The sequence below is a fragment of the Wolffia australiana genome, chromosome 18 (assembly GCF_029677425.1).
Source record: "Wolffia australiana isolate 7733 chromosome 18, ASM2967742v1".
In the NCBI taxonomy this organism is placed as follows: Eukaryota; Viridiplantae; Streptophyta; class Magnoliopsida; order Alismatales; family Araceae; genus Wolffia; species Wolffia australiana.
Window position 1 is genome coordinate 4,840,673 of NC_135852.1, and position 61,975 is coordinate 4,902,647.

Sequence of the window (61,975 nt, forward strand, 5' to 3'; positions counted from 1 at the left end):
TTTCAGCCCATTTGGGCATCCTCCCTCCTCTACATAAAGGGATGGCATGCCCAAGGAAGCCTTGGAGTTCATTTTGGAAATTTGAAAATTCTTCTTCATTTGGGCTCCCGCTTCCTCCCATTTGGGAGTTACCTTTACCGTTTCCTAGGGTAGATTTCAAGGAAGCCGCACGTCACTGCAACGCCAGATTCACCATGTCGAAGCATGTCTCTGTGGAAGAATGACATTGCCGCTATCAACACTTCTTGATTGTCATAACTCTTCTTGGAGCTTCTTAGAGCCGATTCAAGAACGCTCCTCCGGGTCTTCTTGATCTCCCTCGCCGCCAAGAATGCCCTTCCCCCCCTTGGATCTTCTCGGCAGAGTTCTCTTCCACCATGCTCGTTGTCAACTCTGTGACCAACCCAAGTCGTACGTGCACGCCAGCGCCGTCACTGCAAGCCCCAACGCCATGCATCCACATACCATACAGTGTGCCTGTGCCTGCCTGCCCTTGCGCCATTGCACCCGTGCACCGCCGCGCCTGCACGCCCGCACGTCCCTACGCACGCGCGTGCTATTGTGGCTCCTCACACCCACATGCGGCGAGCCTGCGCGCCCCCGCAGCACTGCGTTCATGTGGTGCTTCCCCTGCACGACGTTGTGCTCGCACACCTTGTGCACCCTCGCGCCCGTGCTGTCACGTGCCTTCCTGCGCCCTCACACCAGCGTGCCTGCATGCCCTCGCGCCCTCACGACCGGCGACCTGCCGCGCGTGTGCCCGCACCAGGCAGTCCGCTCGCCCTGCCCGTGTGTGTCCGTGCTCGACTGTGTCACTTGCCCGGGTGTTGTCCTCCAAGCATTCAGTGGTGTGTCTCCCAATTGCCCAGCCTGCATCCATCCAGAACATCACTCCGCAATTCTGACTTTGTGATGTATCGTGTTGCTCGTCATCGCCCTACGCACTAGCCATCCATCCACAACATACATTATAGCTGATTGAACACGCCTTGCCACGGACTTCTGGATCACAAACCACTCAGTTCTAGACTCCTGCCACAGACTCTGGGTTTCAACCCTATCAGGTTCCTCCGTCCTCCCCATTGAATTGCAGTATTACTACCTTTTTCAGTGCCATATTGAATTGCTCCTCTGCCTAGAGTCTAACTCATTGTTAGGATTAGCCACCTGTGTTGAGTGAATTAGAATTTCATTGCGATAATGCTAAGATCATTATCAGTGGAGGTTGGTGACGCCTCTGGACACATCGTGCCTCCCACCACCTAGATCATCTAGTTAGTCAAAAGGGTCATTGGGAATTTGGTCGTGTTGGTCCACTCCCTAAACTTTAGTCGATTGCCAAACAAATCACCAGATTGTCACGATATTTCTCATTGGTTTGACTCGACAAACTGCACACTTCATAATCTACTTACTCATTGATCGTTATCCTGTGTTGTAACACGAGCTGTCTGATCCTAGCGCTCATCGTGTTACATCAAAAAATGCACAAGAAAATATTAATGGGACTATAAATAACTGGAAATACCCAAGTTATTTTTAAAATGTATCTAGCATATTCTCACCCAAAAAATCCTTTATTTATATAGACTTCTCATTATAGATACAGTGATATCATGCATTTCCATTCACTCTCTATCATGTTTTCCCTTATGGACTATTTTACCTACATCTTAATCTGCTTACTTACACCTTAATTTTGGAAGGAGATCCCACTGTTGAGTACTTATGTTTTTTGTCCTGGAATTGATTCATAGACGACACCTCCTCTATTCATACCATTGAATATTTTTTATATTTCATTTTATTTAATATCTGACTCTAAATGTTCGAAAGATGAAAATAGTCCTCACTTAAATTCATTGGAAGATATTAAAAATGAACTATTTTCATGTTGCAACATTGTCCCTACTAGAGCTAGAAGTGTGTGTTGAACTTGTAGTTAGATACAATCCACCTGTTATTTGGTCATCCTGAAAAGAAGCTTTCTGGTGATTATGCAAGAATCCCTCTCCCATTGGCATGTTCTTGAGGATCAAACACATTCGCACAACCATTTTGTGCAATTTAACTGAAACCACCAGCCTTGGCATTCCTAAATCTCAATTTAGATGGGACTGCATAATGTAACACCAGACTACCAGCCAGTGGGAGTATCCTATGTACTACAGATAGTACTATACTACTCTGCATGGTCTAAAAAACATGGAATCATAACTAACAGCAATTAAATATGGGTTAACAAGATTCATTGGAGATAAATTATCTATTATTACCCCTAAATACAAGCCTATGTACAATTCAAGAACCCAAACTAGTGTCACTCTTGGTAGCTACATATCATATAAGAGGACATACAACAAACACAAGTGCTAGTTCATATCTGCCAACATCAATGGAGATGGGAAATTGAACTGCTGATTCAGTATCTAACCATGGTATAAAAGAAATATGATCACTATTTTGGTTCATCATGAGACCTTTGTGAGAAGCTATAATATGATAAAATATTATAGGATCTTCCTTATGTGATGGGGTATGAGTTAACTTGGATGACATCCACTCATAGCATTTAACATGGTCACATGATATCTATACCTCATGAGTATAATAGGAATGTGATAAGACAGGGATGATGCTCCCTTTTGATCTACATCAAGAACAAGGAGGCATATATTCCTTCTAAAGTATTGAAGATAATAAGTAAGAAAATGATGTCGTGTGGAGTCCCCATGTCCTTAACTCAACTTGTGACTTCAATATGTCATGGGAAATTCATGAAGAGAAAAATATATGCTATTATTCCTCATTCATATTAAATAAATCTGGGACAGATTTGATGGGCAGTCACCTATTCATCACCATGATCATCTGCATTAAAAAAATAATTTTCATGGCTCACCAGCTAATTATCCTAAGGATTTCTTCTATTTCCGTGAAATTGGTTCGCTCTATTTCTATTATTTATGTATATAATATTTAGGGCCTTTTAGTACCAATATTTAGGGCTTTACTTAGTTTAGTACCAAAATTTTGGTACTAAACTATGTTAGAAATGAGGAATGATCTTCCTAATTTCCAACATAGTTGAGTACCAAAATTTATAATGAAAATATTTAACATATAGTTTTCACGAGTCTCTACTAGTATCCCCACTATATTTTACTTCAAAAGTGATTCAAGAAAAATATGAATGTAATATATATAAGTAATAGGAATGCTCTTCCAAATTTCCAACATAGTTTAGTACCAAAACTTATAATGAAAATATTTAACATATAATTTTCTTATATTGAAAAATAGGTATTATATTAATTTTATAACGAAGATATCTGTAACACTAAATTCAATAATATCCGTAAATATATTTTTATGATAAAAATGTATTGGAGATTAATCAACAAAGCCATGGGATGGAATGATAGAAGGAGAAAAGAGTTGCAGAGGGATGCAAGCACAAAAACTGTTGGAGAAAAAAGAAGCCAATCATAAATGCATGTGGGATAGAGAAAAAGACAAATTAGGCATGGGACGCAGAATCAAATGGGTTGGAATCAAAAAAGGAAAGAATAGAGGAGAATGTACCAAGATATCGATAATCAAAAGAGAAAAAAATTCATCAAATGAATTTATTAACAGCTGTGCCCATAAAGAGAAAAAATAAAATAGGGAGAAAATGGGAAGAATAAATGTCAACATACAGAAATGCATGGAGATAGAAAAAATGAGATATTCTGTGCATAATCTCAAAGGCTTTTTTATATTATGTCTTCAATAAAGTCATGATGCAGGTCTGATATACTGGATATGAAAATAGGGAGATAGAGAGAAAGAGATTTTGGAAGAATGTGAGAGAGATTGAAAAACAAAAATTATTAAGGAAGATATTTTGAAAATATGAAATATAATTTCAATACAAAAATATTTATCAGTGATATATATATGAATAAGTTAGCATACAAATAAGTATAACTTATATGGATAATTATATTAAAAACAATTAAGGCATTATCATAACATATTTCTGAATTTGTTATGAAGACGTTAAAATCTTGAGCATCAAAGGTCTTAAAAATCCATTAAGATAACATAGAGTGATACTAACTAACTTCATTAAGTACATTTATTCCATAATATATCATACAGTAAAATTTATAGTTTAACATGCTTAGATATCCCAGGGATCGGTTGTGCTATTTTTTGGTTTATTGCAATAGTGATCCGGTTTATGCTAAACTATGGATTTATATGGCTCTCCAAAAATAAATTCATGTTACTTGTATTAAATAGATTTTCACATGGTGTACCATAGAATTGCCACACCATCTGAAATATCAAATTCTATGACCAAAGATAGATATGTTTCATTTTACAAGACAAGGGCTTGTAGTCTGCTTTCAATCAGAGAGCCAGCCACATATCAACAATCACTTAAAATCCAAATTGACTTAGCTGGCCTGTCCATCTGTCAATATTTTGTCCCAACAGCACAGTCCCGCGAGCTACAAAAGCCAATATACTGATACAAGAAGCCCAAACTTTCCTAAAATAAATATAACAGAACATTTAAAATGTACATATCGACTTAAAATAATTCTTTACTTGCAACATAACATTAAATGAAACCAAAATATGTAAAAAAAATGAATTGAGAAAAAAATCCATAAATAACATTCAGACTGATCTAATAAAACTGTTATATTTAATTTGATGGAATACATAAAAAGGAAATACCAATTGTTTATGTTTGAAATTAATTCATTTAATGAAAACATATATAACTGCTTTTTTCAATATTTTCATTCAAAATTTTGAATACAAAAATTAAGAGAGTGCATCTTTGAAAAAAATATATTTCTATTTTATAAGATGTGTTTCTTGAATTGAACTTATTTTCTTAAATGTGATCTTGAAATATTTAGACGTTTATTCATAGATTATATTAATATATGACAGATGCATTTGTAATTCACGAATTTCGGAGAATGAAAGTTTCCAAAAAAAACTGTAGGAGATAATTTTAGAGAAAATAAGTTATTGTATAGACAAAGTATATGAAGATGTTTGGTGATTTGTTGTTAAATTAAAGCCGAATTACGATTCCAGGCTCAACATTACAGTGGTAGCATCAACCATGGCTTTTAAAATTATCCTCTTGTTAATTTAAATAACAATCTTATAAAACACATAATGTTTCAAAATTGGGTGAGTGAAACAAGCAAAGTCCCTCTCCTGCCAGTCCTCATGAAAGTTCTTGTACGGTTTGTAACTTAGATTCTCAATTTGACTTTAGATAATTCAAAGTAAATAGGATATCCAACCACAATGAGTCATGCAATAAAGTATACATGACTTAGAAGACGCTTATATTTTTTGTATAAATTCAACTTCAGTTTTTTTTGGCAAAAACATGGTGCTAGGAAAGACCGACACAAGGGTCATGCTCGTAGACCAATCTAGCCGTACCCTGGTCGCTGCCCAGGGGAGGGGGGTTTTATTTGTAGTAGTTTAGTGTTTGCAAGATTTTTTAGGTGTGGAGCAAGCATAAATATTCTTTTTACACAAGGACCCCACTCGCCCTTGCCCACGACACAAACTAAAGAGATACAATCATGATAACGTGGCAGGTCATTGAGTCCTTGGCTGCCAGCAGCAGGTGCTTGTCCTGTTGAGTATCATCCTAGGGGCGCTGCAACGTAGGCAGCGCCTATATGGGACGTTGTACATGCTCGCCTCCCCCACTCCATGCTTTGCCAGGGATAATGGTCTGAGGAGTGCAAATAGCTGAAACTCGCTACAGGATGGTTGCCTCCTACTTCCCCCTTTCAGTTATTTTTTAAATATATTAAAAATCAGAGTACACAATTCAATCACTACCTATTCTTCCCAAAGTACTACCATGAAGTGAATCAAGAGCAAAAAAAAGGGAAATAGAAACAGAAAGGCGAATGCTTTGAAAAATTATGGAAGACAATGCCAATTAATATTTTTTCATGAACATGCAAATCATGATTTTTGGAAGAAAATCATGCAAATCATCATTTTCTTCAGTTCCCATTCAGATACTTTTGGAATTATTGAAAACATTAATAGTCTACTAAATAATAACAAGAATATTATGAAAATTTCCACTTCATCAGGGAGAAAAGTTGTTTTCTCAAGTTTTTATGTGAAATAAATATAAGATCGAATGGATCAGGATAGTCTGAGAAAGAAGGCAGAATTTATTAAATTCAGTTGATAAATGAATGAAAAATAGTAAATTTAGCAAGCTGTGATGAACTTAATAACAAATAAAGAATGCAGGCCAGATCTTTGTTTCATAATTTCAATGGCGAAAAAAATACTTATTAAATTTCAAGATAAAAGACTCATAATGATTCTCTGATCTTATTATCCTGATTCAATACATAAATCTTGATAAATAAATATCTTAAATATTTTCATAATTATATATATAAACAAAATATTGACATATTATACTCAGAATGTAAATGAAAGGAATCATTTAGAATTAACAATCCAAGACAGTCCGAAATAATTTATTTTGAATTTAAAATTTAGTAGAGACCCATAAAATTTCTTTTAGACAAGTTATACCAGTGGTCGTAATAGAATTATTTTTTGGCAAACAGTTTCTCCATCACTGTCCATACAATTATAAGCTACCAAAATAATCCGGGAAATCTTTTTTCGAAAAGTTACTACAACACCGATGCTGCACATTACTATAGGAACCGGTTTCTAAATAATACAAGCCACGAGAGCCAAATTCCTTCCTCGCAACAAGCACAGGAGAGAGTCACATACCTAGGCTCAAACCATAACCCTCAGCTCATCACTGGAGATTTTGCTAATTTAGGAAAGCATATACAGTAGCAATAATCTCAGCCTCGAGAAGGGATCATCCTTCACCGGCTTTTAGATTAGAGAAGGCAGGAAAGTTACACGGTTTCGGCCTCACTTGATTTCTTGTACTCTGGCTTTAGTTCATGGGTTCCCTGGTTGGGACCCTTTTTGTTGTAGACGCAGAGATCATTCAATATTTCCTTCAAGAATTGCTGTGCAAAGAGAAGGAACAAATGTTAATATCATTTAAAGAGCAAGAAGTATTAATCAATAGAAAGAATCTGATAATAAAATTTTGGGCTAAAGATGTGCCAGTTGCAGCTCATATTAAGAATGCTTCTTCAATAAAAGTTTTTGGTTAGCCTGTGATTTCACCGCATCATTGCGAAACAGTAGAATTGGACATTAACAAAGGATGATTAAGAACTAGGAGCCAGTGAACCCATTGACAGAATTCAAGAGATTTCCAGGCCAGCAAGAGCGAAAAAGCGATCATGACAGAGAAAAAAGTACAGATATAATCAATGTACAGACATTATGATCATGGTTAACCATACATTTCACATAGAATAGAGGAAGATAAAAAGTCACAGGGTTGATGTGAGGTTGAAAGCTTGATATTATATAAGACTGAAATAACTAGTAAATAAGTATCCGATAAAAATGCATGTCCGAGAGGAAGACTGAGCTTGAGGGGTGGAGATATGATTGCGAACGATAGAAAGTATCCGATTATGTAATTATTACTCGGGTTAATGATTTATAAAAATAGAGGGTAATAATGTAAGCTTTCAGCTGACAGAGAGAGTGCATACAAAATTACGAAATTAACACAGCTAGATGGTTACAAACATCTATCGCTGATATATTTGAAGTATAGATTAGCATGATGATCCTAGAGAAAGAGGATGATCCTGCATGTCTACAAGTAGGGAAGAAATAGATGTGTATATATATTAGAGAGAGGAGTAAAGGTCTGAGATAGAGAAAACAAAAGAATGCAGTCGCAAGTATCAGTAATATTGTCAACGAGGTACTGCTTTAAACGATCAGTGGAGAAAAGAAAGAGAGAGTATATCGAAGCAAAATTACGCATATAAAAAAATCTGGCACATTGATCTACCAACACAATGATACAGGAGAACAGAACATTCCTGCTCATGAAGAATAGAGGAAAATGAAGTGGAGAAAGTTGAGAGCCATGCAATGTTAAATTGGACATGGTGTGCATAAATTGAACCAAAGACAATAGAGAATTGACATTGCGACCATACTTCGGGCTGATCTGTCTCTATAACCAGTTGTTTTAAAGCCCAATTGGGCTGCTTTTCGAAGAGCTTGAAAATGATGTTCTCCAGCTCACGGCGGTCCCTCCTAGTCCTCTTAACCTCAGATCCTTTGGCAGGGGCTATCTTCTTCTTGTCCTGATGTAAACATGGCACAGTATTCTCTCAGATAATTGGGCACCATTTTTCAACAAGAGATAGTTTATTTTAAATGTGAAAAATGTTAATATAAAATGGAATGAAGAAAAATCAAAGAGCCATTTAGAAGTACCTTTGAGCCAGATGGAATCAAGCCGATCATACCAGGCATTGGCCTCATGAGCACTCCCCGGTCATTATCAATCACCTGCAATACGCCGGGATCAGGGTAGTTTAGAATATAAAGGATGCCCCGCAAAAATCAAAATGATTTCCTCTTTTTTCAGTTTGGAAATATCATTCCTACAATATCCAAGATGATGGATGGATGACATTATGGGATCCGATAAGGATTATTTGAAAATAAGAATGCAAAGAGAACACAAAATTGATAAGATTCGACAAGTAGCATTAGAGAACTGGGCAAAGGCAGAACCAAGCCAATGGTATTAAATAAACCTGGATTTGTCTGGTCTTAATCATAGCCTTGTTTGTCCTTTCACGGCAAAGCTTTCTATAATCCCCAATAGTATCACCATGGGGCTCCATATCAAACTTGTGCTCCACTTTCCCTTCCACCATAAACTTACCTGAAATGTGGAAAGCAAATTCATTTGCCTCATAGAATTCTTCGCTAAGTGCAAGGACATGAGAGAATAGTAATATTGTTGCATGAACACAAAAAATTTGTTCAAACTTGAACTAATTCAAAACCTGAAACACAGTATGGTGGATTCACAACACTGTAACTTAGGATTTGGGAATACATAGAAGAGAGAGAGAGAAGTGAGTTTGAACTTTCTTATGATAGACACTTCTCATTAAGTGTAAATATGTGTTTCCTTTGTGTAACACATAATTATAGGCAAGTATAGCTGTTGTATCCATCCATTATCATCTGTCTTATTGGCTTATCATGAACCAGTGCAATAAGCCCTGTATGCATCGTTCCAGTGTTTAATGAAACATAGGGGTTGTTTTTCCACTTTGGTGTGTTTCTTCTTCTTCCCTCAACTCTGTGGCTTCTATTCTCTAAGGGACTGGAGATAGATTGTCATGGTATCATAGCTGTGGAAGATCCTTGCCTGGCGAATAGTTTTCGCAGTCCATAGCCTGACATATGATGATGATCTACTCTCTCTAGAGGAAGTGTTAAGATCTACTCCCTCTAGCAAGCCCACTAGGGGCATTATTGTCTTTCCTTTCCATGTTGCATTTCCCTTCAAATATGTAGCCCTCCTCGTTTGAGGGCAGGACATGAATTTACAAGTAGTGTTTCCTCTTGGCAGCTCCTCTCTCTCTCGATGACGTCCACTCCTTCGAGGCCCATTCCCTCCGGCGACGCCCACTCTGCCGCTCCTCCGCCACCCTCGTCCCCCTCGGCATCATCCATTCCGCCAGGGCTAGCTCATTCACGATACAATTCCCAGCTGGATCGTATCATCATGGTATCACAGATGTGGAAGATCCTTGCCTGGTGAATAGTGTTCGCGGTCTGGAGCCTGACATCAGATATTGATATCGGGACAGATGGGCAATCTGATATCCCTCTTTAACGATATCTGGTTATCAGATGACAACATTGGATATCAGTTATTACATTACCAATATCCAATGCTTTTATTCATTCAGATATCGGCATCTCTCTTCATCTCAAGGAATGGATGATGATATCAGGTGTCTGTGTCGGATATAGTTTTTTTCAATATCTGAAATATAAACAGAAATATATTTAAAATAATTTATCATTTTACAGGGAGACATAAATGTGTAATTAAGCTGTAGGGAGTGATATGTGTACAATGTTTGATCATTGATTATATTTATTAAAGGATTTCATTAACATTCAATTGATAGCTCTTAGTCCGGCCTGCCCCAGAATGAGCCCAATATGTGTCTATCATATGTATTTATTATAGGAGGGTAGAATGCAGTGTTTTTTCTCAATTTTTATTTATTCAAAATTGTTAATATTGTTTTTAACTTTTCATTTTCTCCATATGGGACAATGGGTGCGTATGTTTTAAATTGTATCCAGATATCTGATATTGATAGTGGATATGGGATTCGATATCTGGTACTGGCACATGCTACATCCGAACCCCTTTGATATCCTCCCTGATATCACATATTGGATGGATATTCAATATCTGGTATCTGAAACCCCCCTTGATTTCATCCAGATTTCAGATATCAGTTGTCCAAAAGTAGATTATGGGCAGGTCTCTGATATCGGATGGCTGAACACTACAGCTGAATCTGATGTGACGACAATGATCATATGAGAAACCTCCCACTGAAGATTGGGCTCCACCGGATTCATCCTGTATGCCATTAACATCGACTCCTAAGTCCTGATGAAAACATTTTGTCCCTGATGTTCTAGCCTCCCCAAATGAAGACCACTCCTGGGTAGTTTCAGCTGCCTATGTGACCAAGGTGTGATCGTTCTACTGTCTTTTTTATCTGATTATAAACATGATCAGAAAACTGGTGCAACGCTCGCCCACATAAAGGAGAAATGATATTACTCATATTCCCAAGTGGCCCCTCACAACAAATTATTGGGCATAATCTCTATCATTGGAACAAGTATGTCCAAATCACTATCCATCCTAGAGGTCAAGTGTATCACTTGACTGATGATCCAACATTACCCACTGCAAAAAATTATACTAAGTGGCATCATAAACAGGGCATACTCTTCACCTGGTTATTAGATTCAATGATTGCTGAAATGAGACATAGATGGACTATGATCATGTTATGGAAATCTGGGATGTAATCCAGAAATGATAATCTAAACAGGATGATGAATCCACGATAGGCGAATGGGTGGATCAGTCAATGCATCTTCATCAAGAATACAATACTACCTTGGTGTATGTCAACGAGCTTCAAACCTTATGGAAGTAGATTGACTTCTGTCATCCTCCAATGACTAATTCTATTAATCAGGAGTACGTACTGCGTGATTGGGGCTTACTTCCAGAGTTTGAAAGTGTACGGACGTTTTAGACGGGTGAATAAACTCGGTTTTGAGAATACAGTATTCCAGGTCAGAAAAGAATGCCATCTTTCACACACTCCCTGAGGCCAAAGACAACCCATTCTGTAGACTTCTGCTTGTTTGGTCAAGCCAATCCAAAGGGCCACTGTAGCACTCAACCACAGCCAACTCCATATTCAGGAATCAAGGTCAGAGGAAAAATGATCAGCCTAAAGGCCCCAGAGGCAATGACAAGGACCAATTAAGGTGTAGCCACTGTCCTCATCACAGACACACTAAGGAGGTTAGCCGGAAGATCTGAGGGTGACCAACATGGGCCACCAATCCAGTCACTAAAAGCAAAAGCGTCACTCAGATCTATGAGGGGAAGGACGAAGAATGCCAGCCTGAACAGAAACAGAAACCAAGTTAAATGAACAAATTCAAGGTGAAGAATCCTCAGGGGAGAGGAAACTCTGTGGATAGAGAAAGCTCCGAGGAGAGAGAAAGTGTAGAAGAAAACAAAACACCTTATGTTAGGGTTCTCTTCAAGAAAGTACAAATAGAGAGAACAACAGAAGAGAAAGAAAAAGAGAAAAGTATCATATTGAGAGAGAAAAAGAAAATAAGAAACATATAGAGTATTCGACACAAGAAAGAATTAAATCAACTGTGTAGTGTAGTCAAGATGATCGAACTTGTTGGGTTTACATGTCTGGTCCAATCCGGTACCTCTACTTGTTTCTCCATTGCTACTGAACCATATCATCAATCTGCTATTTGGTTATTAAATTCTGGTGCAACTGATCATATGACAATGTAAAATCCCAGTGTATGTACTATGAACCGTGCCATAGCAACAAGCAAGTATAAACAACAGATGGCACTCTCTTAACTGCAGCTGGGAAAGGTAGTATAGACGTTGAACCCATTGGCTAGCTTACCAACAGTTTAGATGTTCCAAAACTCTGTGGTAGCTTGATCTGATTTCAAAGACTAGCTCAATTTTTTTCCTACAAGCTAATCTTTGCAAGGGTTGATGCTTTCCTCCATGAGAAAGTCGCCGGGCTGAAACATGGCCTTGCTAGGATCAGAGGAACTCTCCTTACCTTTTGAAAGGACTGCACGACAGGGCAAAAACAGCTTTTTTGGCACGGGAGGAACAAGCCTGGTTACTCCATAATAAGCTGGGACACCCTTCTCTATTGTTTTAAAGACTCTGTTTCTGGATGTATGTTGGGGATTAAATATGGAATTTTTTGCCAAGTATATCCCTTAGCTAATCATAAAGGGAATAATCATCCATCTGTTCGGTTTAATAAGATTAATGTTTTCCAACTCGTCCATTGCGATGTATGGATGCCTGCCACATTCGAATATTTACATGGTATCTTATTGATAATGTAAGTCAGCTAACTTGCATCCATCTCATGAAGGAGACAGGAGTCAGAGGTTCCATTCATCCAAAAAATTACTGAACTTATTCATCGACAATTTGACTCCCAGATCAAAGGAATAAGAACAGATAATGACAAAGAATTTATTAACTCAGAAAATGAATACTGTTTAAGGACTTAGGGATCATTCATGAATCCTCACCAGAATGGAGCGGTAGAAAGGAAGAACGGGCAGAAAGGAAGCTGGCCAGATTCGTCATCTCAAAAAGGCACTATGTGACCCAAATCAGTCACCCAGACCCTGGTTTGAGAGGTTCACTCAAGCTATGAAAAAACTAGGGTATGATCAATGCAACGGTGACCATACCCCAGCTGGGAATATAGTTATTCTTATTGTAGATGTAGATGATATTATTATCACAGGGAGAGATCCCCATGGTACAACTAATTTAGGCCAGCAGCTTAATGCCCTATTCGACATTCAGAGCTTAGACTTATAGACATAAAGGAGGCCTAATCCTAGAGTGGAATTACCTTGTATCAACAAAAATATAATTAGAATTTACTGGACAAAATGGGTCACCTCCAATACCAGCCGTTAGGTACTCCGATCAAAGTCAATGTTAAACTTAAACTTGATGAAAATGAACCCCATATCAACTAGGTGGTCTATCAACCACTAATTACTAAACTAATCTGTCTTGCCCACATCAGGGTAGATATTTCCTACTCATAAACATTCGGCCAATTTATGCACCATCCTAAAATTTCGCACTTGCAGGCTGCACATCGAGTGTTATAATACTTGAAGGGGACAATTGGGCTTAATCTCTCCTTCGATTCAGGCAAGTCATTAACTCTTGATTTTTTCCAAAAAAAGTCACTGACTCACACTCTTTTTGGTCACAGGTTGACCACCGATCTACTGTTGTTTACTGCTTAAGTTTGAGCGGCAACCTGGTTGCTTGGTTGTCAAAAGAAACAAGTCGTTTCCCTCTCAAGTACGGAAGCTGAGTTCCCAGATCTGCAACATGGGATCAGTGAACCTCTCTGGATTCAAGGAATCCTCCGTGAACTGGTTATATCACCAGTCGGTCCATCCAACTCAGCTGAGACAATAAATCTGACATCAGCATCACATGACAGGACCGAGCATGACAGGATCAATAAGAACTTCATCACAGGAAAAACTGTAGTAGAAGCTGATCAAGATTGCTCATGTCAACGCTGAACAGCAGTTGATCATGTCAACACTAAACAACACTGAATGGGAGGTATCTCAGCTTGCAGAGAGGTGTTATGAGAGATACTTCCCATTGAGTGTAACACACATGTCTCACGTGTTACACATAAATTAAGACAAATAAAACCACTGCAACTAGCAATAATCATCTGGCTCAGTGGCTCACTGTGAACTGGTCCAGTAAGCCCTGTATATCTCGTTCTAGTGTTCAGCGAAAAGTTGGGTTGTTTTTCTCCTTCTACGTGTTCCATCTTCTTCCCTCAAATCTGTAACTTCGATTCTCCAAAAGAGAGATGAAAGTTGGTCAAATATGGGTTTAAACAACCCCAGCTCAGTTCACTCATGAAACATGAGTATAATTGCAATGTGAAGAGCCACCAGGAAGGAAAGGTAGTAAAAGGTGGAAGATCCTGTGTGATCTACATTAATATCACTTTGGATGAAATCTTGAAGAATTTGTCAAATGAGATCTAACCGAACTCCAAATCCAATCCAATCACGTCTCCACTATATCGAAGGAGAAAGAGAAGGAGAGAGAAAAAAATTGTAGATTTTTTAATAAAAAAAGCGAGACTGTATATGATCAGAGCTCGATGGACCCCTCCAGCCACAGTGGTTTCATTCTGTTCCAGCCTCCATTCGCTCTGACCCTTCTGCTTCAAGATATTGAGAAATATCCAAGTGTCCCTCCCTCCTGCACTGGTAGTTGATTTAAAGGGGTGTCGCACATGAGACTGTCCCTGGAGGTGACTCCAGCGTTGGGCTTTTTGCTTAGCCTTCGTTGATAAGTTTTTGTAAATAACATATCAGTATGACTTGAAGAAACCTGTAGACTGAGAAGCAGGCCTTTGATCTCAGTCAGACCATTCATCGATCAAATATATGCCTCTGCCAAACTAACAAGGACCATCTTCATACATCATAATGCAAAAAAACAGATGAAGAAAGATCATAATCAAAGAGCATGACTAATTAGAGGGAAAGTGATACGATTCCAATAAAAGTATATGAGAGAAGGAAGCGTAAAGGAGAAAAAGGGGGACTAGAAGTGGTCACTGGTCCAGGTCGAGCTGACCTGGCATAATAACCGCCAGTCTTTACTGGTAGTTAGTTAGGAAATAAAGAAGACTATAAATAAAGGAGGAGGAGGAGAGCAAGGCATCCGACTTTAGACTTTCTTGGAGCACACGGGAGCTGGGATTCAGGCTGCATTCGGCTGGAGGAATCCGAGCAAGGCGGAGCTATCGAGAAGGTGGGAGACGGAGACGGCGACTACGGGTATCCGCTTGAAAGGCTGAGTAGAGCGAACACCCCATTGTAAGTGACTCTATCTTCTGGAATTTCTACCAAATTCGATACACGAATGTATCAGAAAGGAAGACAAGACATAAGGCTACCGAATAATTTATTTGGAAGAATAACATCGAGCACGTGGAACAAAAACATAATAATGTCTCCCTTCCTCACCTTGATTTGACTCTGAAAACACGCACATAGGAACAAAGTCTTTGAACATATTGAGGGAATAACTCTTTGGGGTGTTTCCTGTTTCACTCTGAGCCAATTCCATCTTGAACTGCATCATTGAAAGGATGATCAATTTATTAACATAATAAATAAAATTAATGTAATGAAGAAAATTAGTTTAGCAGGAGCTGTTGTTCATACTGGAAATCCGAGTTCATAATTTTTTAGATGACTGACTCAGCTTCATGGAGAATAATTTTGATGATACATTATGTTCTCATCCAATTTTTTTCGAAACTTAATCCACGTTTTCCTCAGCATAGAATTTAGATGCGGCTCAAGGAAAGCATCCAGTGACTGCATCATTCATTTTAAAAGAGCGAATGCACGTACAAAGTTGAAAAACTCAGTGACACCAAAGAATCATTGTTAGCCAGTATCACTCAGTCGTATTTCCTTTTTTTGAAGAAAGATAGGGGAGATAAATGTACATGACCGTTAAGTACATATAAAGCCTAAAAGGCGGCACCATGTGCAGGGCAAGCCCTGAAATTGGTGACACTCCAGTCATGTTTATCATGCCCTCTTTTTTCCTAAGTCATTTTGTCTTAACACAACAATCAAAGATGGCCATAAAATGCGAGTGGACCACACAGATGTCCTTTATTTTATTTGGTTTGAGTGAGCCACATCTGGTAAGTGGTCAGTATGACTTAAACGAATAAGTCACTCATTCTCAAACTTGAGAATCTAAGTGACTTCAGACGGATGGGCCAGGACACTTAGTTGTAATGGCTGGTATTTAGACCAGACATTACTAGAGAAGGAATGATCAATTGAATAGATGGGACATAAAATACATAAGAGATTAAACCCTAGTCGCAGCTCAGGGATCTGGTGGCGCTGGAGAGAGACACTTTGTGACTTAGAAGGGGTTGAGCAAGACAACCACAAAGATTTAATAGATGGAACATAAAATCATCCCAATGTAAAAGGAAATAGAAAAGGAAAGACAAAATTTACCATTCAGTCTTTGATGGGGCAAGGGGTTAGGCAAATCATTTAAGGAGAGAGAAAGGAGAACGGAGATAGGAAGAGATAGGAAGAGAGAAAGGAGAGCATAAATTCTGAAAGAGAGGAAAAATAGATGAATGATCGATTAATGCCTGATTACCAGCATTTTGGGTAGTTATACATCTATCGACCCAAGAAATAGCTGCAACCATTTCTCGCCCAGAGAGACCTTATAACACACCCCGCGTCAATGCTAGGTTCTCCTCAAGCTGGTTAGATGGCCCTTGCGGGCCTGGCGAGGGAGATGCAATCTGGAGGAGCCTTGTGGGTCCAGCGTTGAGTTCAGGGCTGGACCATGGCTGAGAAGTGGATTCATGGACCAGCAACAGTAGGGCCCCGGGGGGCATGTCCTGTTCAGGGCAGTTCTTACAGGCCTTGCTAGCGGCGACAGAGGTATTTCAAGACTAGTCCAGTAGGGAACCTTGATACTGACAGATGGTTCTTCTCTTGTTGACAGTAGCCTCCCTCCAGATTGGCCCTCCTTCAAGCTCTCTGCCACAAATAGCTCTCGGACCTTGGACATGCCTGCCCCGCAGGAACATAATCTGTCAGCTGCTGCACCAGAAGCTGTTCTCCAGTTGATGGGCAGACGCTTTATAACATGTTTAAGACTGGTCTACATACCAGTTTAATGCAGGCAGGGCTCATTATGAGCAAGTTATGTGTGGGCCCAGACTAAGAAAAATGGCAGTGGAAATAAACGTTTGGATATTGGCCTGATTTGTTTTTGAAAAAAAGGGGGACAGGTCACCCGAGATCGGTGATCCTTCGTATATGATCAATTAATAAAACACCCTTCACCCAAGGGATCCCCACACCCACCACTTGCCTCCCTCTTTACCAGGCATTAAAAATAGTCACATCCTGTACTATGTCGACCAACTACGCCTCTCATCCTTTGAAAATGACCTTGTTGCAGTGCAGTCATATTGCCCATAGCCCAGTAAACAGCCGTCCCTATTCGTCCCACACCCCCCCCCCACCCCATCCCATAGAGTCCCAAAAGGCCTTCTCTGAGGAGACACCCATTCCTGTCATGGGCTGGCTGGCCCACACTGCCTCAGCAAAGGGGTGTTCGAAGAAAAGATGGGAGCATTCTTCTTCAACCCTCGTGGATAGAAATAAGGAACATTACCGACTACAGAAGATAGAAGTAGGGAAAGAGGACTATACCCTACAAGATTCTCCCTTTGAGTTCTCTGATCTAGCGATCGAATCCAATTTTTCCAGTATAACTCTGCAAACAATGTAGATAGCTGTCCCTTTGATCCACAACCAACTTCCGCACCTCTTCCAGAATGCATTTCTGTATCTTACTGCTTTTAATGAAATAAGCAACCCTATCCTCCATTTTTTATTCCAGTTTGTCAATTATCATGCTTGCCAAGATGACAGCTCTGAAACCAATCACATGATCCCCAATAGGTTTCTATCAGAACGACAGGAGATGCCAGAGTAGGAACAGTTCAAGAGAGGAACGATCGCTTGATGGCTGATTCCCAACATTTTGGGGTATTTCTACCCTTATTAACCCCAATTGAATCAAGGAGCTGATTTTACATCCTTATAGGAGATATCGAATTTTTTAAACTGAAGCAGGAATAACAGCTTACCATTATCCTTGGAGTTAAAATAAATACGAGGGAAAAAAATAAGGTCCGTAACAAGCACATCAATTATCCACGAGGATAAACACGCTAAGTGGAATCACTCACACACCATAAACAAACAAGGCTGAATGGGTACAATCCACAGGGAACTCTACATTTTATGTCTGATCAGTGCAAACTGACTCATTGTCATACATCTCTCGGCTTACCAGGCAACAAAACCGGCTCATCCGTGAGAACTACTCGATTCAAGAAGTTTAATTCACAAACCAATGGAAGATCCGCACGCTTAAGCTTGCTAAGTCAGCTCCAATCACAATAATCAAAAAACAAGTTCAGTTGCATGTCTGAAGACTAAACTCTAAGAACCACTACAAATGGCAAAAAATACATATTTCTCAGAAAGGACCGAACAGAGAGGCCGTGATGAAATAAGAGGGACAGAAGCGCCGAAATTTCCACTACTTTTAAAGACAACCCACAGAGTACCCAGCGAAACCCCAAGCACAAATATCCAAAACAAGCCAAAGAAGAACCTAAAAAACAATACCATAAGACTAAAAACTCAAGATAACGACCAAAGTTAACTAATTTGAGGAATCTCAGCGCGCACAAACAAGTGACAGAACGAATCAAAAGCAGGGCAATGCAGAAAGAAATTTAGAGAGCTTACCTGAAGCTGAGAATTTCCGTCCGGTTTCAAAGGATCGACGGAAAGAACGACCTTCGCGACAATTGGATTGGGAACGCTAGAATCTGGGCCGCCCGCTCCAGCCGAGGCAGCCGCGGAGGCCGCTTTTTGCCAGGACGTGGCAACAAGAGCGGGGCACTTCATCAGCCAGACGGATCGATCTGCCCTGGCCATGTCCAGCACGCCTCCGATCCCTCCCTGCCCATTGCTCCCCCCCCCCCCGCTGCTCTCCTCGTTCCAAGACATCTCCTCTTCTTCTCTCCCCCCCTCTCCCTTCTCATTTAAATATATTTTTTACTGTTATAGTGCACGGACGCGGACGGGACGGTAATTCCGTCCGTGGACGAAAAAGTCGTCCCGTCCCGCAGTTTTTACAATTCTTCGGGACGAAGAATTGTCCATTATGAAATAACCGTCCCGTCTCGAAGTTCGCACAATTGATGGGACGAAGAATCGTCCGTCGACGAAATAACTGTCCCGTCTGGGGCCTCATGGCGGATAGGTCAGTTTTAGGGTTGGGAAGTTTGTGTTTAGTCGTCGAACAAAGACTGTTCGACGATGAACGAACATAACAAAAAATGTGTTCGTGTTCGTGTTCTGTTTGTTCGTGTTCGTTTGTTAACGAAAACGAACGAGACGTGCATCTGGAACCTTTAATTTTAATAAATGAAACTAACGAGCTATTTAAGTTAAATTTTCATTTAGGGTCTGGAACGAGAACAAAAATTCAAATATCCATCGATCCAACAGAGGAAGAGAGATCGCGATCTCTCGACAGATTAATCACAAAATTAGGGTTAGGAGCATGAACATTAATTCAAAGCTCCATCAATCAAACATAGGATCATTGATCGCGATACATCGAGAAATCAATTTTTCAAGATGGATTAAATCGCAAAATTGGGTGCAGCAGGAAGATCCGTTGATCCAATAGATGAAGAGCGATCGTGATCAATCGGCAAATCGATATTTCAGGAGGGCAGAGGGTGTGGGGGAGGAAAACCTGGCGGGATGCATTGGGAAGCTAACATGTTCGCGAATGGTTCATATGTTCGCGAACATGTTCATGACCAATTTTTTACATTCGTGTTCGTGTTCGTGTTCATTCATTCGCATGTTCGCGAACAAACGAAATTTTTTCCCCAACCCTAGTCAGTTTCTGCGTCCTGCGGGAGTCATGTATCTGCCAGAGCGCTCTAGCTGGAATTCAGCACATGTTTGCCACGTATCAAATTGCCAGTGGCCTAATGCACTGATTCGTCCCGGACGTGGAATGGGACGAGAATGTCTTGGACGGGAGGGGAAGCGGAAGAAAATATTAGGGATGGGACGTACTCTGGATGGGACTATTCCGACAAACTTCTGAAAATTGGGACATAGGACGGGATTATCTTCATCCCATCCGGTCCTTCATCCCCATCCTGGGCGATCATGCAAGTTCGCACAATTGACGAGACGAAGAGTCGTCCGTCAATGAAATAACCATCCCGTTCGGGGCCTCGGATGGCGGATGGGACGGTTTCTGCGTCCTGAGAGAGTCATGTATCTGCCTGAGAGCTCCACCTGGAATTCAGCACGTGTTGTGCATCGTGTCAAATTCCCAGTGGGATAATGCACTTGTTCATCCCTGTCATGGAACAGGATGAGAATGTCTTGGACGGGACGGTAACTGGAAGAAAATATTAGGGATGGGACGAACTCTGGACAGGACAACTTGGATGAACTTCTAATTATTGGGATGTAGTAAGTGACAATCTGCGTACTGTCCTGTCATTACAGTGCAGGGATGCGGCCGGGATGGTTTTTTCGTCGCAGGACAAAAAAATCATTCCGTCTGCAAGATTGGACAAAAACCGGGATGGAAATTTGTCCCGTGACGAACGGACGGGATGGTTTTCGTCCACTCAGATGAAAAAACCATCCCGTCCAGGGATCTTGGACGAAAAAAATCATCCCGTCCGCGTCCCTGCACTGATTCCGGATGTCGGACAGGACGAAGATCCTCCTGTCCCATCCATCATCTACGACCCGGACGATCTGAACAATACCCATCGTTTGTCCCTGTCCTGGACGATCATGCAATATATATACACTATGTAGTTTACTAGTATTTCTAATGGGGCCCACTTAACTTTGACAAAAGCAACTTCACTCATGAGTGATTTAATCCATAAGAGAGTCAAGAGAACTAAAAGTGTCACTCCGAAAACATATTATTCAAAGCTTTGTTGGGCTTATATGAAAACTAATGCATGGATAGAGTTTAGTACTAGTGTTGCTGTGAGAGTTCAAAAGAGTAGTGTGAACTCATGCAAATGTGTAGGTGGGACTGACTGGAATTATTAATCTCGGTTTAGTGAAAATTTTTGGATTTACTAGAGTGTAGTTTGTTAGATTGGTTGTCACTGGATATGAAGAAATGGACTTTTTTTTATCAACTATTTAGAAAAAAACTGGAGATAAACATTCGCACGAAGGATTATAGGTCAAATCATGTGAGTCAAAAAATTAAGTCAATGCTTAGTAACCTTTCTAAGTGAATATTGGAAGACCAAATGCCACTAGGAGATGATTAATCACTTTCTAGGTTAATAAGGTTCATAAAGTATGATGTTGACGCATCATTTACAAATTATTTAATGACTATGCATAGGAGCTTTAATACATACCATCATTTATTTTCTGTATTCGTAAGTAAAATATATCTCTGCATGTAATATGTGCATTTTCATTGTAAGCTTGCTTGACTTCATCGAAGTCAAGAACTTTATTTCTAATGAACATCTTACAACTTAAATTTGAGCACGATTAATATGAATTAAAATGGACATAACATTTATTAGGCCACTGATCTGCTGGTTTATATGTGAGATGGGAAACCTTATGGGGTGTGGATGATGTGGTTAAAATATAGGATCAAATTTGGGTAAACTTTGAAAATTTTATTCGAGAGTTTATGAGGACTTTGAAAATTTTAAATGGATGGAAAGTTTATGAGGCCATTGACCAGTTGTAAATGCAATGGTAAATCTAGGAGGGACTGGATTAGGTATGGAAACAAGATAGATAAAAAATAGATATTATCTAGTAATTCTATGAATAATGTCATGTAGAGAAGGATATAGGATGTAAATGAAATAATATAATTCTAATTGTGGGTAATCTCTTTTCCCTAGAGCCCTGTGAATGGTCTTACGCACTAAGACCTTATTCATTTGAATAAGTGAAATAATATAATTCATAAAAACCAAAATGATATTGATTTACGGTACGGAGATGTGGCTCCTTTGCCTCTGCCACCTATGATTCCACAACTTCAAGCTCTCACACAACCATGGCCTCAGCTAGATTCTCCTCTTGTAATGATTTCTATTTTGTCACCTCCCCTTTTGAATATTCATGAGGAATGAATTGACAATGCTTCAAAATTTTTATAAGAAATATGAGAGAAAATACAAGATATAGTTATATCATCCAGATATCATGCCTCGCCACATTCTTGGCTTCATATTCCATCCCTAGAGAATTTTCCCTTACATTTTCCCCCTATCACAAGTTACACTGATTGGGACAAATATCTCATATACAAATAAGATAGTGATGTACTGTAATTCTATATCTTGTTTGCTTTATTTCTCGTTGCAAAATAAGAGTTTTCCAGAACAAATGAATCTTGCTGTAGAAATTTTGTTTAAGTAAGGATCTTTGTATTAAAAAATCAAATATAATTATCTCAAATATCTAGATAATGATCTTAACACTAGTTGTCCACAGCACAATTCCCAAAATGTATTTTTTTTGTTGTAATTTGTCTTAAACTACAACAACTAAAACAAAGTTCCATATCATACGGATTCATTATTACAAAAGAAATATTTTTTTCTGTTGAACGAAAACTCAAAACTCATCTGCATATTTCTTCTGAGGTCAAGGTTTCTCTCTCACTCGTTATCGTATGATTTCCACAAAGAGAGAGACAAAGACTAAGAAACAATGCCTCAGAAACGTTTGTTTAGACTTTGACAGTAAAATTTAATATTCCTAGATGAGAGAGAATTGGGGAGAAAGTATTTTAGTGGTAACCTTTTATTTTTAAATTGTCTGAGTTATGATTTTCCCATTATTTTGAAATTCTTATAAAAGAGAGCTGATTCGCTCCGTGAAAAATTGACTTAAAAATACTTAGAAATTCTTATGCAATTAATTCATTAAAAGTATAATAGAGAATGAATTTATGTTTTGTATTTAATTAATATAAATTTTAATTTCAGTTTCGGTATGTAAATACAAGAAGAATAAGTGCACATGGACTATCACATTTTTTATTCCAATGTGCTCAATTGAGCTAGACATTCACAACCAATTTTAGAGTACATGTTTGATAAAATTTGATAAAATTATACAGTTCTGAGTTAATGATTTGATCCAAATTTATTGTCAAACATAAATATCTCTATATCCACGAGGGTAGATATTCTAAACTTCATCCAATGCATGTATAAGTTCCATACTCGAAACCACATTAATGTATGCACACTATCAATGTTTAACAGCATGGTTTGATGTCAAAAATGTTGGCAGATGGCTGACTTTGTATAATCCACTCTGAACGTTGTTCAAAACAAGTGCTTAGGAAGTTCATTGTGTATCTAATCATTCATGATGGAATCTCATGGCCAGGAAATCAATCATGTATTCCACATCTCCATACGGGGGAAATTATCGGGTTCTTAGGCAACAACTATCAAAGGCGCGAGTGAGCGGGCGCGACGGAGCGTTTAGGAGCGTCAAAGAACGTTACGAAGTCAAAGAAACGTTCTGCAAGAACAAGGCACAAATTTATGAGCAGCGCGACAGAGCAGAGTAAAGATACATATGAAGAAGGAACGACTCGACTCTTTTTGCATTTGTTCTTCATGGAATGAAGACTTAGACAGTATCAGAGCATATGCATCACATGTAAGATCTGCCTTCTCCCCCTCACTTGCCCCTCGACGAATTTCGGCTATGACCAATGCCCCACATAGCTGAATAGGCCAAAGCTACCTGAAAAAGGTTCCGAAGGTTAGAATTCATTAACAACAAGGATCATATTCATTATTATTCGAGGGCAATGTTTAAAATCAAGTCCAATAATATGCACAATAATGACTCAATTATGTTTCAATCTTACTACGATGATTACTCCTCTTTAAATATGTACAATTATCATTCATATCCTAGTATATGTTTTAATTCGATCAAAATATATGGAAATAATAGCACTATTTAATCTTTTATCATATGATGAAGATGGTAGACCTCAAAACCATTTTTGGGGAGACAGTGAGGGAAAGTGGGTGATCTTTAAAAAAATATTTTACGGAATTGAAGTGTAAATATCTGGAGGGTTTTATAACTGTCAACATGGTTAGTCATATTTCAGTCATGCAAGTATTCCTTACAATTGGGACACTAGAGACATCTTGTTGATGGATGGCTGTGTTTTGTATACAATGTATCACTCTTTGATCATGGGATTCCAAACAGTTTTAGCTTAAATGAAACAATATGAACAGTAATATAATTGTGTATACATTCAATATGTGAGGGGATATTATTTTACAATAAATCATTCCTTTAATTGGAAATTATACCTAATTTGTTTGATTATCGAACTGGTTCCACGAGCTTATTCTAGGTTTATCTTTTAATATTTATTTTTTCTCTTTATCTATTTAAAAACGTATACACAATTATATTCAATTTTGTAGTGTGACCATAAAATTGACTAAGTCAACCTGACTGGAACAAGACTGGACCAAAACATGACCCAACTGGTCCATGATCACACAAAGTACCAGACCAATCTTCGAGTCTACACTTAGGTTTTTTGCTAAATCAAGACTGAAGTGGCTATTCCCAAACTCCACCCCCTCCCCCTTCCCCCTTATTCCCTCCCACCTACCTCCCCCTCGGCCCTTTGGCAAATATTTCTTCATCCTGCCTCATGAAGACTCAAGACTGGCCTTACTAGTGCAGTGATGTTCCCAGAGCTGTTAATATCTACCACCAGAACTAGACTTTGTCTCAGCACTGCCACTTTCACCATAAGTATGCATGTATCTTAGCCACTCAGACCATGCATTTAATTAGCATTGCCATATCATTCCATCAGAGTGATGGTCAAATAAAATATTTGTCCCACCCTTGCCTCAAACACCCTGCCCTCCACAGAGGCTTTTTGGTTGTTTGAAAATTTTGTCCATAAGGATCAATAATTGAAACCCAAATGTGTGTTACTAGCTTGCCATTTATGGGAATTATATGAGGATATATAGCCTTTATCTCTATCCAAATACAGCTTGATTCACTATTTGTCCTAAAGTCAAGGGATTCTATATTAACCAAATATGTAATGATTGAACTGATTGAAATTTGGATTAATTGCATTTTAATATTTTATGAACAAGCAATATTTGTGCGATCTACACTAATATGGACAGTACGATCTATTAGATATGTATCATTGTACATGTTAGGCTCAGAAAAAATTTTTTGACTCGCGCCGTGAGTTTGACGCAAAGCTATTCATTTTTCTGTGTTTCATTTTCTAGGTTGGAGGATAAAATGGCCTAGTTTCATCCATGAACATAAGAAATATGTTTAAATGCAAAACGTGTCCCTCTTTAAGATATAAAAAATTAAGCATCAAAATTGACCGCTCACAACATGTTAAATATAAATGCAATAACATTCATTTTTATGTGCTTATGAGCATCGTGTCATCATTTATGCATCAATATTAGCCGATATCTTTCTATAAATGAGTGTTAACTCAAAATAACATTTATTAAAACTGAACTGTGCAAAATTATGATATTTGTGATATTTTTTCCTAATCATTAGCACGCTTTCATTTATGATATTTGTTTTTTGAATCATTATGCGCATATATTTTATTATTAACCCTTTGGAGTAGACTGCCCAAAATTTATGCATAAATGAATGTCATGTGTTCATGATATCAAGATTAACTCTCCTTGACTTCAGGGATACAATCATTTGTATTTCTAATGAAATGCTCTAATGAATTTTTAAGTGGAATCAATTTAAGACATTTGCAGATTCAAAGAGTACTGAATTGTGAATAACTACATTTTTTGAAGCATTTTGGGCAATGATTATGTTATTTATCAAAAGGCTAAAAAGAAGGGCACGATAATTGGGGCTAGTTATTTATCCTTGATCCATATGAATTCAACTCTCCTAAAATTAGAGTTAATGAAAAGTATATCTCCTATAATTATCACTGAATTAATTGATTAAAGTCTCAAAGAGTCTGGACGAGGTCACCTCTGACAGTTGGCATTGATGATGAAGAGGAATCACATACAATTCACACTATCCATCAACCTCAACTATCAACTTAAATATATTCTAGCTAAAAATCATCCCCATTAGCTTCAAAGTCAACCTACCCAGTCGACGATGATGTTAATGGTGACGACAACGACGTCACTGGCTAACTGTCAGTCAACATCAACATCAATTTTTCAGGAAGTGACCAAGAACCTTAGTGGCATAGAATTTCTCTAATTTTTAAATGCGGATCCCATAAGTCATGACATCTAAGTTCAGCACTGATGAAAGACAGAGAAAGAGAGCTCAATATACCCTAGTTTTGATCATATATGACATGATCATTGAATTTCCATACATTATAATTATTAGATTTCTGATGTGGCAACGAAAGCAGACTAGGGCAGATTTTGCTTATTAACAAAAATGGGGAGGAAAGTCGTAGTATTAAAGAAATTTGTGCTTTTTTTCTCGGTGCTAACCTGTACAGGCAGTGTTGACCTTGGGGCCAGTCAATGCGGTCAATTATCGGCGTTGATTCCAAAGATGCGGACCTTGTGCATCGTGGGGAATTTGGCAATGACGAGCACGGCGACGGCGAGAGTGTTGAGGAAGAGCATTGGCTGTTTGTAGTCCGTGGTGTGGGAGGCAATCAGGTACCTGCCGATGGAACGGCGGGAAACGACTGAGTGATCCAGCAGCTGGGAGAGAAAATGGCTCCTTGGATTTGATTAAAAGAGACTAAGGAGAGATGATGATGTTGATGATGACTATGTTGGTTTTTTTTTGGAAAGAAAGGGAGGGAAGATGGATGGAGAAAGACTTGTATATATATGCGGATATGTGAGGAGAAAGACAAGTAAAAATCTGAATTGGTTGGTGTAGGGGGAGATAAATAAGAGGTTACATAAATGCAACCCAGATGGGATAGCCCGGCTCAGACGACTCGGTACTTTGGTCTGGGATAATGCGACTTCCGGAGATGCATGTCTTAGAGAGAGAGATAGAGAGCTAGAGATAGGGATATTGGTAGAATTAAACATGAGAGGCTACAAGAGAGAGAGAGAGAGAGAAAGAAGGTAGGGAGAGATAGCTCAAGGCAGAGAGAGAGTGAAAGAGGGAGAGAGATAGACTGTCCCGAATGATGCCGCTCTCTTAGACGAGGAGGGTCCAAGGACACCGTCTCATGGTAACATTGGGATCGCGTCTCGCAGGCCCAAAAGGCCGGGAAGAGATGATGAGAGAAGAATAGTAGAGTAACAGGTAGAAAGAAAGGAAAAATGCAGTAATCATACACCTAAAGCGATGTAGAGTATGAGATGGAGAGAGACAAAAATAGGTATATGGGTCAATCGAAAAAAGAAAGTACAAGGGAGGAAGATGACATAATCTTAGTCGAAGTATAGAGAGAGAGATGAAGGGAGAGATTAAATGTATGCACAAATTGATGGATGTAAAGAGAAGAGAGAACATTTTGACATAAAAGCGCAGAGAAGCAGCTTTGGGTTGTTAGAATGGAGGTAAAAGAGGGAATATTCTGCATTATGAAAAGACAAAAAAACTAGGGGAGGAAGGTAGAAGACTGAAATGGTTGACCATTTATGAGAAGAAGTCATTAATCATCAACAAAAAACATACCAGAAAAAATGAAAATTTATAGAACTGAAATCACGAAAGAAATCAACATAATGCTACCGCAGAAATAGTATTTTAAAAAACACAGATAATGTCATAATCACACAGTAAGTTTAAGAATCAAAATGCACTAATAATGGGAACCAGATCTAGCAGATGATAATGCATCATTGAATAAAAACTAAACTCTATAATTGTTAATTAAAGTAACCAAAGTAATACTCCAGTTTGCATTGAAGAAATGAAAGACAAAAGGGTAGTATACTCACAGTACAACAGGGACAACAGTCAGAAACTTTCTATTACGAGTCAACTGTTTGCCGTTGTCCACCTGTTCCCACCAAGTCAACGCATTGTAAATTCCCTGGTCCTCAGCAAAGGGTGTACCTTTCATCCAGTGGAAAAAGTAATACGTTACCTGAAAAAAATGCTAAAGGTCAAGATGCTGCCATAAATAACAGACCACAAAACTTCTTAAAATACTGCACAACCTTGAAATTAAAATTTAGACTGTGTAAGACTATCACGCACGAGAGTTAAAAGGGGAACTGGTACAATCATATAATCCCAAGGGTATCTTTGTCACTTTAGCTCATTAGGGGGATTTGGTCATTTCGTGTCTAAGATGATTTTTATTTAACCGGGCTTCCACCAACTGTTTCTACTTTCCTATAGGGACAGCTGCTCTATTAACATGAAAATCACACTAAAAGCGGCTTCCTTTCCTCTGGTTATGACAGGCCATTGGTTTAGACCTGGTCAGATCTACAGGCCAACCTCAAAGAAGTTTGAGACACTACGGTTCATGATTTCTGCTCACAGAGACACCGCCAGCAGATGTCAATGGAGCCATTGCGACTGCCCCCTGGTACGATCCTCTACCCCCAAAGGGTATCTTAGGAATTTTAGCCCACTAGGGGCATTTTAGTCATTTCATGTTTAGGGTAGACTGCATCCTTCTGTTATAAATGTTTAGCCCTCCCTTGAAGAGGGCAGACAAGAATTAAGGTAAGATCAGCCCCTTGGCTCACTATCTCGATCCTCCCTGTCTCAGTCCCGTCCCCTTGACCGTCCAACTATCCTTTATCCCCGTGATCGTCTCACTGGATCTTCAGCCGGCTCTCCTCCAATCCGATCCCTACCTCTGCCGTTCGGTTCCCTTCTAGACTCCGACAATCCCCATCACCGTGTCACCAGGCGGCTCGTCTCTGGTTGATCCCAGTTCAACCTCTTCTATCATTCCCATTTCGACTCTCCTACCCCGGGAACATCTACCTCGCCTCGCCCTCTAACCTCTTTCTGATACAAGCCAATATCAAGGTTTGTATCACCCCCCCCCCCCAAAGGCAGATGTCAATGGAAGCAGATGTCAACAGCAGATAGTCAGGAATTACTCGTCCTAATAGGCCAGATTTCTTGCGACAACACCACAGGCGGCCACACACAATGGTGGAGTTCTGCACTGCAAGCACCACAGCAGCAACTAAGCTACAAGTCACAACAGCAGTCATGGGAATGGCTTCCCCTTTGGGCAGGCTGTTTCATAGAACCGTCTTGAGGCAATGGCCAAATGGAGATGATACGATCCCGCTAAGATCGTATAGTCTCCGATGTAATTTGAGGATAAAGAGAGTTCCCGGGTTGAAGAGGAGAACGGGAATAGTAGGGGGAAGGCCGAGCAGAGGGGTAGGGATCGGCCCAGGACGAGCCGCCTGAAGACGCGGTGAGGGAGAGACGATCACGAGGACGGGGATCATAGTAGCAGATGGAGCTTGGACAAGATGAGAGGAGGGGAGGGAGAAGAACCACTCAATATCAACTTCCAGGCTGGGCTATTTAAAGGAACATAAAACCAAACATGACGAGAATGCCCTCACGAGTTCTGGGGATCCTATCAGGAGACAGCAGCAATGGAAGGTGAGAGTGGCTCTGTGTCTATCCAGAGCAGTAGTGACATGGCAGGAAAGTCTAAGGATCCAGAAAATGCAGCTCCAGCAGCTACCCGGCAGCATAGGCAGAAGACGTGAATATGTCAGTAGAGTTGGAGATTGTTTGCAATAGCTGGGGCCAGCCCAAATGAGCTTTCACTTCCCTCAGAGGTGCAAGTAGCTATAAGTGTCGGTAAGCCCAATGACAGAAACAATAGTATCTGTTCCATCATCAAGTGAAGTTCAACCACACAGCCATCGAGGGATTGTATGGAGGCTTTCCCCGCTTTGTACCCCATACCAGAGCTGATTGACGTCCCAGGAGATATTTGCCTCTGATCGCAGGGGCGTCAACTGTAGCCTTAGCCTTGGAGTCAGGCATGTAGGTGGGACACATCTATGGCATTTTGAGCAACAATGGCTTAGATACCAATTAATTGAAGTCTGCCTATTTCCAGCGGTAGACAAGGATGGTCCAAGATGAAGAGGGAGAGGAGTACGAAGTTTAAAATAAAAGACTCATGATTCCACTTTGTTAGCCGCCCTCCTAAAGTGAGACTGCTCTTTTAAGAGAAAAATTGCCCTAGACGTGAAATGGCCAAATCGCCCATAAGGGGATCAAGTGACGAGGACACCCTCGAAGGGTGTAGAGTAGTATCAGGAATTCAAACACGTCTCCATGATAAGAAAAAAAAGGATACAGATGCACAGTTTTCTTGTGTCATTTCATGAGGTTATTGTAGACCATAACCCTTAATGGCTACGGAAGAAATAGAAGAAAGGGCTCTGGTGTACTTTCCATTGAAGGAGACCTAGCCAGAGTCTCAAGATTCAAATGAACACGTCGATGCAATAAATCTGTTCATGGAATACAAAAGTACAATATAATGGATATTGATTGTTTTACCGGACCTCTCCTGCGATTCCAGTAGTTCAAATTCAACCACTGAAAATTCTCAGACAAATCGCTTGACTATGCCTATATCTTTGATTTTTCGAGTCTTAATTTAACGACTTCAAGGGGGAAAACATATATTGTATAGATGAACTTGAAAAAAATATTCTGAACTCAATAATCTCGTCCTCAATGTGCATTGGTTTTCTTAATAAATGATGAATCAACAAGTTTTTTTTCTTGATATGCATCCCGTTACAAAAAACCCTACACCAGCTTGACAACGTATAATAAAACATCAACAAAACCTTTGTCTCATGAAAAAAGCGAATACAATTTTTTTAAAGAATAAAACGGGAATACGATACCTCAACTAGATAGGTTTTAAAAAAGACAATTGAATATTTGCTGAAAATTTGAGTCTGAAAAGTTGACAACCTATTGTCAAATCCGGAACCCATCAGCCACCAATAATTTGTAGAATAAACACGGACAGAGCAATTTCAGGTAAGGGCATAGAACTGTTAATCAAAGTAGTAGCAACTGGGGTTCTTAAAATCGAAATATAGATCAAGTTATATTTAAGAAAAGATTAAACGAGTTCTTAACAAGACAAGAGAAGTTGTAAATAGTAGCGCTCGCCCAGTGGCATACAGTAACTATTCCAGTATAATTTTGGATTGATACAACCAAAAGGTATTCTACTTTGGCACCAAAACACCAAATGATACGAACGGTGCCAAAACAAACAATAAATGGACCTTGTCATATGAAATAACCAAAACCTGCTGAGAGAGTGATGCACAATAAGAGCCCCCAATCGATAAATAAAATTGGTAAATTTGATCTTCAAACAATCCTCCGTAGAAGGTAACGCAGTAAAACTTACAGGGCACAGGAACATCATAAACTTAGTTTTTAGTGACGAGCTTTAATACAGAAATGTCTTCAAGAGAAAAATTCGGCCTTTGTGCGATTGCAAGGCAACAAAAATGAACTGAAGGTTAGATAAAGAACCAGAAGAAAATCAAAAGAAAAGTTGAAAATTCATACTTTGCAATACGGCACGCCCATGACGACATGACTAATATATTTCGTAAAGTGCAAGGAGTTCCAGCAACATGATGTGAGTGAAAATATGAAAAACGAAATAAAGGGTGACCAAATCAAGAACCATACTTTGAAAAATTAAAAAGTTATCGTTCTGTAATAGCAAATAAGTCTGAGAGACGTGTAATCCGCACTATGTCGTGATCATGCAGATCAAAGTCGGAAATTTCACAACACATCACGTTCACAAACATTTTGACTACTACAGTTAAACAGTTGATTTTTTAAGCGGTTGAAGAGTTGAAAAAAAGTTTATTTTGACAAATGAATAAGGCTTATATCCTTCATACAGACGAACTCGCAAAATTTAAAGTCCGTTAAATGACCAAGCAACGTCTTCAGATCAAATTTCTCAAGGTTACAAAAGCCATTAAACCATAATATATGGATTACGACCGACTGAGGACATAACACTAAACCGGAAACTCCTTTATTTCATGCATCTGATTGACCGATCCTCGTATCACATGTCTTCTAATAATTCTAAACCAAGTCATCCTTAATCTTAAAACATCATAAGCAACATCAATAATCGACAAACCAAATAGAGAAACACGGATCCGGACAACAGTGCGAAAGCAACACAGGAAAGCCGAATCCGCTCTTACAGCAAAATGTGCGAGATTGACGATCGTCCAAGCCATCCCTGGGGAGCAACCGGACACGCACAGTACCGTGATCCAGCAAAAAAACAAGATCAGGATGTAGGTAGTCCAGACGCCTGGATACATGAACCACTCCGTATTCTTGTTCAGATCCGGCGGCGGCGACGCCTGAACGTACAACTTCGCCATGGCAAGAGAAAATCAAGAGCAAACAAGCTGGCTTCCGATCCGCGAACAATCAATCTACCGTCCAATCTAAATCGCTGATTACCGCCTCGGATTGAAAATGATGAAGAAATCTTCTCTAGAGATCGGAAGAACCTAGAAGACAGTCTGCAGGGAGGGAAGAAGATAGATATTTATGGCCGCGCCAGAGCGTATCACCTCAGTTAATCCTGGCCTTTCATTTGCGGATCGACGGCCATCGCTTGGGGTCTTCGGTTGCGATCTCAACCGGGGTATTTACGGATCTAGCCATCCATATCCAGACAGAGAATTTACACCGTTGGATCTGAAAAGGACGGCTGGATGGATGGCATCTTTGCGGATTTGCCTCTTCATTTAACGGCTATTTAGTTTCAATTTATTATCCCCTATTATGTTAACATTAACCTTTCTCGTCTGATTGATACATTTATAATTCTGTAATTATAAGGCAGTACATACGTTAATATGGCATTACATATTTATCTAATGAGACTGTTTGATTACTGTCCAATCCTAATTTGTTTCTCTCAGCTGCAATGATTATTTGATTTTACACATATTTTGCGTGGGAAATTTCTCTGAAATTCCCATCTCTCAAATTCTAATTAATATTTGTTCCGTGATTATATTGCCTAATATGCGAGTTCATATTGACAACTTCCATAATGACACTACTCCTCTCTATACCCACTTTGATATTTTCAATTTACAAACTTCTCTTAGCCTCAAATAGCTTCCATAATGGTTAATTTTTTTGTCTCATTAAGCTCAATTGGAACAAATGTGCATATATCACGAACATGTAGATCCAGAAAGTATTCATCAACAATAAGATTACTTGACAGGTAGACAGATTTAGTTTGTAAAATCATCATATTATTATGATGCATGAGAGAATCATGAATCACACTAGTTAAATTGGGACGAACCCATGAAAAGAATAAAAATTATTTTGAAATAAACCTGAAAAATAATGGGTATTTATCCAAAATCAGAAAAAGAATGATATTGAACCTGCACCATCATGTCATATCTATTAGAAAAAGAATGGAATGCTACTTTTATACATAAAATTATGCATTGTTTTTTTTCCTTGAAATTTTACTTCACTACATCTAAACCAAAAAACTAAACTGTTTTCTAATTATTAAAAATTGTAATTACAATTTGAATTTCCTGAAAATAAGAAAAAATAGTATTTTATGTTTTTGATTGATCATAATCTGATTAAATCGTCATATACAGTTCTAGGGAGAGAAATTTCTTCCCGTCGGCCATGGAATTCTGTCCAACCTGTGCAATGCTTCTTCAGTACGAGCCGGCCAGGTCTGGCAAGAAGTCGAGGCTCTTCTGCCCGACGTGCCCCTACGTTTACCCCATCAACAACAAGGTTATATATCAATCTACGTTCAACAAAGATTCTCGTTTTCCTTCTTTTCTCATGTTTTTTTTTCGTTTTTTTCTGTTTTTTTTCTTTTAGAAGTGGGTTTTTTTAATTCCATGGTGGGTTTCAGATTGTGAAGAAGCAGAGTTTGCCTAAGAAGAAGGAGGTCGAGCCGATATTCAGTTGGGAGGAGGCCATGAGATCTGCTCCCAAAACCCAAGGTGAGACCCGGATCTCTATTTTATTGTCTAATCACTCATGAAATTTGAATTCTTTGGGGCTTATAAAAGAGTGATTGTGAATGAATGAGATCACGACGTTGCACTCTTTGTGAAGTTTTGATTCAATGTGGAAGGTTTCTTTGTTATGGTGTGGGCTTAGAGCTATTGTGAGCGACTGCAAATTTTTCGAGTTCAGTTCTGGATAGATTTTTAATCATTTAATTTCCACATTTTCCATGAAATTGAACCAGATTTCATTTTCATTTCTTTATGCTTCATAAGGTGTCTTTTGTTTCAATTTTACTCACCTGCGATTTTAAGTCTTCTGCAGAATTTTTTTCTTACAAAACATGTTAAGATCTTGTGGGAAAAACCTTGTCGTGTGTTTAAGCACATTTTCAGCGTTAGAAGTCTTCTGGAAAAGTCAGTTTGTTCCGTTGTATGTGCAGATTCAATCAAAAGCCAATTTATCTTGCTCATTGTGAATAATTTCTTTGAGAAATTATACCTTCTTGATCTAATTATGTCGATAAATATCATTGTAACTTCTCCGATGAATTCAAGGAATTATCTTAATTTGATTGATGTGTTGATTTTTTCACCATCTCCAATGATCTGGAAAGATAAGTTGTTTCATTGATCATCTTTTAATGCAGTGACTTGTCCAAGATGCCAGGGTGGGGAAGCATATTTCAGGCAGATGCAAATTCGATCAGCAGATGAACCCATGACTATTTTCTATATGTGCTGCAATGCCGTATGCCGATATGAGTGGAGAGAGGACTGATTATTTTTTTTTTTTTGTCATCCGAATAGGGCAATGCTTCCAGTAGTCACATATCTCTTGTCTCGCTCTTCATTCATGAGTTATTTTCCGATTGTTACATATTTAATAATCAAATATTTAGTCTTAAGGAAAGTGAGTTGGTTTCTAGATATGTTGTGTATCTGTCATTTTTCTTTTTTCCACGATTTTTGCCCCACATTATCTGCCAACACATTTATCGATGCTATCTAAATTGTTAAAAAAACCAAAAATTTCAATTCTCTGGACTTCTAATCGATATTTGTGTCATATTGAAGAATGAATACCGGAAAAAATATTTTGGGGTGAACTACAAGGACTGAAAAGTTTTTTTTGAGATGGGGTGGATTTCTATGAATTTTATTAGGAACGGCTACGGCATTATAACACAATTGGATAGATTGTCTGGTGACGTCAGATGATATCAGCACAAAATAGTCCCAAAGTAGGAAACCTGGGTATCTGTTGCTTGGATCACAAAGGAAAATTAGGGATTAATACAATACCTAATTAGTTTGACTTAAAATTAACTTAGCCATAAAACTAATCAACAAAGTAAAGTGTCAGTAAAAATCTAGAACTGCGTGTCACAAGGTAGATAATACTTTATTAACCAGGCAGGCCTCCAAATCACCCAGTGGGATTTGGGTAACCCAGTAGAATTGCTGTTTCAATATAAATCTTTGAATAACCCTGTGGGACTCTCTTTCAGCAGTCAATCCTGTTGGCTACTACATACTTTGCGCTCCATTCATTTTTAGTTTATTCTTTGTCATAGTTAATTTTATTATATGAAATTTAAAGTTTGAACGCACAAAAAATATCAGATTTGGACAGTAAAACTTTAAATTTGTAAAAACCTGAAAATTCAACTATGTGATCTTAAATTGAATATATTTGGAGCAATATATTCGTTTTATTCTGAAGAATGAATTCCAGAATTAATGGGAAATACAGACAATGAAAATGGTATATCAGAATTTCAGTTTTTTCTGAGATTGGGTGATTTTCAATCAATTTTACAAGTTCAATTGGTCATAATATCAAATATATATATATATATATATATGAACTATAACAAGGGATGAACACCCGAGGAATTGGTGAACTTCCCATTTGAACCATAGAGGCCCAATACCATCCTTTCAGTCATCTTCAATATCTCCCTGCACCTCCCGTCGCTTGGGGGGACCATGCTGCCATAATTCCTTCTGCTTCATGTATTGCTCCATCTGTAGAAGCCCTTCTTCCTCGAAACAACACTTTGTTTCTATGCAGCCAGATGGCCCACAACACCGCTAGAGCTCTGCCACCGTCCTTGTTTCCTCTACCTGCGCAATTCTATGCCTAGTCCCAAAAAGCCAATTCAGATGTCACCTTCAACCTTAAAAGTGGCTGGCTGGCCCAAACCGTGCGAGCAAAGGAGCATTCAAAGAAAACATGGTTGCAATCTTCCTCCCCATTCATACATAGTACGCATTGTGATGAAGTATCTGGGTATAGCCTTTTGCGAAAGACTCTTGTCATTATTTTTTTCCTTACTAGCAGCCATCCAAAAAATCTCACCTTCAATGGGACTCTTTGGCGCCATATGAACCTACATGCGCTGACTAATGCCCTGTCTTCCTCTTGCCCCTATCGGATCATTGTATAAGCCTTTTGAACCGAGAAGGGGCCATTTGTCCACACCCACCTGTCCTTTTCTCCATCCTTTGGTTGTAACTGTAGTAGGGATTGCTGCATATCTATGAGCTCGGACACATGCTGGTCAGATAAGGCCCCATGTATGATTGGGTTCTACAGGCCCTCCCAGCAGTTACACACATGGGCATCTTGCTCCTGGGCAAAAGCATACAATCGGGGGAATATCTCACAAAAAAATACCCCGTGGTGACCATGCATCTCTCCAATATCAGAATGCCGTCCCATCGACCAACTTGGCCGAGAAAAAACCTTGTACTCTTGGAAAAACCTGCCTCAGCCCTTGCCAGAACGGGGATGCTCCATGATATGGGTTTGCCATTCTGTCCCAATTCAGTCCCCTACCATAGATGCCACACAATAAATTGATGACCAGATCCTCTCGTGGATTCATTATTCTCTCCACCCATTTGGTTAGAAGGGCCATGTTCATACTCTGCATGTGTAGGACCCCCAGACCGCCTCTCTTTACAGGACGATATACCTTATCCCGTGCTACCATCACAAGGCTCCCCTTTGTTCTGGCCCGGATCCTCTCCATAGGAAGCGCCTTATCAAATAATAAATAGATAAATTTTCTGATGGCACCGGACGATATCAATATGAATAGTCCCAAAACATCTGATCATTTTGTCTCTTATACTCTTCAGCCTGAATCTATTAATTTACACGCACTTGCAACTTTAGTGTCAATCCTTTACTAAAGGATTTCAAAAGGTAAGTAATGTCACTCAATCATTTATCCACATCTAGAAAGGCTACAAATAAGGCATGTGAGATGAAGGCCTGCCATTGCATAGCTATCGGTGGATGCATGTCCCAATGCTGATTTTGGATGTAGATATCTAAACGGATGCTGAACCAGATATCTAAAGAGAGAAATCCAATATCCACCTGTAATGATATTTATATATTGGAAGTCAATATGGGATATCAGTTGCTATGATACCAGTATCTGACATTGTTATGTATCCCGATATTGGTGTTTGCCTTTGTTTTAGGGGTTGGATGTCCATATTGGATGTTGGTAAGGATATTGATTTTTCCAATAGTTGAGTCAATTTATTTTAAATATTTTTTTATGAGAAATAAAAAATTGGGATTAAATTCAATATATATATATATATAAAACCATCATCTAAGAACCCCATTCCACTTTTATTTAGTTATTTAGGATAGGAAAAAAGAGAAATAACATAATGTTCCAAGGGTCTAAGATTGTGATTTATTTTTTAGAATATGAATATAAATGAAATAAATAATAAATAATAAATTACACACAAAGTACTATAGTTAGATTAAAAATAAAAAGTTAGAAAAAGTTACATTAGTTAATTATTTATTATTCAATATTTATTCGTGGTTATTCTTTCACTCCATCCCGTAAACTTGCACCTTTCAATTTTTTTTCAATTTCTCGCAAAACCTCATTGGATTGGGTCTAAAATGATGTCCACCGGTAAAGGTGGTGGAATCAAAATAGGAAATGTACCAGTTGTATTTGAAATAGTGACAGAGTTTCAGGGTATTCCAGCCCAAAAGAATCGACAAAACCAGTCTAAAATAAGTTAACAGATTTTTTCTATTATAACATTCGCACAATCAAAATTTCTAATTTATAAGAAGGAAATGGATCAAACTCAGTGTGTGGAAAATTATTTCGATCCAAGGTAACATGAACTATTGGAAGTTATAATATTATATATAGTGTATATTACATAAATAATAAAGACAACTAGCCTTACAAATGAAATATGTTACAAAGTAAAGACACAAATTCAGGTGCGGAGTGAGAAATCCAAGAATTCCTTTCATAAACCCAAGCAATCCTTTCATAGCTGTATGTCATGGTGATCTCATTTGTTATATAACCATAATTTTTTGAATTTTAAATTAAAAGATATATCTTACTAAATGAGTGAATAAGTAATGAAAAAAGGTAATTACTGATTACTAATGCTCTCAATACAATTTTTTGTGATTTTTTCTTGATAATGAAAAATAAAATAACTGAATCTATCCATAGAGCTACATACTAGTCCTAGAACTAGAAAAATATAAATATTATACTCTTAAATTGGCTCAAAACAAAAAACTCAACTATAAAAACAAATACTGGAATCTATATTTCATTGTTGTGGTGTAATAAGACGTGACTTTTGGAGAAATTTATGAGGAGAAAAAATATGCATCAACATCATGGAATTAAATAATTCATTTTATCATATTAAGATGTATCCACATTATTTTATAGATTTTTATTTTAAAAAAAAACATTATACTTACTCAAAGGAAGCCCATATCTACTAGGGTTCGGCAAGCGTCATCCGTCATGTGACATGTCATCGTGACGGTGACGATGACGGTTTTAGGGTTATATGATGGTGACGGAGGATGAATGGGGCATGACGGTGACGTGACAGTGACGTGGTGCCCAGGACGCGTGAAACGACAGAAAAACCGTCAGGAATGACGACCGTGACATTATTTCTAAATACTTATTTTTAAACGTTTTGATTTTCTGTCATTTTCAGAAGTCAATGTTTTTTTTGCGCTTGCAAACCGATGCTGCCTATAAATAATTGGAGTTATATGCCTCAATTTTTCTGACCTCCTCTAAATTTTCCCCAGTAAATACCACAGGAAATTTAAAAAATTATGCCACTAACTGTAGATATTACTGTAATATCCTATTTTCTTGATAAGTTGGTCTATTTTCCAATTAAAAATTATTTAAAATTCAATTAATTTCCAGACAAATTATGAAAAATTCAGGGACCCATCCCGACATTAATTAACATTAAAATAATTTTGAAACTTGGTGAACCTAAAGCAAAGGATTGGGACATGTATTACTATGAGTTTAAATTTGATTTTTACCTGGTTATTTTGAAACAATTTTGTAAAGTATACATTTAAAAGTATGACGTAGTATGTTCACATCAAAACATATGCCGGATTGGTAGAGATTTTTCAAAAAATTCAACTTAAACCTATGCCGAAATCAAGCACACCATATAATCAAAATTTCACAAATTTTTGTAATTGTTTTAGTAGTTTTAGCCATTTTGCCAAAGACTTTCCTGAAGGAACTTCAGCCTGGAGCACCAGTATTTTTCAAAACTGCTTCAAATGCTATTTTCACTCATCAAGAAATGCACCGGGAGAAAAACTGTGAAAATGCTGTCCACCTATCTTCAAGGACGACAACTCTAGAAAACTGAAAAAAAGTAAGTTACTGATTGGGTTACTGAAAAGTAATGTAAACCATAAAATGACAAAAATAGTTGCTGTAACAACCATGAAAACCATACACGAGTAATACGTTCCTGAGGAAAATTATAAATGATTGTCGCCAAAAAAATATTGAAACATATGTGGAATGTGAGTGTGTCTTGGAGCCCACATATACTTCCATAAAAAATCACAATGACGAACTTGAGATCTGGGTGATCATGATGGAATTCTCCAAGATATAAGGGGGTGAAATGATCCATAATAAAAATCAAAAGAATATCTTGGATAAATTTCCAACTAGTTGGCTTTGCGAATTGACTTGAAATATAATCTAAATATTCCAGTTCATGATCAGATCCCACTCATGCGAGTTAATTTATAATGATTTAAATGACCTACATAATTTTCTGCTCTGAAGGATTGGATGACGACTTTCGACCAAGTTAATTAAAGATCACCAACCATTAGGAAATTGACAAGGAGGAAATTTTAGAGGGAGGGTAGAGAGTACGAGAGGAAGAGGAATCCGTAGTCCATTAGGGAATAAAACCTTTAGCAGCAAAGTTGATGGCATTAGGGAATAAAACCTTTAGCAGCAAAGTTGATGGCATTAGGGTGTCACCGTGAAGATACCGATTGCAAAAATGATCATTGGACATCAATAATGTTAAGGACTTTGTGCATTATCTTGATGACATTGGAAAACCCATAAAGCCTATCCAATATAGATTATTGGATAATGCATACATATAACATGACATATGGCCACTATGTTTGTTACCATTAACATAATCAATGTGCGTGTCAGATTTTGGATGATTTACAGGCTTCGATAGCCAATATGGATACTGCTAGCGTACATCATTTTAGCAGTATCCGATTGATGCCTACCGGAAAGGGTACCATTTGTTGAGAATCATCCATTGCGAGTGAGTGTGGAACAGACGAGATGATAGATATGATAGAGAAAAAGAGGGTCAAGGTAGAATGAAGGAACAGAAGAGAAGTAGATTCAACGTTAGCTGATACAACGGCTAGATAGTGAAAGAAATATTTACACGTAGCCTACACGCACATGCAAGAGAAAAGACAGGTAAAATACACATGACAATGGAAAGTTGAAGAATTATTCCATTATTAAAAATATAGAAATCTTACTCACCTAACAGGAAAGTGGATCCCATATCTCGCAAAAACTCCCAAACACCATAAAGGAAACAAGTAATGTTCCAGTTCCATGGTTCTGGAGGAGTAGACTTAAAGCACATAGTGAAGGAATCTTGAAACTAAGATAAATCAAATATCTAAATTAAATAATTAATCAAAGCAGAAATGACATAAAGTGCAAGATGAAGGTGAAAAGAAAATAATGAGGAAAAATCCACTGACGAGGTTTTTGATTGCGGGAAAAACAAGAATTGTGATTGCGAGAGAACACTGGCATACCTGCTAAAAATTGTCAAATCGAGTTGCAATTCAGAGACTAACTTTAAAATATTGAAAAGACACAAATAAATAAAGACATAAATACAAAATAGTAATACCTTATACTATTCGTTATTGTCAGAAAAGTCATTCACACTATCTCCATCACACAGTTGAGCATTCTCGGCACGTAACCAACACTTCACTACAACTAGGAGCTCAATGCTTTGAGCAGTAAGACATGCCCTCTTGAAAGTGATGACTGCACATCATGCGTAGAATAAATGCTCTACTAGGGCACTAGGGAACTAGTCGCACATACTGAAAGAAACTCTTGTGCAAGGGTAGATAGATGAGGGTAAGTTCATGAGCCTCTGTGTGCCCACCATCATAGTGTTTTCTCCATGTACTTTCTATTCGTTGATTGGAGATAAGTTTCCAATTCCTTCGTTGGAGTCAGTACCCATCGTTCCTTCTCCCTAACTAGTGCTACACCATCAATGAGTTCAGTGAGCCAATCATCGTCCTCAGGATCATTACCAACTATATCTTGATCGCTATGTAGGGGCATAAGTCGGCGGACAAATGTCAATGCATCATGACTAACGCTAGGATCGAGTGATGATCCTTTGTTGAAAGGGTTGAGAATGGCTGCTATTGTCATCGCATGATTCTTCAAAATAATTTACTCATACTTCAACATCTTACACTTCATGCTCTTACAAGCTTATTGGATAGATGCAATTTGACCAGAGGTCATCTTTCTTCCCGGCGTGAAGATTGTTTGAAATATCAAACTTATGCAAGACTGTATCAATATGTTTCAGTAGCGCCTTAAAAAATGCAAAGGACTTCCACAACTCTCACTGTCTTTGAGCCACTGACATAGTTTGTCGTCCGGTAAAATGGCCCTAGTATGTCGCGGAAGTCGGCCAACATTTCCCACTAGTCATGTGAGAATCTCATGTCCCTATCTGCTATGGGCAAGATTTGTAAAGCCATAAAATCGACTACATCTCGCTTCTCCAATGCGACATGTAATATGTCATGCGTACTGTTCCACTTTGTTGGGCATTCTAATGGGATTTGGTTGTGATTCTTTTGCATGTCTTTGCACGTCTTCACGTACTATTGGCATCATTGAGTCGATGCTTGGATGCTTGTCACTAAGTTTCTTAGAAGGGCAACCGCATCCCCCAAGACAAGGGCACTGCCATGAATAATCATTTCTGCATGATTTGCCGCGGCCCACGCATGGCATCCAAATCATCTGTGTTAGCGTTGTATGCATTATCATGTACTACATTTTCTATGCAGCTGTTTGTAATCCTAGAAGGATGTGTATTCACTGATATATGCAACAACTTCAATGCAGCTTGAACAATGATGTTCAGCACGTGGGCAACACATGGAACATGTCGGTTCATTGTGAAATAGTCATCCACCAACTTGAGCTCCTTCACGAGCAATGATATCATCCGCCTATTGCTTGATGCGTTGTCCGTTAGTGATAGAGTCAACCTACAATTACGAAAGGTTAGCTTTGTAATAAAGTAATATGACACACAATGAAGCGTGATGGGTTGTCGCCGACCTTTGTCTTCAACCCGAAGTCATCCAACGCTTGGAGCACTATTGTGCTCATATTCTTAACATTGTGTTTCCCCACTAGCTCACATATAGCAAGCACACATTCACATATTTTCCAACGGTTTTTCACCCAATGAACCATAATGCCGAGACGACCACACAAATTCTCAGCAGTCCACACATCCGCTTTCAATGAGACCTTGGGGACATTTGCTAATAACTCTATGAGCCTCCCCTTCATGACCCGATATAGCTTACGTGTTGCAGCCTTTATTGTCTTCGAACTTGGGGGGTCAACTGTCATCTCAACAGTGTACATCCACAAAGTCGTGAACCCCTCATTGTCCAGGATGGCCCATAGGGAGTCCTTGACACAAAAAAGCGCGCTATGTTCTCCTTCATCTTTTCTAACGTCTTTGAGACTAAACCACATTGCCCGTGCGCGACAGCTATTGTCTGTTGATCGGGATTAGTGCCCTTGAGCTTACTATGTATTCTACCATGATTGGACTGCAAGTGCCTCTAGAATATGTTTGTCGACCCGTCTTGTCGCTGCTTTGACCTATTCCGCTATGGGTCAACTTTTTGGTCGTGGCATAAAAGACACACCCACATGCCTTACCCAACCTCCGTGAAATATCTCAATATTTTTGCCTTCCCTTTGCGTTTGGTACGTGAAGTCCCAACCAACGGTAGAGGGTTTCCTGAACATCCTCTGACGATGACTCTACTGCCAAGTCAACGCACACGTTGCCACTTGGAGTATCCATTGGCGATTGGTTCATAGAGAAGAGATAAACTCTGCTCTGCTCATTGCAAAATTCAGAACAGTGTATTGAGCATCATTTTAAAAATGCTCATTTAGTTAAATTCAACGATTAACTCATTTGCCTACATTCAAATGTTCCTATGACATATAACATAAAGTAAAAATTGAATAAGTCTCCATGAAAGAATTAATAAGATACACTAAACATTCTTAAACAATCAATAAACAAGCTGAACATTCTGAAGACAAGAAATGAATGGTGAGACCTGTAGGTGAGTTAGGAGGGACGGAGAAAAAAAAACTAAATTTCATTTGTTAACCCTACCAAAAAGTAAAATGGCAAATGTCATTCCCTAATCATGCCTCTCTATTTACAATCAACCCGACCATCTAAACTTACTAATATTTACAACTCTCTCCTTATATAAAGTTCTTGGAGCATTATTGATAATCTCAATTTTAGGGTTAAAATTTGTCGTTGGTGATTGAGATTATTCAATAAAAATATATTTAATCGTACTTGAAAATATTTAGTTAGTGATGAGTACGGATCGTCTCCACAAGGAACGTGATTAAGGAATTACTTTCTTAAACTAGTGATGATCAATGAGAGGATCGACAGAAACATGATTCAAGGATATGAACTAGTGATATCGAGTAAGAAGTACTTAATTTATATGTCATTTAATTTAAATAAAAGAGTAAGTGATTGTGACGGACATGATGATGAACGACAGTATGAACGAGGATAGTGGTTGGATGTGGAGTGATACGATGGCAAGGGTAGACAGACAAGAGAATGGGGACGTAAGTGAAGTGATAAATGAAACGTTGATAAAAACTATAACTATGATAACGATGATGTTGGGAGAGAAACACCGTAAGGCGAAGACACTTACCTTAGATCCTTACATTTTGCCAAGATTATGGCGATTTGCGAGTGCCGGTCAGCTCCCCCTTTTCTCTTATGTCTCTTCCCACACATCCAAGACACCAAGAACACTCTTGATGGATCTCAAAACTCACTATCTTGCAATCAGCCCACAAAAGTAGGAAGCAAGTTCAAGATGATTTTTACAATGATCCAGGTCTCTATTTATAGATAAGAGGGTATGGATAGAAAGAGGAGGGGAAGATCAAAAGTTATGGCCGTTGGAAGTTGAAGCAATCTTAGCCTTTAATTTCTTCTCTCTCCTCATCAATGTCATCGGTTTCGTGTCTGTTAAGAAGTCAAAGCACTTGGTATTTTGTGGCTTTTCGTATTCCATGGCTTTTCATATTCTGTGGCTTTTTGTATTCCGTAGCTTTTCGCATTCCATGCCACGTGTACATGACAAAAGGACAAAAACAAAGAAAAAATCTCTTTCTCAATGCTGACGTGGCGGCGTGTCTGCGCGCCACGTCACCCTACGTCATAAAAAAGCCAAAAAACGTAAAATTTCAAATTAAATAAAATAAAATGCCAAAAATACGTATAAATATATATTTTGACTCAAAAATTATATCTTTCCAAATTTAATGCCAAACTATTCCAGAAAAATTATATTTTGTCGCAAATATTATATTCTTATAGAATCTAATTGTTAGAAAAATCCCAAAAAATGTAGAAAATTCAGAAAATCATTGTAAAAATAGATTTAATCATTTTAAGCTTGATAACATGCAAATATGAGTGATTTAATGCAAATAAACATGTAAATGTGATAATATAAGGTACTTAAAATTCATGTTATCAATTTTTAAAATTGTCTCTACAATGCCATCGCCATTTCCATTATTGTCAACTTCTTTTCACATGAATGATCTGCCAAATCAGACTTATGATCATCACCACCGCTAAAAATGATTGATACATACAATAATCCTCCTCCCGTAAATTGAAATATATGTATCAAAGAAACTATGATCTGTGTAACAATCCTCTCCCCTTAAATCAAAGTTTATAGATAAATCTTCCTACCTTTTTTCCTTTAGAATTTCCTTTAGAGTAGCTTAAAACAAATAAAAGTAGTCCTTGGCTCAAACATCGTCACCATCACGATGAACATAACAATGAAAGTTATGTACAAGAATCCTATGATTCTAAATCAAAGTTTCTAGTTAAAAAACACGATCTTCCAAAGACCTTTTTTCCTCAGAATTTGTTCTTCCTAAAAAATAGAGCTAGATCATCATCACCATCATCATCATGAAAACCACAATTGACTGATATTTACAACAATCCTCTCCCCAAAATCAATGTTCTTTTTCCCTGGAGTTCCTCATCCCTTAAAAATGAATGAAATAATCCCACAGATTGACACTAGGATGATCATCAACCTAGAGCTATGATCATCATGATGCCAAGTGACACAACTAGTGCTTTTATTTTCAATCCCATACAACATTAAAACATTGTCTACAATGGGGTTTTAGCACTTTTTATTAAATTTTACCCATTGGATGTGTCATGCTTTATGCATCCAACAGCGATGGAGCAGCCTATTGATGACTGGAACAGTAAACACCCATTTGATGCATTTGACGCATCAAATGGGTCTTGTGATGTCTCGAGGAAAGTGACAGACCCCGTTGGCTGTGTTGGGTTCTAGAGGCCTCGACATGGATGAATGAATGAAAATGGTTTGCAGCGGAAGACTTGAACAAATCGAACGACATCAACAAAAAAAATTAAACGAAGTACCTTTCCACGGATAGCATATGTGATTTCTTGGATCCCGGAGTGAGCTGAGTCGAGTTGCTCACGTGTGCAGCTTCTAGACGTATCCACGCGGTCCTCGGCACGTCAGATCTCCTCCTTCTCGTTGATGAGCCACGTTCTTTCTTCGTCGGCGTTGTTACGTCATCCCGAGCACATCGGGCATGGAGTGGGGATGTGGGGAGAGTGGGGAAGAAGGGGAAGCCACTGAACAATTCTGGCCTGGGTGAATTTTGTTCAGGGCCTTCCCCTATTTATACTAAGTAGGTATTTTTCATAAAAACCCCAAAACTTAAGTATATCTTCCGACGTCCAAAAGACCATTTGCATGTGACCCTCTAGGCCCATGTATCAGTCTAGTTAACGACTCCAACAGCCCAATAACCTTTATTGGCCTTCTAAATTAATTAACTATATCATCATATAGATTAATTGATGTCGGATCAATTTAACCCGATCGATAAATCGAGACTCTAGTACGTGGGGTGCCAAGCTACACCTCGTGTTCTAGAAGATACAAAGGAGTGTGTATCGACTCACTCATGGAACATTTTCATCATCGGTTACCGTGTATGTATAATCCCTCATCCACTTGAGGCTCCTTGGACGACTTAGGGTATGGTCAACTGTCAAACCCTAATCGATCATCTGAGGTAGTACTGATGCATTCGTAAATCATCGGAGAACTCTTCTCTGATATTTCACTACCTTGGCCAAGGACTTCATCGCATCATCTTCCTTGAGCTGTCACCTCTTATACCGAGGGTGGTCAATCCCATCTTGACCACTCAATCATCTTCGTGAACTTCTTGTTGTACCCGAACTAAGACCATTTGGAATCCCATGATTAGAGACTCGTTGGCCATCGCCAATGTACAACTGTCCATCCACAAGACGTCTTTGGTGTCTCAGGTCTAAGGACCACTTACACAACCTTGATGTGAATCGACCTGATTGACAGTTCGGTATAATACCATTCAGGGATTTGTACGGATCAATTTAGTGAACTCTTTCCACTAAAGAGCATCCACTATCTATCCTTAGTGTCTCCACATTAATGGCTACAGGACCGGCCATATTCATCATATGAGTGAGGCTAGATAGTGTTACTCTATCCGGATACTTCGATGTCCTTCTCGCGTATCCTTTGAATTGGAATGTTTAGAACACATGCTTAAAGACTATTGATTGCCGTATTACAATCTTATCATAATTCACTAAGTTCGATCATGTATTCATGGACTTCATCATACGCATCACATGTGCACTATAATGAATATGTTCTATTAATGAAAATGGAATGAGATGTGGAATGTGTGATTGGCTTGCCGGCCACATATCTTTCCATCAGGCTGGACTAGTGACACTTTAAGCCCATGGCCTTGGGTTCTATTAGATGCAAGGGCCACATTTGATTGCGGGTCGTAGAAAAATAGTTTTTTAAGACAAAATAACATATTAGAACTAGTATGAAATGCTAAAAATCACAAGAAAATATATTACAAGATATATGCTTCATGGAGATTAATAAATCAAGCCAGATAACTCAATTATGTGTCATAACTTGATAGAAAATTGAAAATTAAGAATCATAAAAAATTACGTAGTAAAAAATATTTGGGATAAATAGATATGTGAAGCATCAACACAAATTCATAGAGTCATTTGGTCTGAACGCTAGATGAAGACAATAAAAAACTTGCCTTAGAACTAATGTTACACTGATTTTGTCCTTCTGAATCCAACGAAATAGGTTTCAACTCAATCTGAGATGAAATGAAGAAGTTACAAGTGAAAACCCCAAATCATATGACAAAATTAAGTTTTGATTTTTCATCAGAATACTTTTTGGGAGCTAATCTTGATGTGAATGCGAAAAAAGGAAAGCACGAGCTATTCCGACGAATCAATCGTAAAATTCGGATTTAATATTCAGTGGAATAATGTTCAAGAACCTAATCTTGTCGCTGACTGGGACTATAATGCTCTTGCTAAATCTCTCATCCTAGAGCATATACATTTTTCCCATAATCTAATATGAGTGCACATAAGTACTTAAACATTTAAGATAGGTAAAGCTAATTAGTAGGATCAACAGTTAGTCTTGAAAGACCAAAAGTATAAACTAAGATCTTCTACTTTGGTTCATTAGCACCTTGAACTTGTACTTTTTTGTGGGGAGCATGATGAAGATAATCCAACTCTCTCGTCCTTCTCTTCCCTATCTTAGATCTTAGTCTGGATATTCTTATCATCATTTTTCCTCCCCTCAGGTTACCTAACTCTGCATGAGAAAAATTAAGATCTTCTTTTTTATTGTACTTCCAGGAACAGATTTCCTAATAACTCAATATTCTTAAAAGAAATTATTTATCTCCTCTGTCTCTATCTCTCACTCTCACACACACTCTCTCTCAATTTTATACCACAATCACATTTCATTTTTTCATATCATGCACCTTTTGGAGCGACCCTTTAATAAGTACTAACGCATATGTCAGAATGTCTAAGACCGATGTAATTCACAACACATTGCACCATTAGAACCAGTATTATTAAGTACTAATGCATATGTCATAGAAAAAATAGTTTTTTAAGACAAAATAACATATTAGAACGTGTGAAATACTAAAAATCATGAGATAATGTAGAGTTAGAGAGACATTTGGTCTGAACGCTAGATGAAGACCATAAAAAACTTGCCTTACAAAGAGGTTACAATGAAATGAGATGAAGAAGTTATAAGAGAAAATCCCAAATCCTACGGCAAAATTAAATTTCAATTTTCATTACAATACTGTTTGGGAGCTAATCTTGATGCGAACGCAAAAAAAAAAAGGAAAATTCCGATTCAATATTTAGTGGGATAATGCTCAAGAACCTAATATTGCTGCTGATCACGCCAAAAACAAAATCACAAGGTAAATTGATGTGGATTCGTAAGAGATCTCAACAAAAAACAAGAAGAAATCGCTAAAGTTACAACCCAAGAGGAAGCTGGGGCACCTCCCGATGATAATAATCCAAACCCAGCCGACAAGATTCTACAATGCTTACAGTTTGTAAGTTACATAAAAAACAATCGTCGTAAGCTCGCAGCCTGCACAATTTTTTAAATGTAGGGTTTTTTTCACATCATCGATGACGGTGATGATGTCACAGTGACGTGGACATGACGAGATGCCCAACGGAGGGACTTGTGATGGAATGTGACAATTTTTTTGTATATGCTGGGACATGTGATGGGACGGTGATGTGATGAAAGTTTCATCACATCATCGTCTGTGACATTCCGTCATTCATTCCATCGCGTCCGAGGCGTCACGTCGTGGACATGCTGTTCCCTAATATTACTGTGCAAAATTCCCTGAGTTATTACGATTCTTATATTTTGTTATGAATGTCCTGACTTTTATGAAACAACTTATAAAAAATCTGTTTTGTTAAAGTATTTTATTTATGGGGTTTTCAAAAGAGGTTAAAATTTTTATTTATCAGTTTATAAAGATTAGCACTATCATACCAGATGACTTTGGAATATATCTTTAGATTATGTTACTTTAAATTATTTTTAACAAGATAGCATATGAAATGATTGTGTGATGATTGAAGCATAAAAATGCAAGTGCTCTTACATTAAATGTTTAACTAAAAATATTTTTATGATTTTTTATCAAGGGTACAAAAAGAGTTTAAAAATAAAAGGGAGAATTTAAGGAGCATTAAATTTTTTCTTACAATATTACTCAAAAGTTTGTGTCACATTTTTCATGCATGCATGAAAATACGTGAAACAACAAAATCATGCAATAAAATATTGACTTAATGCAGTCTCATAAAAATATGTCAAATGTAGACACAAATGATTGAAGGGTGATAACATGCATTTTAAGTACCTTATATGATCATATTTACCTATTTATCTGTATTTAATTACTTATATTTGCATGTTATCAATCTTAAAATGATTAAATCTGTTCTTAGAATGATTTGTTGATTTTACTGCATTTTTATGGATTTTCTAACAATATATTCTAAAAGAATATTATTTTTGAGATATAAAATGATTTTTTCTGGAATTTTTTGACATTTTATTTGGAAAGATATGATTTTTCTGAGTCAAAAATATATATATACGTATTTTTTGGGCTTTTATTTTATTTAATATGAATTTTAAATGTTTTTGGTTTTTTTTGGCGCCGGGTGACGTGGCACACTCACAGCCACTCGTTTAAAAGAAAGAAAAAGAAGAAAGAAGAAGGTGACGTGGCGCGCTGTCGCGCCGCCACATCTCCCTCTGAAAACAAAACGTGTTTTGCTTCTTTTTTCTTCTTCTTTGCTTTGTTTTCTTTGACTTTTCTTAAGGTACACGTGGACTTCGAAAAGCGCACGCGCGGAAGATGAAAAGCACGGAATGCGGAGCGCTTTGACTTCTCAACGGGCACGAAAAACAACGCCGATGACGAGGAGAGAGAAAATATCAATGGCTAGGATTTCTTCAAATTAAAACGGCCATAACTTTTGATCTACAACTCCGATTTAGCTGAAATTTTCAGCGTTGCTTCGTCTCCCCCTCCTCTTTCTATCCATACCCTCAGATCTATAAATAGAGGCCTGGATCATTGTAAAATTCATCTTGAACTTGCTTCCTACTTGTGTAGGTCGATTGAAAGATAGTGAGTTTTGAGATCCATCAAGAGTGTTCTTGGTGTCCTGAGTGTGTGGGAAGAAGCATTGGAGAAGAGGAGGGGCTTACCGGCACTCGTAAATCGCCGTGATCCTGGTGGAACATAAGGATCTAAGGTAAGTGTCCTCGCCTTACGTTGTCTCTTTCCCTTCACTATATTTAACATAATTAGAATTTATCATCATACTTGCACTCTCATTTCACTCATGTTTCTCGTCTCTCCATCCGTGCCATCATACCCAACCATTATCCTCATTTATACTTTCGTTCATCTTCGTGTCCGTCACAATCATTTACTCTTTATTTTACTTGAAATAACATATACATTTAGTACTTCTTAATCAATATCACTAGCTCATATCCTTGAATCGTGCTTTTGTCGATCTTCTCATAAGAACATCACGAGTTAAGAAAGTAATTCCTTAATCTTCGTTCCCTGTGGAGACGATCCGTACTCATCCCTAACTAAATATTTTTAAGTACGGTTAAATATATTTATTGAATAATCTCAATCACCAACGACAAATTTTAACCCTAAAAGTGAGATTATCAAAGGGAAAATAGAAGTTTCCTAAGAATGCCTGATTTCACGCATTGCCATGCATGTGCCAACTATTTGAAACTAAAAAAACCATTATTTTACTTTCTGCCGGTTGATTCATCAAGACATGATTTAAGTATCAATAGTTTATTGACCTGACAATTTTTTGTATTTCTGTTCACAATCCTCCTTATACTTTTTGAATATGTTTTTTATAACAAAAATCCAAGCTGACCACAACACAGATAATTATCATTTGAGTTATCAAAAACCCATTTCTGCAACTTTACAGCTTGATCTCTAGCAATATAAAAGGAATTGTGGGCTGAACTTTGAAGACCTAGATCCTCTGTCTTGCCTATACTCATAGATACCTTGTGAAATAAAAATCAAATCTTTGATTATTTTAAAACAATTTATCAAACTGATACAAGTTTCTATTTGCATCTATGTGCGTTAATTCCATATTTGATAATGAATTACAAGAAGGAATGCATGGTTAGGAAATTTTTCAATGAAGCGTTGAATTCCAAAAAGTTACAACCTAAGTCTTAATTTACTTATTTTACTATCAAAATAAAATAACATTGCCTAATCTCACTCGTTGAATGAGTGTGGCCAATCTAATAGCTATTAGCGTGGATACACTAGTGATAGATGGAGTTTGCTATTTAGGGAAAGAGTTCATTGAATTGATCCATATGAATCCTTGAATGATATAATACCTAAATTTGAATCTGGTTGATTCATGTCACGGTAGCGTAAGTTGTCCATAGACCTGAGACACAAATAACAAATTGTGGATAGGTGGTTGTGTTCTGACTATTACCTATGAGTTCCTAATAATGGGATTCCAAATGATCTTAGCTTGAATGCATCCAAAAGTCTACGAAGGTGGTTATGTGGTCAAGATGGGATCATATACCCTCAGTGTAAGAGGAGATAGCCCAAGAAAGATGATGCAACAAAGTCGTTGGCTATTGTGTATGTTTATTCTCTCATCGGCTTCACGCTCCAAATATTTTTGAGAACATCATAAACTGTCAAACCTTCATCGCTCATCTCAGTTAGTACTGGTGTATTTGAGAAATCATTAGAGAACTACTTCAATATTCCACTAGAGCACGCGGTGTAGCTTGACAACCCAAGGATGAAAAACTTAACCAATTGATTGAATTAAATTTATCCTTGATTAATTAATCTATAATATGATTAATTAGTAAGGTTGGACAATAAAGGTTATTGGGCCATTAAAGTTATTAACTAGACTGGTACATGGACATAGAGGGTCACAAGAACAAATTTTTGAATGTTTGTGGATATTCTATTAGTTTGCATACTTTAATTAAATATTCCCAAAAAGACCAAAAATTTTGTTAAATTTTTTATGAGAGATTTTAAGCAAAATTTCCCAAATATTACTGATAAAGGGGGAACCCTGACTTGATACCCATGTGAATTATTGTTGAGTGGCCTGCTTTCTTCTCTTGCTCTTGTTCCAGAGTGTTGCTTCTAGTGAGATTGGATGGTGAGAAACTCATCTCAGATTTTTTGATGTCGGACGTTGTCAGGGACATCGTCCGGTTGTCACCGAGCGGGTGGATTCGGTGTCAAAATCAACGGTATCGGACAACGGCCACAATGGATCCTGACGGTTAAAGACCTACAATGAAATGCGGGATAAGTCTATGTTTAGTACGTGCAAGTGCCGACAAGCAGGAGCTCCGACTCACGGGAAGGCGACGGAGTCTCCCGGTGAAGGATGGTAGTCAAAGATGCTATGGCGCCGAGCGGGGTGTTCCCCGCCGCGTGTTGCTCGCACGGGACATGCGGGCCTGACTCGTACCAAACAGGTAAGACACTCGTAAACCGCATGTTTTCACTCGTTCTGTCTCGCTCACCTACGTCTAACCCAAGCGCGGTGGAGGCAATACGAAAGTGCATTGAAGGAAATAAGAGACGGTGACTGAGCGGCGTACTTCGTCGATATCTGTTGACCGTCGTATCAGCTTCGTGCACTCAGCCTGGTGTGGCATTGTCGTAGACAATGGAGCAGAGGTGGGATGCGACTCAACGGAGTGCCAGCGGGCGAGAAGAGGCTCGGTTGATACACTGCAATGGCGACGACGTCAAGCACGGATGCTTCGGAGGTGGAGGGGGGGGGAGCCCAGTCTGTCGAGCTTGACGGCAAGGCAGTCTTATGCCGGATGATCCTGCGGCAAGAAACGGCCACACGGGCAGACTGGGTGGCAAGAACGAAGACGTCAAAACCAGGATGGTTCGGCGAGCACGATGGCTCGGCGAGCGCACGGACAGTAGCGTCATTCAGGCATGGGTCACGGAGATTACATGCACGAGTGAACGGCGTCCGTGCAGTGTGATCGCGGCGTAGCGGCCCTCAGGTACACGCCAATGGTTCAGGTGTGAAAGGGCGAAGGTTGGGAGACCGCAGGTGGCTTTGCGACGTTAGAGCGCGATCGGTGGACTTCTACGTGCAGGCGGGCGAGCGCTACGGCAACTGCGGTTCAGCGGTGGCATCAGTGCACGCCAGCGGTGGCGTCAGTGCGCGAGAGGATGGTGGCGGAGACCAGCAGCTCTGCAGTGAGATTCCACTCGTCCCTTCCATTCATTTGCCTTTCCCTTCCACTTTGTCCTTACACATTCTCCTTCTTCCTTCTTGTTCCCTCCTTCCTAGAACGTGACCCTTCCTCTCTAACGAGAACTTTCAACTTCAAAAAATAACAAAGGGTGCTGTTTTAGGGCACCATCCGATCCCTTTTATAGGGGAATAAGATGGGCCTTAACATACGAGGCCTAAACCCAAAAGAGAAAGGGAAAATAAAATAAGGGAAAAGAGAAAGAAAAAAAGAAAAGAAAAGGGGGAAAGAAACAAGGAACGTTCTAACCCCTTAATAGGTGGAGGGGAAATCCTTATAGATTGGATTTCCCCTCACTACAACATGAGAGTAATGGGGAACAACATGAAGGGGAAAATGCGAGAAACATGGATAGGAATCCAGATAAAAATGACGAAAGAAAATGATGAAGAAACGACGAACGAAAACATGATAGCGTACCCATTACCCGGAATATTTGAATCTGCACATGCGTACCGTCGCCTTGGCTTGCCGGGCGGGCTGAACGCATACCGGCGGTGATGTCGATGGCGATGGTGACGTCTCCGAAGATGTTTCCGGGGGCTTGGGTTGTGCCGCGCCATCATTTTTAGCGGCTCAGTTTGAGGTATTGAAGATAAGATCTTGTGCTCGATTTATTGCATGTACGCATCTAAAGGCCGAGCATCTAAACAGTTTGTCGAAACTCATAAGAATAACCATGTGATTGCAAACATTGTTCCATGCTAGGTGATATTATCATTCATATATTTTTGTTTTAAGATTCATTTTAAATTCAGTACTCTGTTGCGCAATCGATTGTGGGTTGTCGATTGAGGCTATGTAATGCAACAAGGGCAAATATGCAATTAAAATTGGGATTGATGGCCATTGATCTGTCCTTTATGGATAGATATGCAACTTCCCAGAACGGTAATGTAAGAAAAAAAGATGTAGGATATAGATGTGGAGATATAGGAATGGAATAATGGTGTAGAAATGTGAGAGGAATGGAGTTAGAGGGTTGATGGTGGTGAAATAACAGAAACAAGGAGAGAAGAGTGTTGGGTGAAATGGAGTGAGGTTGAAGAAGATGAGAGAATCATAACCAACACCGAAAGAAGGTAGAATTTGTGAGAGAGGACAAGAGAATGGATGAAGGTGTTCAAGCTGGTGAAAAGGGAAAATGTGATGATGAGAGAAAGTAAGTGAGAAGAGAAAAACCACATGGAGAAGGAGAGAACTGTCACTAAAAAATCTGGATCAGCACCTCATCGAATATCATCACCATGGCAGGTCACCAGTCATCACCGTCTTCAATCACCAATTCTACTAGGAGTACAGGGGGATCTCAAGTATCTTGGAGATGTGTCTAGAGTGTCTTTTAATGAGTCTGCATGTATTATTTGAAGACTGATATGTAAAAAATCCAATTGGTTAGAATTTTATTGTATGGCACCAATTAGACTCCTAAAAAGCTAGATTATGAGGCATTCTGTAACCAAACCAGGGTCATAAATATATAGTCCAGATAGATAATATTAGAAATATTAAATCATGTTTTATTTCTAAAATTCATTATATGATTGGAAAATTTATATTTTTTACTTAATACTTAATGCAGAAAGGTATACAACACTTTTAAAATTAATATGTCATTTTGTACGATAATAATTATAGGGAATTTTATTTCTAAATTAGTGATTGCAGAAGAATTTTTGGGATGTGACCCAAAATTCAGGTGTTAAATATTTTGAAATAAAGTTACTTTTTTAGGGGAAAAATATAAAGACTAAAAATTTATGCTGAAAGAAAACATATTGTGATCAATATTTATTCGATGGCTTTAATTTAACGTTACAATATTATTTTTAAGGAGTACTCAAAGTTATAAAATCCGATGAAAATAGAAAAATATTTAATTAAACTTTCATTATGTTTCGGTAAAAATAAATTTGAAGGTTTCATATTCACTAATATGTAGTTTGAATTTCCAATGTAATTGACAGAAATAGAATCTGATAGTGGAATGTGAAGGTCACATAGTTTGGAATGTTAATTTGATTGAACATGATTTAGCAAATTACTATCTATAAAGTTTTACTGAAAAACATTAAATATCATCATTATCTTAAAATAGTTATTTTTTAAAACAATGAAGATGCATATTTGTATGAAGTTATTTAGATACTATTATTATTGATGTTTGTTAGTATTTTGATAGAGATGACAATCAACATGAGTAATAGACTTATCTGGGACTTTAATTATTTATAAAAATCATTAAAAAATTAAATGGCATGTAGACTCTCTATTTTAATATCATAACATTTTTCTTAGAAAAAACTGAGACATACAATGTTTTCTATCAAATAGGATGTGTAATTCAAAGTATTAATACTAGGATATATATTTATTAAAATACTAAAAAAATATTACTTAAATAGATCAGAATATTATTTATTTCTAAGACTGTATTTATAGGTAGTCTGATGTCCCTAATGTGAATCATAACCTAGATCAACATGATCCAAACTTGATTGCATATGAGAATATCAAATCAAAGATACATATGAAAACCAAAACATAGAAAGAAAAAAAACGTTACCCATTTATGGATAGAATCCATCATTTCGTGGATTCTTGAATGATTATTCAATTCATCCTGATGTCCAGCCTCTAGATACATGCACACAATCTTTAGAGCACAAGATATCCTCTTGTTTCCCTCAAACTGTGCCACTAGAAATATGATTCCCTATCCCTAAAGTCTCAACATAATCATCATTTAGGAAGAGGAAGAAAATAATGGGGAGGGCACTCAAACTGACTTGAATGGGTATCAAATGAGTGTGTCTCTTAAGCTTTGCGCAAAAGGAGTTGTCAAAATATGACGCCTTTTTGAAGGAAAAAGTTTTCTTATCTAAAGTCTAAAGAATTAGACCTGAGAAACAAGATCCATGATATTTCAAATGAAATGACTAAACATGTCCAAACTGATCTGTGTGAGTACCTTTATAGTAGCAGTGGATATGGGTCCACAAACATTACCGAACTGATTATGGATATGACTAGAAAGAATAATATGATGTATCACACCAAATCCACCATGTCTTAATTGTATAATCATGTGTTTGGGTATCAAAATTCTAGGATGTATGAACAATCAGAAAAAAGGTATCAAAATAAGTAAAAAAAAGAATGCATTTCAGAAAATTCAGTGTATTTTTAGAAATAAATCGGTTGTTTTCATTTTCCAAAACTTTTAGGTTTAGTAAGGTATATTGTTACATGCATAATCTACTCTTTGAAAGGCCAGATGATAGTCATGCTTATGACATTGAACAATAGAAGAAAAAAATAAAGCTAGTGAAAGGGATGATCACAGCTACAATAAACTCATGGGCGTTAATAAGTCATGGAATTTTGAATGAGGTACTCTCTTCTTATGAATGAGTGATTATCTATTACAATAATTTATCTGATGGCGCAGCCTCACCGGACGTCATCGAGCCAGCACGCGAGGAGCCACCGGACGTCATCGAGCCAGATCGCGAGGAGCCACCATCGTCATCGAGCCCACCACCGTCACGTGTCCAGCCGACACGACGAGCCGCCGCAGCGACGCGCGACCCCGAGTTCAAATACTCGGCATGACGTACGCGCACATCATCATCGGAGCAGCCCACTTTTCCACTTCGCTTTCGCCTCGTATCTTATCTTTCGTCTCTTTACATCTTTTATTTTTCGTCACCGTGTCTTACGTGTCGTCGTGTAGTGAGGGGAAGAGCCCATACGAGGACATCTTCCCCTCACATGGGCCTGACAAGCCCATTATCTTTCTTTTCCTATTTTCTTATCTTTTTCTTTGTTGTTAAAAGGGGGGCCCACCTTCACCCATTATATAAGGGGAAGAGGTGGGCGTCCAAAACTACTCTTTGATTTGGAAGTTATTTTCTTACGTGGGAGTCGAAGAGTCAGATCGTGGGAGGAAGAAGAAGAAAGGAAGAAGAAGAAAGGAAGAAGCAGAAGAAGAAGGAGGAGGAGGAAGAAGAGAGAAAAGGGAGAGGGAAGAGGGACGCCTGACCGCCGAGTCGCCGCCGCCGCCGAAACCGCGCCGTCGTCTACCTCACCGACGCCGCGAACTCCCGTCATCGAACGCCGGTTGTCATCTCCGACCGTCTCCCTCGTCGCCAAGTCTGGCCGTCGCCGGATAGCTGCCAGATCTGCCACCCCGTGGTCGCTCGGCACACTTGCTCCAAGGTGTAACCGCCACCCTACCCCCGACAGCCACCCCCGCGGCTTGTTTTCCCCTGCCTCTGCCGCGGGAATTTTCAACGCCTCGCCGCCACCGCTCGGATTTCCCAGGGGCAACTCCCCGACCGCCGACCCGGCCTCGCGGCCTCTCTATCAGTTTTCGCCGAGTGATCCCCGGCGATCGGAGCCCGAGCCGCCGGCTGCGGACCTGCGGAGTCCTTCGCCGCTGCTAGCGCCTTGCGCGCGCGTCGGCTGCTCATCCATTGGGCGCCCGTGCCACGCGCGCATAATCCCACTACGACCCCCGTGGCGCATCGGGTGCTTTGCGCGCACCGCCGACGACGTTTTCGGCCGTGCGTGAGGGGTGCCATCGCCCTTGCTACGCTCCTCCTGCACCGCCAATCAGCGCGCACGCCAGGTGCTCGTGGTCGTTGTCCGTTCGGCTTGTGGTCTTACTCCTGACGGTCCGACGCCCAGCGACAGAGGCCATCACCAAATCCGCTCCACCTGCGTTCATCGTCCCCGGCATCATTGAACCTCCGGCGCCACTGCTTCTCTCACCTCGGGGCTCCTAATTACTTGAGGAACCCATCGCCAGCGCGATGAAGGTACCCCTCCACTCTGCTCCTTTACGTCTCTTACGTCCTTCAGTGCACTTTCGATTCGCCTCCTCCGCGCTCGGGTTAGTTAGGTGAGCGTGAGACAGGTTGAGAAGACGACGAATATTTCACGAGTCTTTACCCGTCCGGTACGAGTCGGGAAGTCCCGATGCATGTGAGCACTTCAGCGGGAATTTCCCGTTCGGCAACGTACTCGCCCTCGACCCTCTCGGGCGAGGTTCAGGAGGCCCGTCGGGCCTCACTCAGGCGACCCGTCATTTCTCTGGAACGGCAATCTCGGCTTGTCGGCGCACGCACGTACCATATTAGGACTTTCATACATTTCATCTCGTCATTATACCTGTTCTCTCGCATCCATCGGACGACGTTCTTCGACGTAGTCCGATTAGTTAGCGATACGACACCGAGCCCATACCCTCGGTGACGACCGGACGACGTCGTGACGACGTCCGGCATCATTATCACTTTTTGGAATTACAATTTTTTTATATTTTAATAATTTTGAAAATTTTTAAAGGTGAACATTTCTTCATAACAATGCTTCTGTGGTGGTGCCCTCTCATTTGGGTACTACTTGTTTCTCCTCGCCCTCGTGTGGCTCACGTAGTGGGCTGCAAGTGATTGACTATTGGTGAAGACCTTGTTGCATGTTGTGCACTCAAACACCTCCTGTGTATTTTCCCATGGTAGAGAATCCCAGCCTGCCTTGTCATGACATCTTACCCTTTATCATGGACATCACCTTGTCACCATTACACCTATTGAGTGAACACAAACAGAACTTCCAACTTTTATGTTTCCCTTTACAATAATGAAAGTGAGAGAATCTCCATGTAGAGAACAAAAAAAATAGTCCTCACCTCACCAATGCATATAAGAATAAAAGAAAAAAAGATTTATTTTTTATTTTAATCGATATAACATAAGGATAAAGTTTACTTAATCAGAAATTGAAGATAGGGAATGGTAGATTTCATCTGTCATGTCATTTGTCACGTTTATATAGAGGTATAGAGAAGGTTATAGAGACCAAGAGATAAGAGGGAGAGAGAAGAAGAGACCCAGAGATGTATATATAGAGAGATAGAAAGAGGCCAAGAGATTAGAGGGAGAGAGAGAAAGGGAGACCAATAGATAAGAGGAGACCAATAGAGAAGAGACAGTGAGAAAGGGAGATGAAGATCGACACCCTAAGAGAGAGAGAGGGACACTCTGAAGGAGAGAGAGAAAGAGATTCCGAGAAAGAGAGAGAGAGAGAGACCGAGCGAGATAGACAAAGAGATTGGGAGAAGAGAAAGAAACTGGGAGGGAGAAAGAAACCGAGAGACATCCGTAAAAATAATTTTTAAATAACCTATATCATGTGTGACAGGGTTGCCATCTAGTTGACGGAACAAGGACAAGATGTGACTCTCCTTGATGTGTGATGCAATTTTGATAAATTTTCTCAAAACTTAGGGACGTGTGACAGAATTGAAGATATGACGAACACCACATCACAATTCTGTCAATCAACAATGTCATCGGTCCTGTCACGTCTCAGAATTCCCATCTAGGGCATGACATTCCCTAATTGAAGAGATGTGTTTTTGCATGATGGGGAATATATGGGCATACCTGTTATGTATATTTTTGTAAGAATTCAATACGAATAACTCAATTAAATGATTAATAAAAACTCAGCAACAAGAATGAAACTAAACTCAACAATGGTGCATACAGGCTAAATGAAACTTCATCCAAAATGAAGATGTAGTCTAAATATAATATTGATTAAGAAAGATGATTGTCCAACGTGGTGATGCAATTTTTCTTATCCAGATGCATGTTTAAAAAATGACAAAGGTTTATATTATAGAATAGAGTTCAGTTTGATCAAGTAGTACTGTATCTTAATATTTTTGAAAAAAGCATAAATCAAGCTCCTATAAGCACCCTAAGCCTTATAAGACAAGCTCAATGTTATAGTTTAGACATGAACATTTTTAATATAGTTCCTTTTAAAATAAGTGTACTATTAGATATATGTCAGCCCCCCATCACATGAAGGCAGGAAAGGGGGAACTTGGGCAGTCAAAACCTCCAAGAGAGGAAGCAATGTGCTTATCTCTTGGATGTTCAGAAGCTAGAAAGCTTGTCAAACTTCAACCCATCAATCTATTGATCCATCATGATCTGACCTTGGCTTTGGATGCACCAAACTCTAATAATGTTACCATAGCTGATTGGAAAAAAAATTCATTTGAAAGGCCTGAGCACCATTCATTTGTATTTTTTTAATAGTGCTCTTTATCATGTACTTGGGAACAAGAATCCACATCAATTCGGCAGAAGTTGACAAAAGACTTTGCATCCAAGTTGATGATTAGCATGTTAATGTTAAAGATAAGATTATTTGGGCTACATATGTCTAAAAGTTCTAATTTAGTTGATATTTATTGTTAATCAGCCGATGAAGATAGATATTGATTCCATATTTGATGAAGATATAAGATGTGTTTTCCAATGATAACATATATATTTCTCCACATACGTCACTTGCTGAATCATATGATAATTTAACCATGTATACATTCACATTGAATTATTTCAACCTTATTTAAGTGCTTCAGGAGTGATTTCTATGGGGAATAATACTCGTTGTATGGTTGTTGGTGTTGGAATAGTCAAGATCTAGATGTCAAAATCTTAGGGAATGTGTGAATGTGTTGGAGCTACAAAAGTTTTGATTTTCCTTGGTTATTTGGAGGTGAATGGCTACACTTTTAATGCCATGAATGGATATATGAACTAAAAAATGGTAAAAAATATAGGAATTTTGAATTTGATCAGATAGGTGCAGAGCATGAAATTCATCACTCTATGGTGAAAAAAGACCCCTCAGCAGAATCAATTCCATATTGTGCATATTTGGATGTCCAGATTATGTATATACAGCTGTTGATGAAATATCAAAGCAT

At 38.7% G+C, this 61,975-nt stretch overlaps 3 protein-coding genes across 3 annotated transcripts; 1 reads left to right on the forward strand and 2 right to left on the reverse strand.

The window, feature by feature from the left end:
• Positions 1-6,749: 6,749 nt before the first annotated feature.
• On the reverse strand, positions 6,750-18,990 carry LOC144715064 (Transcription initiation factor IIF, beta subunit). The gene is made up of 6 exons (XM_078589939.1): positions 18,727-18,990; positions 15,370-15,478; positions 8,733-8,863; positions 8,407-8,481; positions 8,124-8,273; positions 6,750-7,061 (listed from the first exon to the last, which is right to left on the reverse strand). The coding sequence occupies exons 1-6, from the start codon at positions 18,988-18,990 to the stop codon at positions 6,945-6,947; spliced, it is 846 nt and encodes a 281-aa protein (XP_078446065.1). The 3' UTR covers positions 6,750-6,944.
• Positions 18,991-26,372: 7,382 nt separating this feature from the next.
• On the reverse strand, positions 26,373-32,586 carry LOC144714932 (ORMDL family protein). The gene is made up of 3 exons (XM_078589746.1): positions 32,262-32,586; positions 27,990-28,138; positions 26,373-26,745 (listed from the first exon to the last, which is right to left on the reverse strand). The coding sequence occupies exons 1-3, from the start codon at positions 32,445-32,447 to the stop codon at positions 26,607-26,609; spliced, it is 474 nt and encodes a 157-aa protein (XP_078445872.1). The 5' UTR covers positions 32,448-32,586; the 3' UTR covers positions 26,373-26,606.
• Positions 32,587-33,694: 1,108 nt separating this feature from the next.
• Positions 33,695-35,006, forward strand: LOC144714969 (uncharacterized). The gene is made up of 3 exons (XM_078589799.1): positions 33,695-33,855; positions 33,980-34,070; positions 34,727-35,006. The coding sequence occupies exons 1-3, from the start codon at positions 33,742-33,744 to the stop codon at positions 34,855-34,857; spliced, it is 336 nt and encodes a 111-aa protein (XP_078445925.1). The 5' UTR covers positions 33,695-33,741; the 3' UTR covers positions 34,858-35,006.
• Positions 35,007-61,975: the final 26,969 nt, after the last annotated feature.

Bases quoted from the DNA above. Each gene is read 5' to 3' on its own strand.
- LOC144715064 (XM_078589939.1), bottom strand. From the start codon at position 18,990: ATGTCTTGGAACGAGGAGAGCAGCGGGGGGGGGGGGAGCAATGGGCAG. The intron at 15,479-18,726 runs GTAAGCTCTCTA...TCAATGATGCAG, and splicing joins ACGGAAATTCTCAGCTTCAG to TTCAAGATGGAATTGGCTCA. The intron at 8,864-15,369 runs GTGAGGAAGGGA...TCCACATTTCAG, and splicing joins GTTTTCAGAGTCAAATCAAG to GTAAGTTTATGGTGGAAGGG.
- LOC144714932 (XM_078589746.1), bottom strand. From the start codon at position 32,447: ATGGCGAAGTTGTACGTTCAGGCGTCGCCGCCGCCGGATCTGAACAAG. The intron at 28,139-32,261 runs GTAAGAGCGGAT...CATTTTTTTCAG, and splicing joins TCAATCTCGCACATTTTGCT to GTAACGTATTACTTTTTCCA. The intron at 26,746-27,989 runs GTGAGTATACTA...TTCCATCGGCAG, and splicing joins ACTGTTGTCCCTGTTGTACT to GTACCTGATTGCCTCCCACA.
- LOC144714969 (XM_078589799.1), top strand. From the start codon at position 33,742: ATGGAATTCTGTCCAACCTGTGCAATGCTTCTTCAGTACGAGCCGGCC. The intron at 33,856-33,979 runs GTTATATATCAA...GGTGGGTTTCAG, and splicing joins TTTACCCCATCAACAACAAG to ATTGTGAAGAAGCAGAGTTT. The intron at 34,071-34,726 runs GTGAGACCCGGA...CTTTTAATGCAG, and splicing joins ATCTGCTCCCAAAACCCAAG to TGACTTGTCCAAGATGCCAG.